The sequence below is a fragment of the Oncorhynchus masou genome, chromosome 24, assembly GCF_036934945.1.
Source record: "Oncorhynchus masou masou isolate Uvic2021 chromosome 24, UVic_Omas_1.1, whole genome shotgun sequence".
Classification (NCBI taxonomy): domain Eukaryota; kingdom Metazoa; phylum Chordata; class Actinopteri; order Salmoniformes; family Salmonidae; genus Oncorhynchus; species Oncorhynchus masou.
Window position 1 is genome coordinate 55,014,683 of NC_088235.1, and position 69,617 is coordinate 55,084,299.

The 69,617-nt window shown below is 43.4% G+C and overlaps 1 long non-coding RNA gene across 1 annotated transcript; it reads right to left on the minus strand.

Annotated features, from left to right (window-relative positions):
* Window positions 1-27,808: 27,808 nt before the first annotated feature.
* Window positions 27,809-29,845, minus strand: LOC135511641 (uncharacterized). The gene is made up of 4 exons (XR_010451284.1): window positions 29,795-29,845; window positions 29,265-29,341; window positions 28,878-28,954; window positions 27,809-27,921 (listed from the first exon to the last, which is right to left on the minus strand). It is a non-coding gene; the product is annotated as an uncharacterized LOC135511641 (long non-coding RNA).
* Between the last annotated feature and the right edge of the window lie 39,772 nt (window positions 29,846-69,617).

The following is a 69,617-nucleotide window of genomic DNA, read 5'->3' on the forward strand; positions in this document are numbered from 1 at the left end:
GGATTCTTCCGATGGCATTGAGGAGTACACCACATCAGTCACTGGCTTTATAAATAAGTGCATCAAGGACGTCATCCCCACAGTGCCTGTACATACATACCCCAACCAGAAGCCATGGATTACAGGCAACATTCACACTGAGATAAAGGGTAGAGCTGCTGCTTTCAAGGTGCTGGACTCTAACCCGGAAGCTTACAAGAAATCCTGCAATGCTCTGCGATGAACCATCAAACAGGCAAAGCGTCAGTACAGGGCTAAGATTGAATCATACTACACCGGCTCTGATGCTCGTCTTATATGGCAGGGTTTGCAAATTATTACAGACTACAAAGGGAAGCACAGCTGTGAGCTGCCCAGTGACACAAGCCTACCAGACAAGCTAAATCACTTCTATGCTCGCTTCGAGGCAAGCAACAAAGGGGCATGCATTAGAGCATCAGCTGTTCCGGCCGACTATGTGATCACGCTCTCTGTAGCCAACGTGAGCAAAACCGTTAAACAGGTCAACAAACACAAGGCTGCAGGGCCAGACGGATAACCAGGACGTGTGCTCCGGGCATGTGCTGACCAACTGGCAGGTGTCTTCACTGATATTTTCAACATGTGCCTGATTGAGTCTGTAATACCAACATTCTTCAAGCAGACCACCATAGTCCCTGTGCCCAAGAACAAAAAGGCAACCTGCCTAAATGACTACAGACCCATAGCACTCACGTCCATAGCCATGAAGGGCTTTGAAAGGTTGGTAATGGCTCACATCAACACCACTTTCCCAGAAACCCTAGACCCACTCCAATTTGCATACAGCCCAAACAGATCCACAGATGATGCAATCTCTATTGCACTTCACACTGCCCTTCCCCACCTGGACAAAAGGAACACTTATGTGAGAAAGCTATTCATTGACTACAGTTCAGCGTTCAACACCATAGTAGCCTTGAAGCTCATCACTAAGCTTAGGATCCTGGGACTAAACACCTCCCTCTGCAACTGGATCCTGGACTTCCTGATGGGCCATCCCCAGGTGGTGATGGTAGGTAGGAACACATTTGCCACGCTGATCCTCAACACTTGGGCCCCCCAGGAGTGCATGCTCAGTCCCCTCCTGGACTCCCGTTCACCCACAACTGCATGGCCAGGCATGACTCCAACACCATCATTAAGTTTGCAGATGACAGTGGTAGGCCTGATCACCGACAACTATGAGACAGCCTTTAGGGAGGAGGTCAGAGACCTGGCTGGGTGGTGCCAAAATAACAACCCATCCCTCAACGTAACCAAGACTAAGGAGATTATTGTGGACTACAGGTAAAGGAGGACTGAGCATCCCCCATTCATTGTAGTCCTGGACTTGGAGCAGGTTGAGAGCTTCAAGTTCCTTGGTGTCCACATCACCAACAAACTAGAATGGTCTAAATATACCAAGACGGTCATGAAGAGGGCACGACATGCCTATTTCCCCCTCAGGAAAATAAAAAGATTTGGCATGGGTCCTGAGATCATCAAAAGGTTCTACAGCTGCAACATCGAGAGCATCCTGACTGGTTGCATCACTGCCTGGTACTGCAATTCCTCGGCCTCCAACCGCAAGGCATTACAGAGGGGAGTGCGTACAGCCCAGTACATCACTGGGGCAAAGCTGCCTGCCATCCATGACCTCTACACCAGGTGGGGCCAGAGGAAGGCCCTAAAAGTTGTCAAAGACCCCAGTCACCCCAGTCATAGACTGCAAGCGATACCAGAGTGCCAAGTTTAGGACAAAAAGTCTTGGACAAACTGCCTTTTCAACAGTTTTTACCGGCCACCAGAGATTCTGGGTTCGAGCCCATCTCTGTCGCAGCCGGCCACGACTGGGAGGCCCATGGGGCGACGCACAATTGGCCAGCGTCGTCCGGGTTAGGGAGGGTTTGGTGAGAAGGGATATCCTTGTCTCATCGAGCACTAGCAACTCCTGTGGCGGCCCAGGCGCAGCGCACGCTGTCCAGGTCGCCAGGTCTACAGTGTTTCCTCCGACACATTGGTGCGGCTGGCTTCCGGGTTGGATGTGCATTGTGTCACGAAGCAGTTCAGCTTGGTTGGGTTTTGTTTCGGAGGACGCATGGCTCTCGACCTTCGCCTCTCCCAAGTCCATACGGGAGTTGCAGCGATCAGAAAAGACTGTAACTACTACCAATTGGATACCATGAAATTGGGGAGAAAAAGGTAATTAAATAAATAAACTGAATAGATCTAAGCCCATGCAAAACCTGGTTGTCTGCTTTCCAACATACACTGAGAGACATTCACCTTTCAACATTACAATAACCTAAAACACAAGACCAAATATACACTGGAGTTGTTTACCAAGACGACATTGATGTTCTTGAATGTCCTAGTTACAGATTTGTCTTAAATCGGCTTGAAAATCTATGGCAAGACATGGAAATGGGTGTCTAGCAATGATCAACAGCCAACTTGACCGAGCTTGAAGAATTTAAAAAATAATCATGTGCAAATGTTGTACAATCTAGGTGTGCAACGCTCTTAGAGACTTACACAGAATATTATTGTTTTATTTGTCCTTTTCTCATCTGAATTTCTGTTTGATTTGTTTTCCTCTTTGACATGAGTATTTTCTGTAGACTTGAAAATAAAAAATAAAAAAAATAATTTGTGGGAGACAAAAGGAAAGATGGATTATTTTGGGGGGCACATTATTTGTCCTGTTGAATGTAGACTACCCAAAGTAAACATTTTATAACAATGATTTGGTAAGTGTTTGCGATGACCAAACAAGGTCGAGTTTGTTTTATTCAAGTCCCAACAATTGTTTCCAATTGTTTCTTTAAATCCAAGGTCATACTTGGCCAAATGGTACCACACAGACTCATTGTTGGTTGCCTAGCAATGCTACTAAAATATATTAAAACACACATACTCCTGTCGCCAAGACTGAAGCAGGCAGCGACCCTCAAATTGAAGGGGTCACGCAGAAATATTGCTTTTTGCATTTAAGAATAGCAAACAGAATGCAATGATGGCTGTACACAAAGACGAGGCTGATGGGGTGGAACAGACAGGAGCAGAGCGTTTGTCGAAGTTATTCGAATATTTCCTCTTTGCCTGACTCTGTTGTCAAATATGAATAGCTGTTTGTAAGAGCCTATGTGCTGCATCCAGGAAAACCCTTGACAGCACTAGAAACAAATCATATTTAGGGCACAAAATAATGACTGTATTACATAACACTAGCAGGGGGATTTATCTCTAAATCTGTATTTTTACAATGTCCATTTGTAATTCCCCAATTCATTGTGTGAATTATTTTCCCTTGCAGTGGTAACACCTTTGAGAAACAAGCTCAATGCCAACATGCATTTATGGTTAGGTAATCAAATATTTATTTATTGGTATTTTCTTATGTTATATGTCCCATACCATGGTATTTCCTGATTTGTAGTGTTGGAAACATTCCACATGAACGTTGTACCCTATTCCATATAATGGCCTTCATCTTCAACATTCAACAATTGCAAACTCCTCTTCCCCCTGTCTCTCCCTCATTTGCATGGCTGTAATTAGTGTGTGAAGGAGCTGTTTCTCGTGTCTTTCAGGAGCCCGGACTGCAGCGGCTTGCAGAACCTCAGTGATGTTTTGGAGATAGAATTCCTGTCACCTGCCACCCACGAAAAATCTGCACGTTGTATTTCCCTGTTTCAAACACCTAGCCCTCACAATTACCTCTACCGAGCAACCGTGTGTGTGGTGGACAGATATATATTTTTCTGTCTGTTATTCTTTTTTATGTTTGCTGGAGGTGGGTGTGCATCCCCTTTAATTGGGTTGTTTGCGGAAAAAAAAAACATTTGAATAACAAAGATGGCAGAATCCTTGCCACTATCAAGATTGCTTTAATCACACATTTATCCATTTATCTTTTCTTTTTTTACTTGCCGGCGGATGGGTTGAAAGGGCGCCGTGTTTATCCGCTGTCGCTGCAGTGATTAATGCCTCAGCATCATTAACATTCGGAAGAGTGAAAAGTTTACTTGACCAGATGTTGACATTTTACCTGCCATCCTCTTTTTAATGGATCGCTTGGAGTCAAAAAAGGGGTTTCTCATTACAAGAAAAGCAATATGCAAAAAGAGAGCGAGTGTAGGGGAGGTGGATAGACTGGTAGAAAAGAGAGTGTTGTGTAGTGGGCTAGAGGAAGTGAAGAGGGGTGATAGATAGAGAGAAAAGGAGAGACAGGAGGAGAGATTTCTGTGAATTCTGTGTCTTGATCTGTGACTCTGTGGTGTGTCTTGTAGAGTTTCAGTGTGGAGGGTGGGATCTGTTATCTGATCCTACATCCTGGAGTCGGCCATTCCTGATCATGTGTGTGCAATGACCATCACTGCAGCCAATCGTTCCACCAGACGTCTGTACGAGGTGAGGGACACACGCCCAAGACCATCCATCCTGATCAGTAGGCCTGTCTATGTTATAAAAGATCACAACACACACAATATCCAAAATGAGACCTGCTACTTTTTAAATAAATTCATACAAAGTCAAAGGATGCAAAAGTCATATAGTATAATACAAAAGTCATTTCAGGTGTTTGCTTCTTTGCATTGCTCAAATCATGCCATTACAGGCACAAGGTAAATGGGTAACTTCAGTTTCAAACCAGTGTTAAGTTTGACTAGTTCTTGTTCGGTCTCCCTAAATATTTGCCAATAACAATATAGTCCATGTTAAAAAATGAATTTTTTTTTTTTTTTGCAGCCCATCACAGTGAAAATGTCCACCCATAAACACAGAGTTGACTGGAGCCAGGCCCTGGACATAGAGCTCATGGTTTCACATGAGCCTCAGCGTATCGACTCGCTCCATCTAATGTATTGTCTCACTCCAGTCATGACACACAAAAAAACACAAAAAAAGTATATATATACAGTTGAAGTCGGAGGTTTACAAACACTTAGGTTGGAGTCATTCAAACTTGTTTTTCAACCACTCCACACATTTCTTGTTAACAAACTATAGTTTTGGCAAGTCGGTTAGGACATCTACTTTGTGCATGACACAAGTAATGTTTCCAACAATTTTATACAGGCAGATTATTTCATTTATAATTCACTGTATCACAGTTTCAGTGGGTCAGAAGTTTACAAACACTAAGTCGACTGCCTTTAAACAGCTTGGAAAATTCCAGAAAATTATGTCATGGCTTTAGAAGCATCTGATAGGCTAATTGACATCATTTGAGTCAATTGGAGGTGTACCTGTGGATGTATTTCAAGGCCTACCTTCAAACTAGTATTATCACCTTGGTACCAAACAGCCGTCATACCGCTCAGGAAGGAGACTTGTTCTGTCTCCTAGAAATGAACGTACTTTGGTGTGAAGTGCAAATCAATCCCAGAACAACAGCAAAGGACCTTGTGAAGATGCTGGAGGAAACAGGTATAAAAGTATCTATGTCCACAGTGAAACGAGTCCTACATCAACATAAACTGAATCAGCAAGGAAGAAGCCACTGCTCCAAAACCGCCATAAAAAAAGCCAGACGACAGTTTGCAACTGCACAAAGGGACAAAGATTGTACTTTTTGGAGAAATGTCCTCTGGTCTGATGAAACAAAAATATAACTGTTTGGTCATAATGACCATCATTATGTTGGGAGGAAAAAGGGGGAGGCTTGCAAGCTGAAGAACGCCATCCCAACCGTGATGCACACGGGTGGCAGCATCATGTTGTGGGGGTGCTTTGCTGCAGGAGGGACTGGTGCACTTCACAATATAGTTGGCATCATGAGGCAGGAAAATTATGTGGCTATATTGAAGCAACATCTCAAGACATCAGTCAGGAAGCTAATGCTTGGTCGCAAATGGGTCTTCCAAATGGACAATGACCCCAAGCATACTTCCAAAGTTGTGGCAAAATGGCTTAAGGACAACAAAGTCCAGGTATTGGAGTGCCCATCACAAAGCCCTGACCACAATCCCATGCAGTGCAGAACTGAAAAAGCATGTGCGAGCAAGGATGCCAACAAACCTGACTCAGTTACACCAGCTTTGTCAGGAGGAATGGGCCAAAATTCACCCAACTTATTGTGGGAAGCTTGTGGAAGGCTACCCGAAACGTTTGACCCAAGTTAAACAATTTAAAGGCAATGCTACCAAATACTAATTGAGTGTATATAAACTTTTGACCCACTGGGAATGTGATGAATGCTGAAATAAATAATTCCCTCTACTATTATTTCACATTCTTAAAATAAAATTGTGATCCTAACTGACTGATTAAATGTCAGGAATTGTGAAAAACTGAGTTTAGATGTATTTGGCTAAGGTGTATGTAAACTTCCTACTTCAACTGTATATATTTTCACATACACCGGATAGGTGCAGTGAAATGTGTTGTTTTACAGGGTCATCCACAGTAGTACGGCACCCCTCTGGTTTTCAAACCAGCAACCTTTCGGTTATTACTCTAACCACTCGGCTACCTGCTGCCTACCTACTTGCCATAGTAGTAGTTGGTGATTATGCATGCATAAAATAGCCATGATGGGTAAGAAACGTAAAGAAAAAGAGTCAGAGAGTATCAAGTCATCAATCAGGACCACCAGTCAGTGTGAATAGAAAGGCCAGAGACCGGAATGGGAAAGCAACTATTGCACTGAAGTAGTGTGACATCCCAGCCATCCTTATGTTTAGAATAAGGCTTTGCTCTTTGGTTGTGGTATTTGTGGCCATATTCCTCCCCTTCACCACGGTCAAATATGTGTTTGGGATTTTCTCAATGGACCACTTCGAGGAGTTCTCCTGTTGCTTCCGGGATGTCTTTGACCATCTGCCCGAAGGTAGAGCGGCAGGGGAACGGCTCTTCCATTTAGGGCAGGGGACGAGGAGCACCCAGGAATTCGGCCTGGAATTCCTGACCTTGGCCGCCGGAGCCGGCTGGAACGACAGGGCCCTCATCGACCACAATCAGTGCAGCCTGCGCGAGGACGTCCGACATGAGCTGGCCTGCAGGGATGCCACCATCTCCTTTGACCAACTAGTGGATTTGTCCATCCGGTTGGATAACCTGCTGGTCACCCGCGGACGTCCAGAGGGGGCTCTGTCGGTGCCATCTTCCAGCACCCCCGCTCCGGGGCTCATGGAGTTGGGAGGGGCTGCGCGTAAGGAGACTGGAGTAGGAGCCGCAGAGGGCACACTGCCGGTCGGTGCCGTGTCGGTTCCTCTGGGAGTTGAGGTAACAGGCAGGGCACTCTGGTGTCACCCCAGGTGAGTCTGCACCACACTCATCCAGAGTCCTCTGTCACTGGCCATGGAGACGCAGTGGGGTCACGAGGAGAAAATCAGTCTCTTGCTCGTTGACTGTCCTGCGTTTCCCGTGGTACTAGGCCTTCCTTGGTGAGCTCATCATAACCCCACTATTTCCTGGCAACAGAGGGCTCTCACAGGGTGGTCGCGAGAGTGCTCAGGGAGGTGTGTAGGGGTTTATGTTGGTGCTACCACAGTGGAAATTCCAGACCAGGTCTCCACCATGCGCATCCCCACAGAATATGCCGATTTGGCTCTCGCCTTCTGTGAAAAGAAGGCGACTCAATTACCACCTCATCGACGGGGGGATTGTGCGATAAATCTCCTGGAAGACGCTACGCTTCCCAGGAGTCACGTGTATCCCTTGTCACAAATGGAGACGATGGCTATGGAGACATATGTCTCTGAATCCCTGCGTCAGGGGTAAATTCGGTCCTCCACTTCACCCGCCTCCTCAAGTTATTTTTTTTGTGAAGAAGAAGGATGGAGGTCTACGCCCGTGCAGGTCTCAATCAAATCACGGTGAGGTACAGTTAACCACTACCTCTTATCGCCATGGCGATTGAGTCAATGCATGGGGCGCGCTTCTTCACGAAACTGGATCTCCGGAGTGCGTATAACCTGGTACGTATCCGCGAGGGAGACGAGTGGAAGACAGCATTTAGTACCACCTCAGGGCATTATGAGTACTTAGTCATGCCATACGAGTTGATGAATGCTCCATTAGTTTTCCAATCCTATGTAGACAAGATTTTCAGGGATATGCATGGGCAGGGTGTGGTGGTGTATATCGATGACATTCTGATATACTCCACTACACGAGCCGAGTATGTGTCCTTGGTACGCAGGGTACTTGGATGACTGTTGGAGCATGGCCTGTACGTCAAAGCTGAGAAATGCCTTTTCTTTCAGCAGGCCGTCTCCTTCCTAGAGTATTTCCACATCAGGGGTGGAGATGGAGAGTAACCGCATTGCAGCCGTGCGTAATTGGCCGACTCCCATCATGGTAAAGGAGGTGCAGCGATTTTTTTAGGGTTTGCCAATTACTACTAGATATTTTTCCGGGGTTTTGGCCAGGTGGCTGCTGGGGGATCCCGTACGGTTGCAGTGGTCAGCTGAGTCGGACAGGGCTTTTGAGCAGCTAAGAGCTCGGTTTACTTCGACTCCCGTGCCGGCCCATCCGGATCCCTCTTTGGCATTCATAGTGGAGGTGTATTCGACCGAGCCTGGAATAGGAGCCGTGCTCTCACAGCGCTCAGGTACGCCACCAAAACTCCGCCCCTGTGCTTTCTTCTCGAAGAAGCTTAGCCCAGCGGAGCATAACTATGGCGTTGGGAACGGGGAGCTGTTGGCTGTGATTAAAGCATTGAAGGCGTGGAGATATTGGCATGAGGGGGCTAAACACCATTTCCTCATCTGGATTGACCACCGCAACCTGGAGTACATCCGGGCAGCGAGGAGACTGAATCCTCGTCAGGCAAGCTGGGCCATGTTCTTTACCCATTTTGTGTTTACCCTGTCCTACAGACCAGGTTCCCAGATTACGAAGGCAGACGCACTGTCTCGGCTGTATGACACATTGGAGCGGCAATTAAACAATTAACAAGTCAATAAGTAGAAAAAAAGAGAGTCTATATACATTGTGTGCAAAAGGCATGAGGAGGTAGGTGAATAATTACAAATTTGCAGATTAACACTGGAGTGATAAATGATCAGATGGTCATGTACAGGTAGAGATACTGGTGTGCAAAAGAGCAGAAAAGTAAATAAATATAAACAGTATGGGAATGAGGTAGGTAAAATTGGGTGGGCTATTTACCAATAGACTATGTACAGCTGCAGCGATCAGTTAGCTGCTCAGATAGCAGATGTTTGAAGTTGGTGAGGGAGATAAACGTCTCCAACTTCAGCGATTTTTGCAATTCGTTCCAGTCACAGGCAGCAGAGAACTGGAACGAAAGGCGGCCAAATGAGGTGTTGGCTTTAGGGATGATCAGTGAGATACACCTGCTGGAGCGTGTGCTACGGGTGGGTGTTGCCATCGTGACCAGTGAACTGAGATAAGGCGGAGATTTACCTAGCATGGACTTGTAGATGATCTGGAGCCAGTGGGTCTGGCGACGAATATGTAGCGAGGGCCAGCCGACTAGAGCATACAGGTCGCAGTGGTGGGTGGTATAAGGTGCTTTAGTAACAAAACGGATGGCACTGTGATGAACTGCATCCAGTTTGCTGAGTAGAGTATTGGAAGCTATTTTGTAGATGACATCGCCGAAGTCGAGGATCGGTAGGATAGTCAGTATTACTAGCGTAAGTTTGGCGGCGTGAGTGAAGGAGGCTTTGTTGCGGAATAGAAAGCCGACTCTAGATTTGATTTTAGATTGGAGATGTTTGATATGAGTCTGGAAGGAGAGTTTACAGTCTAGCCAGACACCTAGGTACTTATAGATGTCCACATATTCTAGGTCGGAACCATCCAGGGTGGTGATGCTAGTCGGGCGTGCGGGTGCAGGCAGCGAACGGTTGAAAAGCATGCATTTGGTTTTACTAGCGTTTCAGAGCAGTTGGAGGCCACGGAAGGAGTGTTGTATGGCATTGAAGCTCATTTGGAGGTTAGATAGCACAGTGTCCAAGGACGGGCCGGAAGTATACAGAATGGTGTCGTCTGCGTAGAGGTGGATCAGGGAATCGACTGCCGCAAGAGCAACATCATTGATATATACAGAGAAAAGAGTCGGCCCGAGAATTGAACCCTGTGGCACCCCCATAGAGACTGCCAGAGGACCGGACAGCATGCCCTCCAATTTGACATACTGAACTCTGTCTGCAAAGTAGTTGGTGAACCACGCAAGGCAGTCATTAGAAAAACTGAGGCTACTGAGTCTGCCGATAAGAATATGTTGATTGACAGAGTCGAAAGCCTTGGCCAGGTCGATGAAGACAGCTGCACAGTACTGTCTTTTATCGATGGCGGTTATGATATTGTGTGGTACCTTGAGCGTGGCTGAGGTGCACCCGTGACCGGCTCGGAAACCAGATTGTACAACGGAGAAGGTACGGTGGGATTCGAGATGGTCAGTGACCTGATTGTTGACTTGGCTTTCGAAGACCTTAGATAGGCAGGGCAGGATGGATATAGGTCTGTAACAGTTTGGGTCCAGGGTGTCTCCCCCTTTGAAGAGGGGGATGACTGAGGCAGCTTTCCAATCTTTGGGGATCTCAGACGATATGAAAGAGAGGTTGAACAGGCTGGTAATAGGGGTTGCGACAATGGCGGCGGATAATTTCAGAAATAGAGGGTCCAGATTGTCAAACCCAGCTGATTTGTATGGGTCCAGGTATTGCAGCTCTTTCAGAACATCTGCTATCTGGATTTGGGTAAAGGAGAACCTGGAGAGGCTTGGGCGAGTAGCTGCGGGTGGCCGGAGCTGTTGGCCAAGGTTGGAGTGGCCAGGAGGAAGGCATGGCCAGCTGTTGAGAAATGCTTGTTGAAGTTTTCGATAATCATGGAAACAGGGAAACACTATGATCCTGGTCGTTGTGGATCCTACGGCCCCTACAGACTGTGGAAGCCCTGTTTACTCACATCTTCCGGGATTGGGGTCCCCAGTTCACGTCGATAGTCTGGAAGGCGTTCATGGAACATCTGGGGGTCTCGATCAGCCTTACCTCGGGTTTTCAACCCAGGCAGGTAGAGAAAGTCAACCAGGATGTGGGCAGGTTTCTGCCGTCCTATTGCCAGGGCCGGCCGGGGAAGTGGGTGGTGTTCGTGCCCTGGGGCGAGATGGCACAGAACTCGCTTCGCCACTCCTCCACTAACCTCTCCCCTTACAGTGCATATTGGGGTACCGGCCGTGGCATCAGGGTCAGACCGAGGCTCTTGCGGTGGACGACTGGTTCAGTATACAGTATGCGCCCGTATACACCTCCAGCAAGCTGCGCTTCGCCAGAAAACCAGCGCGGACAGTCACCGCAGTGAGACCTCGGTATTCGCACCGGGGGACCGGGTCTGGCTCTCGACCCGAAACCTGCCCCTCCACCTTCCCTGCCGGAAGCTGGGTCCGTGGTTTGTGGTGCCCTTCAAAGTCCTGAGGAAGGTGAACGAGGTGTGTTACAGATTACAGCTTCCCTCTGATTACCGTATTAACCCCTCGTTCCATGTGTCTCTCCTCAGGCCGGTGGTGGCTTTTCCGCTCCAGGAATCTGAGGTGTGGGAGGTCCCTACGCCTGTCTTGTTGGACCGTAACTAAAGTGTGCCTGTTTGCTACACTCTGCTCTCCTGCACCAAACTTCGCCTCCCATACACACGCCTAACAGCGATTACCTGCTCGTGCTTCAGCTGGGCACTGCGGTATTGGAATGATGCCAATCTCGGATGGCAAGACGTCAGGGCTAGACTGGAGAAAACCTTCACAAGGCCTGCGCCCGATGGTTGATTTTGTAGAGCGTTGTTAGCAATGTCTGCTGTTTTTCAATGCTGAGGTCAGAGATCAATCCATTTATGGGTGGAGGTTCACTAATTAGCGGGAGAGTGGGGACTACCCCCTCTGATAGCTTGCACATTATTAGAACATTTAAAAGGAAAAATGTTTTTCCTATTTTTCCAAAATTTGGTTTTGGAAAATGTTGGACGCTGCAAAGATGATTTTAACCCTTTCATGTGTGAGTTCCAAATATCTCTAATGGTCGCCAAGTGAGTTTTTTATGCACGTGATGTTAGAACATTCTTTCCATTCCAGAATGTGATCGTTATGCAAAAGCACATTTAATCCGCGTTGCCATCAAACCAAGGCACGCAGCCTGTTTTTAGTTTTCAATTTGTCAATTTCAAATTATTTTCTAACAAGTTATTTTTTTCTAAGAACAGTTTGAATTGAGGTGTGTTCCACCTCATTCATTCACATAAAAGTAGTAATTCTTACTTTTGAGGACCAATACATGTTTTAGACATTTCTGACCCGGGCAAAATACGCCAAACACTTCCCAATTGCTTGTGCAGTTCAAGTCTGCAGACATTTACTCATCTCTCATCCTGCACACACGTGTTCACATTTTCCATCTGTTGCCTGCATTGCAGTCACAGTTGTTTTCGTTATGGATAATAACTTTGGAATGTATAGCCTGAGATAACAGTACATGGGTGTAGGAGAGAGTGAGAGAGAGGGGGAAGCCACGATCTACACCCAGAAAGGGTCAAGTCATGACACTGGCCCAACGCTCTAACCACTAGGCTACCTGACGCCCCACTAGGCTACCTGCCGTGGTCTTCCCAAAGGTCATTATGTGTTTGACCCAGTTTTGCTTTTTGTAGGGGTTCTACTTTCTCTCGGGCAGGACGGACTATGGTTGATTTGTGGTCTTGTTGAGGTCACAGCTACGCCATTGTCAACAACTATTTTCCTCACGCGCCGTTTGGTTTGTGTTGATGTTTTCTGTTTGGGGATAATTCTTTTTTCTTTGATACAACTCCAATATTCATTACCACTCGGGAGTCACAGTAGATGTTCTGGTTATTTTGTCCATTGTTGTAAAACCAGTTTGTAACAACATTATAGTCAAATGTAGTGAATCCTGTCAATATTACAATACAAGCAGCCTTGGCCTCATCACCTGTCCTGGCTGGGGCTTGGATATGGGTGGACCTCTGATGTATTGAGACGGCATAGGTCTGGGTCTCTCCTCCTCATCCTCCACATATACAGGCTTTGGCTTGGACAAGCCTTTAGCTCGACACGCTTTCTGTAGGAAAAAGTAAGAGAGAGTGAGGGACTATTTCTATTTCTGTGCATACTTGCTACATTGAAACTTGCTCTTATACTCCAGTAAACATGCTTTTAATCCAGGAGTAGGCTGAATCTGAATTGGAGAAAGCCACCAACTGTGTTAAAGACTAGCAATGTTCACTGAATTACTCATTTCAGTCTTTGAATGATGAAGAGAAATTATGATACCGAGGAGTAGGATACACTGAAGGCAGCCCTTCCATGAACACTATTACTTCGACTGACATTTACGCTCTCTTTTTCCAGGCCTCCAGAAATGTACGCTTCTGTATGACTACAGATCAAACTGCCCAGCAGTTCAGTATGGAGAGGAGAGGGAAAGAGAGAAGGGGAAAAGGAGTATAATTGTGGCTGCTGATCCTCTGCCCCTGTGAAGTGTGTGTCATCAATCGCCTCAAATTGGGCATCTGTGGGTCAAGTTAGCCGCCATTGTGACTCCTCTCTACACCGCTATGCAAAGAGCTAGAGCAAGAGAAATTTGACAGATTTGGTATAGTTAGATGTCCGATTGAAATGCACCTATTTAATTTTAAATACTTTCTGCAGTGTGTGTACGTGTGTATGCGTGCATGTTGTAAATATAGATCTGTAATTGGATGGGGTCTGAGGCTGAGGCTGTCATCAGTGTGTAAATCTCCCACACTGCACTGGGGCTCATGACAGACTCACACACAGACACCTCACTCCTCTCCCAGACATATATAAATCACTGTATACACAATGAACACATCCCATGAAGATAGTCAGGCCATCTGGACTCCATTACACTCTCCTGACCTACCCTCTCCAGATATATTAGATACACGTAATCAGATATACATTATACAGTGTATATATATATACATATATATATACATACACCTTAGCCAAATACATTCAGTTTTTCACAATTCCTGACAATTAATCGAGGTAAAAAGTCCCTGTTTTAAGAGGATCACCACTTTCTTTTAAGAATGTGTTATGTCAGAATAATAGAGAGAATGATTTATTTCAGCTTTTATTTCTTTCATCACATTCCCAGGGGGTCGGAAGTTTACATGCACTCAATTAGTATTTGGTAGCATTGCCTTTAAATTGTTTAACTTGGGTCAAATGTTTCAGGTAGCCTTCCACAAGCTTTCCTCAATAAGTTGGGTGAATTTTGGCCCATTCCTCCTGGCAGAGCTGTTGTAACTGAGTCAGGTTTGTAGGCCTACTTGCTCGCACACGCTTTTTCAGTTCCGCACACAAATTTTCTATGGGATTGAGGTCAGGGCTTTGTGATGACCACTCCAATACCTGGACTTTGTTGTCCTTAAGCCGTTTTGCCACAACTTTGGTAGAATTCTTGGGGTCATTTTCCATTTGGTAGACCCATTTGTGACCAAGCTTTAACTTCCTGACTGATGTCTTGAGATGTTGCTTCAATATATCCACAAAATTTCTCCTACCTCATGATGCCATCTATTTTGTGAAGTGCACCAGTCCCTCCTGCAGCAAAGCACCCCCACAACATGATGCTTCCACCCCTGCCTGCGCTTCACGGATGTGATGGTGTTCTTTGGCTTGCAAGCATTCCCCTTTTTCCCTCCAAACATAACAATGGTCATTATGGCCAAACAGTTCTATTTTTGTTTCATCAGACCAGAGGACATTTCTCCAAAAGGTATGATCTTTGGCTCCATGTGCAGTTGCAAACCGTAGTCTGGCTATTTTAATGGCGGTTTTGGAGCAGTGGCTTCTTCCTTGCTGAGGGGCCTTTCAGGTGATGTCAATATAGGACAGATTGTACTGTGGATATAGGAACTTTTGTACCTGTTTCCTCCAGCATCTTCACAAGGTCCTTTGCTGATGTTCTGGGATTGATTTGCACTTTTCGCACCAAAGTACCTTCATCTATATGAGACAGAACACGTCTCCTTCCTGAGCCATATGACGGCTGCATGGTCCCATGGTGTTTATATTTGCATACTGTTGTTTGTACAGATGGACGTGGTACCTTCAGGCGTTTGGAAATTGCTCCCGAGGATGAACCAGACTTGTGGAGGTCTAGAATTTTTATTCCTAGGTCTTGGCTGATGTCTTTTGATTTTCCCATGATGTCAAGCAAAGAGGCACTGAGTTTGAAGGTACGGCTTGAAATACATCCACAGGTACAACTCCAACTGACTCAAATTATATCAATTAGCATTTCAGAATCTTCTAAAGCCATGATCATTTTCTGGAATTTTCCAAGCTGTTTAAAGGCACAGTCATCTTAGCATATGTAAACTTCTGACCCACTGGAATTATAATACATTGAATTATAGATTATTTCACTTGTCTGTAAACAATTGTTGGGAAAATTGCTTGTGTCATGCACAAAGTAGATGTCCTAACCGACTTGCCAAAACTATAGTTTGTTAACAAGAAATTTGTGGAGTGGTTGAAAAAGAAGTTTTAATGACTCCAACCTCAGTGTATGCAAACTTCCGACTTCAACTGTATATATATAGTCCAGTCTGACTAGTGGACTCTGGACACATACTGACTGACTGGTACGTACGTACCAGTCAGTCAGTATATGTCCAGAGTCAGAGTCCAGTAGTCAGTACGTACGTACGTACAGTGGGAAAAAAAAGTATTTAGTCAGCCACCAATTGTGCAAGTTCTCCCACTTAAAAAGATGAGCGAGGCCAGACAAAAAAAAATCCAGAAAATCACCTTTTTTTTAATGAATTTATTTGCAAATTATGGTGGAAAATAAGTATTGGTTCACCTACAAACGAGCAAGATTTCTGGCTTTCACAGACATGTAACTTCTTTAAGAGGCTCCTCTATCCTCCACTTGTTACCTGTATTAATGGCACCTGTTTGAACTTGTTATCAGTATTAAAGACACCTGTTCACAACCTCAAACAGTCACACTCCAAACTCCACTATGGCCAAGACCAAAGAGCTTTCAAAGGACACCAGAAACAAAATTGTAGACCTGCACCAGGCTGGGAAGACTGAATCTGCAATAGGTAAGCAGCTTGGTTTGAAGAAATCAACTGTGGGAGCAATTATTAGGAAATGGAAGACATACAAGACCACTGATAATCTCCCTCGATCTGGGGCTCCACGCAAGATCTCACCCCGTGGGGTCAAAATGATCACAAGAACGGTGAGCAAAAATCCCAGAACCACACGGGGGGACCTAGTGAATGACCTGCAGAGAGCTGGGACCAAAGTAACAAAGCCTACCATCAGTAACACACTACGCCGCCAAAGACTCAAATCCTGCAGTGCCAGACGTGTTCCCCTGTTTAAGCCAGTACATGTACAAACTCGTCTGAAGTTTGCTAGAGCGCATTTGGATGATCCAGAAGAAGATTGGGAGAATGTCATATGGTCAGATGAAAAAATATAACTTTTTGGTAAAAACTCAACTCATCGTGTTTGGAGGACAAAGAATGCTGAGTTGCATCCAAAAGAACACCATACCTACTGTGAAGCATGGGGGTGGAAACATCATGCTTTGGGGCTGTTTTTCTGCAAAGGGACCAGGACGACTGATCCGTGTAAAGGAAAGAATGAATGAGGCCATGAATCGTGAGATTTTGAGTGAAAACCTCCTTCCATCAGCAAGGGCATTGAAGATGAAACGTGGCTGGGTCTTTCAGCATGACAATGATCCCAAACACTCCGACCGGGCAACGAAGGAGTGGCTTCGTAAGAAGCATTTCAAGGTCCTGGAGTGGCCTAGCCAGTCTCCAGATCTCAACCCCATAGAAAATCTTTGGAGGGAGAATACCAAAATACCAGCATCAGTGTGTGAAAACCTTGTGAAGATTTACAGAAAATGTTTGACCTCTGTCATTGCCAATAAAGGGTATATAACAAAGTATTGAGATAAACTTTTGTTATTGACCAAATACTCATTTTCTACCATAATTTGCAAATAAATTCATTAAAAATCCTACAATGTGATTTTCTGGATTACTTTTCTCATTTTGTCTGTCATAGGTGAAGTGTACCTATGATGAAAAGTACAGGCCTCTCATCTTTTTAAGAGAGCGAACTTGCACAATTGGTGGCTGACTAAGTATTTTTGTTGCCCCACTGTACGTACCAGTCAGTGAGTATGTGTCCAGAGTCAAAGTTCAGTCGTCAGACTGGACTATATACAGTATACACAGTTGAAGTCGGAAGTTTACATACACTGAGATTGGAGTCATTAAAACTTGTTTTTCAACCACTCCACAAATTTCTTGTTTAACAAACTATAGTTTTGGCAAATCTACTTTGTGCATGACACAAGCAATTTTTCCAACAAATGTTTACAGACAGATTATTTCACTTATAATTCAATGTATTACAATTCCAGTGGGTCAGAAGTTTACATACACTAAGATGACTGTGCCTTGAAGGTAGGGCTTGAAATACATACACTAAGATGACTGTGCCTTGAAGGTAGGGCTTGAAATACATACACTAAGATGACTGTGCCTTGAAGGTAGGGCTTGAAATACATACACTAAGATGACTGTGCCTTGAAGGTAGGGCTTGAAATACATACACTAAGAGGACTGTGCCTTGAAGGTAGGGCTTGAAATACATACACTAAGATGACTGTGCCTTGAAATACATACACTAAGATGACTGTGCCTTGAAGGTAGGCCTTTAAATACACACACACACACACACACACATACATACATACATACATACATACATACATACATACATACATACATACATACATACATACATACATGTATGTTAGGTCCTGATACATTACTTCATGCGGGTATGTTTGCGACCTGATTTTCTAACTTTTAGTAAGCCATAGACCACTTACATTTGGGGGTAGATCTGGATATGCATGTGAATGATTGATACATGAACAACTTCAATGCAAGTGTTTAGGTAATCTCTCAGATTCTCTCACCTTGCCCGTGGCTGGGCCATCAGACCCTCTGGTGGAGAAACTCTGTGACGCATATCCTCGTAGCCCAGACCGGTCCAGCCTTCTCTGGCCTCTGCTTGCTCTCTGTCCCCCCTCGGACAGCAGCTTTCTCAGCTTCTGGTAATCTGTACGTTGTGTAATGGAATTCTTCTGTTGAAGGAGGAGCGGACCAAAATGCAGCGTGGTGGTTACTCATGTTTAATGATGGAAAATGACCTGACATGAAAATACTGAAATGTACAAAAACAACAGACGGAAACGTGAAAAAACTATACAGCCTATCTAGTGAAACTAAACACAGAGACAGGAACAATCACCCATGAAACACTCAAAGACCAAATAAATGAATATAAACATAATCAATTTTGACCAGGGCGTAACACGTTGCTTATACCCCAGAACTTTGACATGGAGCATGAACCTGGTCAACTCATCTGAGAGGGAGTGGGGAAGAGGAGAGAGAAAGAGAAAAATTAACAATATGCTTCACAGTCCCACTCAGTGTCTCTTATCATAGATTTTTGATAAACAAGGGCTATAGCTACCAATTACACAGACACACCCCTGGTGATGTGTGTTTCAGTACACAGAAACAATCTGATGACTTTCACCTCTTACTGTAACACATCCCGCTACCTCGAGTGTACACACAAGGTGGTGAGTGTGTATCACACTATATAATAGGGTTGATGCATGTCCTGAGCCTTATCTGTGGTGGCCAGCCGGGCCCTGCCTCTGGAGGAGTTGCAGAGAATCAGCTCAGTCAGACAGTTACCACCATATCACATCACACAGAGACGTCACCTCATTGAGACGTGACCTCTCTTTACAGGACCAGAGATAACAGACAACAGAACACCCGAGTCTCTCTGGGATGGATCCTGGAGTTGTAGGATTGGATTCATAGGATGGGGTTTTGAAAGATTGATCAAGTGTTTCACTGACACCTGGGAAACTGGGGAGGGGGGGGCACTGAAAGTGGTGCGTGTATATTTATTCACCCCCTTTGCTTTGAAGCCCTTAAATAAGATCTGGTGCAACCAATTACCTTCAGAAGTCACATAATTAGTTAACTAAAGTCTACCTGTGTGCAATCTAAGTGTCACATGATCTGTCACATGATCTCAGTATATTTACGCCTGTTCTGAAAGGCCCAAGAGTCTGCAGCACCACTAAGCAAGGGGCACCACCAAGCAAGCGGCACCATGAAGACCCAGGAGCTCTCCAAACAGGTCAGGGACAAAGTTGTGGAGAAGTACCGATCAGAGTTGGGTTATAAAAAATAATCCAGAACTTTTAACATCCCACGGAGCACCATTAAATCCATTATTTAAACATTTAAAGAATATGGCACCACAACAAACCTGTCAAGAGAGGGCCGCCCACCAAAACTCACAGACCAGGCAAGGAGGGCCTTAATCAGAGAGGAAACAAAGTACCAAAGATAAACCCGAAGGAGCTTCAATGCTCCACAGCAGAGATTGGAGTGTCTGTCCATAGGACCACTTTAAGCTGTACACTCCACAGAGCTGGGCTTTATGGGAGAGTGGCCATAAAGGAATAAGCAATCATGTTTGGTGTTCGCCAAAAGGCATGTGAGAGACTCCCCAAACATATGGAAGAAGGTACTCTGGTCCGATGAGACTGAAATTGAGCTTTTTGTCCATCAAGGATAATGCTATGTCTGGCGCAAAACCAACACCTCTCATCACCCCGAGAAGACCATCCCCAGTGAAGCATGGTGGTGGCAGCATCAAGCTGTGGAGATGTTTTCCAACGGCAGGGACTGGGAAACTGGACAGAATTGATAGAATGATGGATGGCGCTAAATACAGGGAAATTGTTGAGGTAAACCTGTTTCAGTCTTCCAGAGATTTGAAACTGGGACAGAGGTTCACCTTCCAGCAGGATACTGACTCTAAGCATACTGTTAAAGCAACACTCAAGTGGTTTATGCAGAAATATTTAAATGTCTTGGAATGGCCCAGACCTCAATCCAATTGAGATTCTGTGGTATGACTTAAAGATTTCTGTACACCAGCGGAACCCATCCAACTTGAAGGAGCTGGAGCAGTTTTGCCTTGAAGAATGGGCAGAAATCCCAGTGGCTTGAAGTGCCAAGCTTATAGAGACATGCCCCAAGAGACTTGCAGCTGTAATTGCTGGAAAAAGTGTCTCTACAAAGTTTAGACCATGAGGGGGTTGAATAGTTATGCACGCTCAAGTTCTGTTTTTTAGTCTTATTTCTTGTTTGTTTCACAATACAAAATATTTTGCATATTCAAAGTGGTAGGCATGTTGTGTAAATCAAATGGTACAGACCCACAAAAAATGTATATTTTATTCCAGGTTGTAAGGCAACAAAGTAGGAAAAATGCCAAGGTGGGTGAATAGTTTCGCAAGCCACTGTAGGCCTTCTCACTCACATGTGGAAGCTCCACCCACAGACAGCTGCTGCACCGAGCCAGGTAGATTACACATGAGTCTAGAAAGAGAGAGAAAAACAGGCATGAAATACAGAGGGAGAGAGGGGAAACAATGGTTTAATAGGGAGATTGAGGAGAAGGAACCAGAGAGAGGAGAGAGTGTTTGCTTAGTACCTGGTCTTGGCCTCCCAGGGCAGCGCCCAACACAGCCAGTGGAGCAAACAGAAGCCCAACACCTCCAGGTTCCCACGTCTAGATGGAGCTTCTGAGAGGGGGAGAGAGAGAGCCAAAAAGAGAGGGTCGAGAGGTAGTAGAAGATCAGAACCTGGTCTAGGAGGATAAAAACAGCTTTAATTGACAGGATGTGTTCAAAGGAAAAAACACAATATGAAAAAGAGAGGTTATGACAGAGGCGTGTTTTGTTTTGCAGCTGGTGTTAGTCTTTAGATTTTCTTTGATCTATGTCCTGCTCTGCAGACATAGGAAGAGAAATTTGTGTGCTCAGCTCAAATGTTTGTAGCAACAAAAAGTATTTGGGTGCGGGGTTCAAAACCCATATACTTAAAGAAAGACAACCTGCACTCACTGGAATATTCTGGGTGCTGTGCACTGGGGAGTCATCTAAATACTGATGGCTAGGCTAGACATTAATCTCTGGACGTCATTGTAAACAATGCCTTCCATCTAGTTTGAATGAAGAAGTGGACAAACCCTGCACTGAGCCAGTGTCTTTATGAAAAACTGTGTTGAGTTCATCAATATGTCTGAAATGAGTCCATGTGAGGGGTCGAGCCCGGGGAGTTTTAGCAACTCAATACTGTAACGGCCTCGCATCTCTGGAGAAATTACCTATCGACTGGCTTCATCAGAGGAAGAAATCTTGAGCCAGATCCATGGATAGCATTGATCCCAGCCAGTGCTACAAGAGTGTCCTCCAGGCAGCAGCACCCAGCAGGCCAGCACTACTGGCTAGCATTGAGACGGACATTGCAGGTGTTGGTTGTTAGTTGGTTGGTGTTGTTGGTTGTAGTCAGATGTTGGTTGGTTGTTGCCACTGCTGCCGCTTCTGTTGCCTTCATTTCTGTGATTAAACCGATTGTTTAAATTATTAATTGGATGCATTATCTTAAGAGTGCAAGATGTTAAAGTACTTAAGTGCATAGGTCAGCATTCAAGTATATTTGTTGCTGCCACATCTAATCAAGCCATTGTTGTAAACAATTATATAAAGCCTCATTGATACTGAGAGCCAGTGACAACAGCACTCAAACTGCTCCAACTCCAAAAGCCACATAATAGATGAACAATTATAAATATAAGCCTGCCTGTGTGAGTTCTTTGGACATATTGTCCCTGTTCACAATGGCATTCACTTTGCTGTTTGGTAGTGTATTTATGCATCTTTCCCTAATGAGGGGGGGGGGGGCATGATACACACAGCTCTCGCACACGCACACGCACACACACAATAGATGCACAGACCATGGTTTTTCAGTTAGGAAAATGTGACGCCCGGACAATGTGGCCAGGAAGATTTTCAATTACCTGCCATTTCAGAAATGTACCGGACAAATATGCATTGGGTGCATAAGAGTCCACCCACCGTGATCAGAATGACAGAAATCACATTAAGATTATGGTAATGCATTTAAACAGAACACACAACTCATGTAACGAAGCAGCCAATAAAACAAACATTTGCCAAAATGCAATTTGCAAGAAAACACCATTCTAAACACTACACATGGGAAAACGCCATTCTAAACACTACACATGGGAATACGCCATTCTAAACACTACACATGGGAATACGCCATTCTAACCGCTACACATGGGAATACGCCATTCTAAACGCTACACATGGGAATACGCCATTCTAACCGCTACACATGGGAATACGGCATTCTAAATGCTACACATGGGAAAACGCCATTCTAAACGCTACACATGGGAAAACGCCATTCTAAACGCTACACATGGGAAAACGCCATTCTAAACGCTACACATGGGAAAACGCCATTCCAAACACTACACATGGGAAAACGCCATTCTAAACACTACACATGGGAAAACGCCATTCTAAACACTACACATGGGAAAACACCATTCTAAACACTACACATGGGAAAACACCATTCTAAACACTACACATGGGAAAACACCATTCTAAACACTACACATGGGAAAACACCATTCTAAACACTACACATGGGAAAACACCATTCTAAACACTACACATGGGAAAACACCATTCTAAACACTACACATGGGAAAACACCATTCTAAACACTACACATGGGAAAACACCATTCTAAACACTACACATGGGAAAATGCCATTCTAAACACTACACATGGGAAAACGCCATTCTAAACACTACACATGGGAAAACACCATTCTAAACACTACACATGGGAAAACACCATTCTAAACACTACACATGGGAAAACGCCATTCTAAACACTAGACATGGGAAAACGCCATTCTAAACACTACACATGGGAAAACACCATTCTAAACACTACACATGGGAAAACACCATTCTAAACACTACACATGGGAAAACGCCATTCTAAACACTACACATGGGAAAACACCATTCTAAACACTACACATGGGAAAACACCATTCTAAACTGCGCACCTGATAGTGGTTCCTTATGTGACAGACATGAAAATCTCTGTCAGAAATGTAGAAAGAGGGGGAATCTAAAGACGCAAAACCTAGGATGGGCTGCTAATATGACTAGGATTGTGCCTTTGGCTTCTGGACAACAAAATAAAGATGATATGAAAACCAACAGAACAGGGGAGAAATAGCTTAGCAGTGGGTCAAATAGGGAAGTAAATGAAAATACATGTGCCATAATTATATAATTACTCCTGCCTACACAGAATTAAATAAAATCATTTAAAATACTTCACCAGAAAGCATGACTTAGCCACAGAGGAATCGAGGATCATTAGAAAAAAATGGATGGTTTCCAATCACAAACTCATGCCTACTTGGGAAGCCTTCAATATGGGCAGCACGCATGTGTAACAGTATAGCTTCCATCCCTCTCCTCGCCCCTACCTGGGCTCGAACCAGGGACCCTCTGCACACATCGACAACAGCCACCCTCGAAGCATCATTACCCATCGCTCCACAAAAGCCACAGCCCTTGCAGAGCAAGGGGAACAACTTCAAGGTCTCAGAGCGAGTGACGTCACCAATTAAAATGCTATTGCACGCACCCCTCTAACTAGCTAGCCATTTCACATCGGTAACATGGCAATAGACCTAGTTGATTATTGAGTTGCGGCTGTCGGTGAAAAGCATCTAAAATGTGTGTGAAGATAATGTGTTTTGAGTATAATTTAAAATGTTGAGACAAGAAGGGGAGAAGTGTGGCGAAGATATAGGCAAGTCTCTCCAGAATGGCTCAGCTCTCTCCTGCCAATTCTTGCACCTTTAATTGTGTGAATTGTTTGCCCTTTGATTATTCTTTTTATGATTCCCCATTACATACTTCAGAGTAAATATACCGTTAAATTAATGTAACCAAATGACAGGGATTATGTAAAACATGTACTAATTAGTAATTTACCGTTCTCATTATCGGAGTGGAAACTTTGTTTGCAAAGTTCACAATCTGCTACACTTGTGAGAAACAAGTTGATTGATTGATTTCATAACCATAATTTACGATATCCTCAATGTTTTCATTGTATTTTGTTTGGAGTGCTCCACATGAGCAATAAGCATGGGTCTGGTTTCTCTGTCCTGATAATGTCGAGGGAGCATTTGAAAAATCTTTCCAACAGTCTCCCCCTCAATAGGCCCACTACTGCATTGGCCTTTAGGCTATGAGTTCCATGCGTTCATTTCTTTAGCTGCCAATGTATCACGGTGTATCAATGTGTCCATATGGCAGAGGCTGGTGATCTTGCATTAGTTGACTTTTAACATTTACATTGTTATCATTTTAATTCCATTTTTTTATGATTAATCACATGACAATGATTTTGAGTAATGAAAACATTAATATTGAAATGAAGCCGTTCAGTGAACGGTAGAAATGGTAGGATCGGTAGAAATGGTAGGATAAATGATCAATTGTAAACTTCCTCAAACTTGAAACTCAAGTGCCACCTATGAAGTCTTTATAAGAAAATTGCCTCCACGTTTCCATGGTCGGATTTTGCCAATAGGCCACTTTGAAGCAATGTAAGACATGTCTCCTAAAATGAAATAAAACATTCAGGTTTCAAACAATTAAGTATGTTTTCAAAATGCATACTGCCTCCAGCTCTGATTATAAAGTGATGGGTGACAAGATGATAGCCTATTGCCTGCACTTGGATGGTGAATGGGAGCCTCGCTTCAATTACCAGTTGAGACATACAAATAGTAGGTATTTTTAATCGTGCACCAAAACTGTTGTTAACATGTGATGGCATTTAGAATTCTTGCAAAAAAAGGCTCTGCATGCAATAGTTGTGTTGGATAAATAAGATACATGGTGACGAATGAAAATACACACAGGCCAATTTAATTCCACTAAATTATGCAAATGAACCTATCGCCCGATAAGCATGAGAGTCACATGTATTTACTTCAACTGGTATTTCCATCAATGAATAAAAGGCATTATCTCGCAATGGATATTTTCTCCCGGTCATTTTGGTTGGCAAGTTTGATTTAATCGGCTTTTAATACATTTTTTGGGGGGCCAAAGGCCGGCAAGAGCCTCCTAACGGAAACCCTGGCACAGACACAATAAATGCGTGCATGCATGCAAACGAGCAAACACACACAGTTTAGAAGGTGAACCTCAGAGCCCTACACACTCCAGGCTTGTCATAGAGGAGATAGGTGACAATGTAGTGGGTTGTCATCTCCTACTGTTATTCAGATTTCCTAAAGCATGGTGTCACACTCTCAGTTGGAATTTCTGTGTTCCGAAGCATCCCGCTCCAATAGGTGATAATTAGCTCAGAGTTCAGTGGTGCATCATTCCGTGTTCAATTTCCACCCTCGCCATGGCAACCTATCAACATCTACCCGGTGAGGTTGATGAGAGGTGAGATGGGAGGACAGGGTCTTGAGCAAAAAGTAGTCTTGCTCCTCGTCAAAATCTGCATGCATTTCAATTGCCATTTGACCCAAAGACACTCAGAAACTGCCTTACAACATAGAGGTCAAGTACGAGCAGCTATCATACACAATTTATCTGCCTGGAATAAAAAAAATGTGGTTCGTTTATCAACTGTAGTTAAAAATGGGAAACTTTACCAAATTGCCTCTTGATTGATCAATTCCAATAGTTGTGTACTGTAGACCTAATGACAGAGTTAGATATATAAAAGGACTTATGAATGTCAATAGTGGTTAGAAGAAGATCACTGCATAAGCACCTATTTTCATCTTATACTCTCTACCTACTTTGGTTTGTAGAAGATTCATGACCCCTGGGCCATAAAAGCAAAGGAATAATTCACCTGTACAACAGCTTCCACTGTTTAGGCTAGACCGAAGGGTTGGAATGAGGACCATATGCAACTGCTTTTATGTGACACGAGAACAAATTGTCCTAGGTGTGAGTGGGTGTACTTCAATATAAAAGAACAGACCTGTGTTTGAACCAGTCCTGTGATTTAAGCGTCATTCCTTATCTAAACTCGTATTACATCAAATACACAATGAGAACAGCCATAGATGAACAACTGAGAACATGTTGAAGTAAGTTCTGCCGGCAACATATGGACATGTCTGGAACTGTAAAGTTCAATCAGTGTTTTTTTCAGCAGCGGTGGCGGTGGGCATGGTTTTAGAGAGACCAAATGTTGTCACATTAAAACTCATTTCCTGCAATTCTACACATTTTGCCATGGGGCCAAGAAAACATTTTCAGTTTAAAAGCTCATTTCCTTAAATTATGCAAATTTGTCTAAGCTTATGCCATGTTCTTCTGCTATCCAGTATATATTCTACATAATTTATACAGTATATGGTTAAGCCATTTAAGTTTACACTGAAAATGTTTTACCATCCGCAATATGTTTTCTTCCAAAAAAACAGAGTAATACATTAAAAATATATATAATTTCTGAGTATTATTTTATTTTGTGGCTGTGTGCATGTGTTGAATGTATATAGGCAAAACAATGACTACAATACATGGGCTCAACATCCACCTTTTTATTCAGAGAACATCCAACAGAAAAACACAAGTTCAGCATACCCCCCACCAACCTCTCTAAAGTATATTAAAAAGGACATATTTGCCTTCATCAATATCGCTGCAAGAACATCTTGTCTGTTTTGGTCCATATCGACAACGTCGATAGAAACAGTGGCACGGCGATTAGGGAGTCCTTCCACACTCGGTCAGTGTACCGAACCTTAACGCCTTCCTCTGCTCTGAGCAAGCCGAGAGGTTATCAGTGGCCAGTCCCTCTCTAACCAAACATCAAAGCCTTAATTAATGGGGGATGAATACACAATGCAGGTTATGACTTTAGCTAATTAGGGAATTGTTAAATGGAGTCCGTGTTGGGGGAATGTGGACCAGGGAGAATCAATGTCCAATAAAAAGGACCATGTATGCAATTTTCCAGCTAATGTGTTTCCGATAACTATTGAGGGAGATTTTAAAGCAAGGGACAAAGGGGGCTTCACTTTACATTATGCATTGATAAACACGTACTCCGCCAACTGAAAGATGCAGTAATGCAGTTAGTACACAGCAAGATACATCCGTGCAAGATCATTGGCCATACAGTCAATACAAGAGAACTCTACTGTCCACAAATCCATGTATGTTTACCCAGAAACCTTTCACACCACAATAGCTTTTTTTTGGCACCTGAAACTGAATGTTCGTAACAATGAAATTACTCTTTACCGACTCCATTTTGAGCATCAATGCTGGTGTACTCTACGGTTCCGTTGTGTCCCTTCTTTGGGTTTTCCTTGTTCTCCTTGTGCACTCCATCTGGGCTGTACCTGTAAGACAGGCCATTGTCAGCCAGGTACACATGTATAACAGATAATAAACAGACAGTATGTGTAGATAACTCACAAGTAGAAGCCTAACACAATGCTCAATATTAAGATAACTTGAAACGGTTGTCTATGTAAGTTTTGTACACATTACAAGAAATGCCTTCAATACACATGCCTACTGTACTTAGACAGCGCTAGTGCTAACCTTGTTTGGGTCTGTGTGACCAAGCATTAGGTTGGCCTTCTTTACATCTGCATGGACATACTCGTTGTCATGGATATACTCAAGGACATCCAGCTGTAGAAGGACAAGCAGTAGGTGAAATCCTTGTGATATGCAGCAATGGATGATGGAGAGGATAGTAGAGTACGAGTCTCACCAGGACACATCCTAGCTGTAGCACTGTGTGTTTCTTTAGCTTGTCACCATTTGGTTGGTTCTGTTGTGTTCTGCTAGTCCTGATCCCCAGTTTGCAGGAAGTCCAGCTTCTTGCTCACCTTCAACATCAGCACTGAAACAACAGCAGGAAAGAATTACAAGGGACAAAAATCAAACATGTATTGGGTCTTACATATACATTCAATATTTACAACATATTTAATGTATTTTCACAAGTGCAAAGTGTGCACCAATTTGTTTCTACAGGAATAGTGGACACACAAAAAAGTTCAAAAACAGAACACTGTACATATTTGCTCTTTGCCTTATTGTTTTATTCACTACTTGTTGCATTCATTATTTACCTTCGTTTTATTTACCTTTGTTAATTTATTTTATGATGCTAGTGCTGAGCAGATATGGCCAAGTGCCATAAATACAATCCTAGGGGGACTGAGCCACCGGTCTTAAAAGTTATACAACAAATTGGGAAGTGATGTGAATTGAATTCCTGTGGATTCAGGTTGACTCTGTCCGAACTGTTCGCAAAACACCTATGACCAGACAGAGGAAATATGGAAAGGTATGTCTAAGCCAGACACACAAGCATGCACTTCTAATCATAGCCAAAACAAAACACACTGACAGACAGAGTGAAAACAGACAGACAGGCAGACACACACACAGTGAACATGAGGCCTGTCTTGGAGTGGTGGCAGGCCTGACTGGCTCTCCACCAGACTGGCAGGTGGTCAGGGGCCCAGTGGAGGAGCAGGCATCATTATGTGTGATTGGGTCCCTCTCTATGAATTAGAACTCAAACAAGCAGGGATGGGGCTAACTGCCACTGAGGTGCATGTTTGCTTTGGCTTATTAATTACACCAGGCAGCAGTCTTCATGTCTATGGCCTCTTCATCAGCCAAGTACACTCTTGCTGCACTGGGCCTGGCTGCTCATATAAGAGGTAGCCTAAAACAGGTTTTGTTGTAACCAAACAGTGTGTAGTCTATGTGGGATAAAGGCTATGAATTCTTGACCATATGTCTGCTGCATCATTACGTCGAATGACTGAAGTTGTTGATACTCACTGTTCTCAGGTTGTTTCCCTCAGATGGAACTTGAGCTCAGAAAACAGAGGCCTATCCACATGGTAATCCTGCAGACACTATGAAATAAGAGGGTCAAATAAGAGGAGATATGGAAATAGCCTAGGCAGTCAATATTTAAAAAAAGACATGCTGAAAGCTGTTGCATGTGCTCCCTAAAACTTATAGGCTGTTTTATAAGCATATACAGCCAGCAGTTGTCACTTTCCATATCCAACAAAACCCGGCGAGGAGAGCAAGCAAGAGAGAAATACAAAGTGAAAGAGCAACAGAGCCTAACATTAAATGATTGTGGTTAAGTCAAACTGTCAACATCTCTCAAGTATCTCTGACCAATGCCTACACATAGGTGTTAATGCCTTGACTCACACAAGACCAGCAGCCATTCCTGTATTCACCACTTTAATCAGAAAATTAGAGTCCTCCCCAACAGGTGTGTCCACTTCCTGCGAAGCAGAAGGGAAAGAGGGAAGAAAGGAGAGAGAGAAAATGTAAGAGATGGAGAAAAGGAGGGAGAGAGATGTAATAGAAAAAGGGGAGAGCAAAAGAGAGAGGGGAGAGAGAGAGACGAAGAAAAACAGGTAAACACAGAGATAAACACAGAGATAAATAAAACGCGATAAACATGACAGTAATTTCGAAGCAATCAGATGTACCCCAGTTTTTGTGTTCTGTTGGTGATGTGTTTACACCCAAAACACAAATCTGTGATTGCTGGTCATGCGTTTTGCTCCATAAATTGGGGTCACCACTCTTGTCACTCAAAGAGGGGTGTGTGTGTGTGTCTGTGTCTGTGTTGGGGAGGGAGGGAGGGAGGGAGGGAGGGAGGGAGGGAGGGAGGGGGGGGGTTGAGAATCAGTGATAACTTGATGGATTGACATACTAGTCTGGTTACCTACCTAGGTAGATCAATCCAAAGCCTCCTTGACCAATTATTCTGCCCAGTCTCCATCGCTTCTTCTCTGTGTAAAACTGTCTGGTAGGGGTGCAGGCAATACTCACTTCCTGGGAGGGTCCATGGAGAGCAAAAGCAACCTATTTTGCAGTTAACATTACAGAGAGTCAAGTAAATTGGCCACTAATAGTGGCAATAGTATAGATACAGAGTATTGACATGTGGTCAACAGATGCAGCTATAGTTACCTAACTAGCCTGCAAAGTATGAGCTGAGAAGAGAGGCTATAGACCTGAAACAAAACTGGAATCAGTAAAATATGGAAATTTGCCAGCAGATTAGCCTAGCTACTACAAGCTAACAGACCATCTCGACCAGTTGAGGCAGAAAGCAAGCATTTAGTCTCGACCATATATTTAGCTAGGTTTAGAGCTACCGGTACCAGATATGATCAATAAACGCATGTTGTGTCCAAAGTTAGCAAGCTAGCTAGGTTGCTCTCCTCCAAGAAAAATCTACTCCATCTGGTTCTTCGACAGCTGCTGTCAAAACTGTTCGATTTCCTTAAACTTTGTCCCTCCCGCTGTGTGATAGGCCAAAAATCCACCAATGAAGCCTAGGAAGCAATGGCTCTGGATATTCACCCACCAATGACTGCAACAGCAAGTTCCATATGACAGGTTTATATTACTTTCAGTCATCCTCAAACATCTGGCCCAGGGTGCTTTCAGTGGGTGCAACCATATGGGTGCAACATTATAGAACGTTCTGGCAAAACTGTGTAGAACAGAAACACTCTGTCATTTAGATTAGGCCAGGGAATTGTATCAATTTGAGTGATTTGTAAGAAAGAGACCTCACAGTCAACACGGTGGGTTCGGCCTATTACGTTTGATACTTAGGGGACCAGGCATTGACTTGGACTCGGGGGGACTTCATGAGGGCTGAGCTCTTCCCAAGTCCGGAGAATCATATTACTTTGGGTTCCAGCTAATGGTACTTGGGCCAAGTCCACTTCAGCATATCTGGCCTGAAACCTTTTTCAGAAGTTGAGTTATATGAGGTTTTTATTCGGCATGTGTATTGTATTTTATAAAAACAAAATAGTGAAACATTTATAATTTGGCACATCTATATGTTATAATATTTAGATAAAACTAACTGAAATACATTCAAATAATTTATTAAAATACATGTTTTGCAATGAAGGTCTACAGTAGTGTCACGCCCTTATCTTAGAGAGCCTTCTTATCTCTGTTTGTTTGGTCAGGGTGTGATTTGGGTGGGCTTTCTATGTTCTTTATTTCTTTGTTTCTGGCCGAGTGTGGTTCCCAATCAGAGGCAGCTGTCTATCGTTGTCTCTGATTGGGGAGCATACTTAGGCAGGCCTTTTTCCCCACCTGTGATTGTGGGTAGTTGTCTATGTGCAGTGGCCTGTGAGCACTACGTAGCTTCACGTTTGTTTGTTATTTAAAGTTTTGTTGGCGACATTCTAAATAAAAGTATAATGTATGCTCACCACGCTGCGCTTTGGTCCACCTCTTCCGACGGGCGTGACAGAACTACACACCGCAGCATGGAGATAGGGACTCATGGACATGGGAGGAAATCCTGGACAATAAAAGACCCCGGGGAATATCGCCGTCCAAAGGAGGAATTAAAGGCAGCGAAGGAGGAGCGGTGACGTTATGAGGAGGCAAGTCATCGAAGCGGGCACGAGAGGCAGCCCCAAAAGGTTTTTGGGGGGGCACGCGGGGAGATTGGCAGAGTCAGGTTATAGACCTGAGCCAACTCCCCATGCTTACCGCAGGGAGCGAGTGACCGGGCAGTCACAGTGTTATGCGGTAAAGCGCACTGTGTATCCTGTGTGCATGTACAGCCCGGTGCACTCGGAGCCAGCTCACCGCAAGTGCCACTATAGAGTGGGCATCCAGCCAGGGCGGATTGTGCCAGCTCAGCGCTCTTTGTCTCTGGTGCTCCCAGAACCAGGCCTCCTGTTTATCTCCCCAGCCTGGTGGGCCCTGTGGCAGCCCCATGCACCAGGCTGCCTATACGTCTCCCCCCATCAGTGATGATCCATGGCATGAAGCCTCCAACGAGGGTCCCCAGTCCAGGGCCCGCAACGAGGGTCCCCAGTCCAGGGCCCGCAGTGAGCCTGTTTTAGAGAAAGCCTCAGTCCGGGGCCCGCAGAGAGCCTGTTTTAGAGAAGCATCATGCTGTGGGGATGTTCTTCAGCAGCAGGGACTGGGAGACTAGTCAGGATCGAGGGAAAGATGAACAGAGCAAAATGCAGAAAGATCCTTGATGGAAACCTGCTTTAGAGTGCTCAGGACCTCAGACCGGAGCAGAGATTCACCTTCTAACAAGACAACAACCCTAAGCACACAGCCAAGAAAACGCAGGAGTTGCTTCGAGACAAGTCTCTGAATGTCCTTGAGTGGCCCAGCCAGAGCTCGGACTTGAACCTGATTGAACATCTCTGGAGAGACCTGAAAATAGCTGTATATCCAACCTGACAGAACTTGAGAGGATGCGAAGAGAGGAATGGGAGAAACTCCCCAAATACAGGTGTGCCAAGCATGTAGCGTCATACCTAAGAAGACTTGAGGCTGTTATCGCTGCCAAAGGTGCTTCAACAAAGTACTGAGTAAAGGGTCTGAATACTTATGTAAATGTGATTTAATTATATATATATATATATATATATATATATATTATACATACATACATACATATACATATACAGTGCCTTGCGAAAGTATTCGGCCCCCTTGAACTTTGCGACCTTTTGCCACATTTCAGGCTTCAAACATAAAGATATAAAACTGTAATGTGGCAAAAGGCCGCAAAGTTCAAGAGGGGCGAATACTTTTGCAAGGCACTGTATATACAGTGGAGCAAAAACGTATTTAGTCAGACACTCATTTTGTCTGTCATAGTTGAAGTGAACCTATGATGACAATTACAGGCCTCTCTCATCTTTTTAAGTGGGAGAACTTGCACAATTGGTGGCTGACTAAATACTTTTTTGCCCCACTGTAGATGACAATACACATAGAATTATAGATATACCTCTTAATGCAATCGCTGTGTCAGATTTCAAAAGAAATTTACAGGAAAAGCAAACCATCAAATAATCTGAGACAGCGCTCAGAAAAAATAATCAAATTGGCCGCCATGTTGGAATCAACAGAAACCAGAAATTACATGGTAAATATTCCCTTACCTTTGATGATATTTATCAGAATGCGCTCCCAGGAATCCCAGTTCCAATGCTTGATTTGTTCGATAATGTCCGTTATTTATGTCCAAGTAGCTACTTTTGTTAGCGTTAGGTACACATATCCAAACACTAGTGCATTACTTCGGACAAAACTTCAAAAAGTTATATAACAGGTCGAAAAAACATTTCAACCTAAGAATAGAATCAATCATTAGGATGTTTTTATCATAAATCTTCAATAAAGTTCCAACCGTAGAATTCCTTTGTTTCTAGAGGAGCAACAGAATGCAAGTCGATATCATGTCGAATGCACATGACCAGGAAATGGCTCTCTGCCAGTAACCTGACTCATTCAGCTCTTATTCAGTCCTACAACACAGTGGAAGCCTCATTCAAGTTTCTAAAGACAGTTGACATCTAGTGGAAGCCCTAGGAAGTGCAACTTCATTCATATCCCACTGTGAATTCAATAGTGCCTGAGTTGAAAATCGACCAACCTCAGATTTCTCACTTCCTGTTTGGATTTCTTCTCAGGTTTTTGCCTGCCATATGAGTTCTGTTTTACTCACAGACATCATTCAAACAGTTTTATAAACCTCAGAGTGTTTTCTATCCAATACTAATAATACTATGCATATATTAGCAACTGAGACTGAGGAGCAGGCCGTTTACTCTGGGCACCTCTGGGCACCTTTCATCCAAGCTACTCAATACTGCCCCTGCAGCCATAAAAAGTTTTAACACTGTCTCCTATTTCCACCATTGTGCACCAAATGCTCAAAATGTCAATCTGAAGGCTGGCAACCTGATCCAGAGATGGTGTGGGTGGACAGTAAATGGGTCAATCTCAAATATTTTAACTGTTGAATGTGTGTAGACTTTCACTAGACACTGTAAACCCATTGATTATTTAAGATAATAAGATATACATGTTTGTTGAGCTTAGTTGAACTGTTCTTCCCCATCACAACCTAACATAGGCCTGTTTAACTGAAAACAAGCCTTTTATAGCCAGTCCTTGCGTCCATCCTCCTACATGTGTATGGTCAGTGCTATCTGGAATCATTGCTACTTCCTACCCTAAACCATAACCCTTTCCTTAACCTTGCACATATCCAAATCCCTTACCTAACCTTAACCATTTTAAATGTCAACTTCAAAGAAGTAGGGACATCCCAAAGGATTCTGAATAGCACAGATCATATGTTTATCATCTGAGAGCTGTATCCATGAATACTGGGCAGGGGACACAAGATAAGAGAGACTGGTGTGAGAGACAGGGAGTGGCCTGGCCATAGAATTAGGAATGACAAAACTATCATGACATAGCATGACAATAAATCAAAGACAATTGATATTTTCAGAGGGACATTGATCCGAGGCCTTTGCAGCCCGCGAGCTGCCAGTTGCCCATCCCTGACCTAGAGTCCTGATATTCTTTGCGTAGACCCCTCTTCTCACAAGGAACAAATTTGCCTCAAGGACCCACAAGGTCTGCTATGATGGATTTTCCGCCGATCTGGATGAAACTTGAAATGGCATCCATTTTTTATTTAACCTTTATTTAACCAGGCAAGTCATTTAAGAACAAATTCTTATTTACAATGACGGCCTACCAGGGAACAGTGCCTTGTTAATTGCCTTGTTCAGGGGCGGAATGGCGAATTTTTACCTTGTCAGCTCAGGGATTTGATCCAACAACATTTCGGTTACTGGCCCAACACTAGGCTACCTGCTGCCCCAAATGGATCAAAGTCTTTCAACGCAATTTTTTCACCAGTCTAGTATGTCAAGAACTGACAAATAAACATGAATGTGGGCTTGATCTGGTACATAAATGCATATAAATCAGACATGGATATTTGTATTGTAACCAAACTTGGTGCACATGTTCCAAACCCTGTCAAGATATGCAAGCACATTCAGATTGACCACACGGTGGAGCTACAAAAGGCATATATTTTCAGACACACCAAGACAGTCGTGAAGAGGGCACGACAACACCTTTTACCCCTCAGGAGAATGAAAAAAGATTTGTCATGCGGCCCCAGATCCTCAAAAAGTTATACAGCTGTCCCATCGAGAGCATTACTTTGTTACATTCATGTGCAATACTTTAATAGCAATTTTTTTATTGTTAAATGTCTTTTATAACAGATATTAAAATAATTATGGTTCAGTGATCAATAATGATCTGAAGTGATGTATATTGTATACTGGTTGCATCACCGCCTGGTATTGTAACTGCTCGGCATCTGACCGCATGGTGCTACAGAGTGTAAAATTGTCAAGACTCCAGTCACCCAACCAAGCAATGAGGAATTGGCCCAGAAGCGGCCCTCTTCCGGGGGGGCGGAACTGATTGAATCGGGCCCGGAATCGGGTGTCGGGTTTGGCCCGAAATGAAAATGATTGACTGCCGTTTCCATCTACTGAAATTCAGCCGGCATCTTACCAGAATCCCCTTAGAAGTGGCCCGATGCAATTTTAAATAAATGTATACAAAATTACCTGATTTGGTCATTTTAAATATTACTATTATTCATACAAATTATACCCATCCACAATTTATTTAACTAATTGTATTTTGCTATTTTAGTCATATCCAATTGTCTTGTCCCATCACTGTAACTCCCATATGGCCTTGGGAGAGGTGAAGGTTGAGATTAGCAAAGTGTCAGAGGAAACATCGTACACCTGGTGATCATGTCAGCGAGCATGTGCCTTGGCCACCACAGGCTACAGCGCGATGGGACAAGGACATCCTGACCAGCCACACCCTCCCCTAACCTGGACAGCGTTGGGCCAATTGTTCAACGATTCAAGGGTCTCCTTATCGTGGCCAGCACAGGTATTGAACCAGCATCTGAAGCAACGCAGTTTGCACTGCAATGTCTTAGACCCCTGCACCACTCGGGTGGCCCTGTTTTTATCAATTGCCTTACACAAAGTATCAAAATACTAAAATATTACTTAAACAGGACTCTTAAAGAATTTAATTTACATTCTAATGACATTTTTTGATCACAGAAACATTGAGAAAATATGGAAAAATGTATGAATAATGAAATGTTAATTATATAAAGCCACCGTGTAATCATCTGCCAGATAGTAGCCACAATCGGTCCGAGCCACAAGTAATACATTTGGGTCAGTTAACTCACACCAGAATTGTAGCCGTGCGCACTTGATCGATGTCTACTATAGTGGCCACTATAATAGAGCAAAAATAGAATGCCTGTTTGTTTCATTCTATTTCTACTCTTAGATGATTTTTCCCAAATGCAATATTTAGATGTGTGTGGTCACAAGCCTTCTATTATAAAGGCTGTCATGGCTAACTGCAATATTAGTGTATTGTTTTTTCTGAAGACTTGAGTGTCATTTGCAGTAAAGTCTAGGCAACAAATAACATTGGATTGCTTTCTTTACATTTTTTAGCTGTGAGTTGGGTTCACATTAACCACATTTTTATTTTACACACAGAGACTGATCATGTAGATCATATTAGTTGCTGTTTAATTAGTTAAAAACTGCATTTCCATCTAGAGGGCATTTTTTTGTATATTTCAGTGCAAAAAAAGTGTAACCTTTTGGGACCTTGAACAGTTTGCATCCCTGAGGCTACATCAAGTAGTCCTAACCACAAACTCTTCCTGAATTTTGGGTGAGTACAACATAGTGACACATCTGGTGGCACAGACTGAGCAGTAGCAATAAGAATATAACAATATCTCACTGTAATCTCAAGTTTTAGAAGTAGGCCTTTATAATTGGATTTAAAAGTACAGTGTGACTAAAACTATTACCAAGACCTTTTCGACTCATGGGACTCATGTAGGACGACAGGCAGAGACTGTGAATACAAGCTAAACTTTTGGCACTGAATAGATGCACAAAGATGTGTAAAACGTAGTGCCGCCAGGTGTCTCTGGCCTAATCAAAATGACCCAATGGAAGAACAATAAACTCAATCCGTTTTTGTCAGCTACAACCTTTTTGGAGCAAGGCTCTAACCTTGCTCCAAACCTGTTGGCTCCCATAATGCCCCAGGCTTTATCTTAGAGACCCTGATGTTGTTCCAGCATGGTTTGTATAACAGCCAGTAATCAATAATCATTATAGTACGGCTTTATTCAGTAAATATTTGCTTTCAATCTATTTATAGAGAAATTGAAGAAACCCCCAGTTTCGTTTAGTTTACACACAGATCAATAGGCAGTTGTTTTTTGGACTGCAGTCTGGCGGTCTCTGAGATGTAGCACAGCTTGAACACAGTTTTGCTTTACAACATGTCTTGGTCAATATTATGCTTCCATAATGTACTAGGAGTGGTTTAACGTGCAGAGCACTTGACGGCGAAGGCGTCTCCAGCACTTTCCGCTCTCAGCCTGGGTTGTTTTATTTAGAGCAGAGCAAAACTGCAGTTTCTTCCCATTGGCACGCACCTGCAGCGAGCCTATCGATCGGTGGGCACCCGTAGGGCCTAATTTAAGACTCAAGGACTCTGCTAAAGAACATCAAGGGCTGAGCACTGAGAGGGCGGGAGGAAAAAGGAAGAAAAATATACTTTAGAGGAAAATGGGAACTCAAGCCAATGCATTTGCTGCTGCATATGGAAGATCAATGGATAAAAGAGTTTGTATCCAACTAGAATTCAGACTATTTGCTTGAGTGTAGGCCTACTGTGTATTAATGACCATCTAATGATTAGGTTCTATATAATTGGCAGATAGCCCTTGGTGTTGCATAATCTGTCGGGTTCTCTGTTGTTCTATTGCAAAGCAAGTTTAGTTTTTACTACAATCTCTACAGAAAACATCTACAGCCTACTCATCTGCACTCTCATCTCTGATGGCCTGCTGTTTCTCTGAAGTTAGTCTATCTAGGTCGCCTTACTCATGCAGACCAGTGCGGTTCACAGCAACATCACTTTAGTTCTGACTTTCTAGAGGAGGACAAGGGGATTAATCTCTAAAAGTCACGGACATTAACGCAGAGATCCCCTAATCTCTGGCTAGCCTGGTTTAGCTGTCTCCCTCCTCTGCCCTCGGCTCTGTTTCCTCTCCCCTCACCCAGGGTAATTGCTCTGTGAGCTCCGAGGGGCCAACCAAGTGCCACCGGGCACCTCTCCCCAGCTCTCATAGTGTGGGCACGGTGACACCAATCTCCGGAAGGCCGTGACACCATTTTATGCAACTGGCCCTAGTGATGGAAATGGCATAGTTGTTATAATTAGGCAGAGCAGACTCGGTATTGCAGTGGTGATCCACCCCAGCCCAAGTCCATATGGTGGGAAATAGATAATGAGGTAGTTAATGTGCTGTGTCCATCAGGAAGAAATATTCAATATGGACGGCCGGCCATCAGGCTGGCTAGAGAGTTTTCTGTTCCTTTTCTCTCTCCATCGTGATATGAGTTTGTGCTGTAGAGCGAGCATCACCTCCGTCATGTGACAGGGGAGGTTTTCATTCTAGTCATCTAGCTATAACTCTCTAACTCTATGTTCATCTCACTATTTTTATTCAACATTCAAGTGTGTGTGTGAGTGTGAGACTGTGTGTCTGTGTGTGTGCAATTGTATTTTTCCTTTTAGTTTCATCATGCATCAGCTTTCACTTCTACGCTTTCAGTCCTTTGTGGTTCTCTCTATTTTATAAATATGAGATGCATAGTAGAATAGTGAAAATTCACTTTGTCTGTAGAATACAGAGAATTAGTGGAGGGTCTATGACCCAAAATATGATGTACTATCTGACTCCCTTATTAGATGATCTAAGATGAGGCTTAGATGAGGACTGGAGGGTCGCCGTTTTGCAATCTCCGGCCCAACTTTGCTATTTTGTCATTCTTTTTTTGTTTATTGTTGTCTATTTTCAATGTATCTGCTATCATGTCTTACAACTGACAAGAACTCTTGAACATCAGATTCCGGCTTCTACTTCGACTCATCTGCCCTGGGCCCTCTCTGTAATTCCAACCCAATCTTCGTGCTACCCAAGAGGAAACGCCGACGTTACAGAGGCAAAAGAGGGGGGATCCTGGTGAGATTAAGGCGAAGGGAAAACCGTCCAGCTCTTCCCTCCATTCTGCTGGCGATTGTACAAACAGGAAACCCTACACCCAGAGTCTGCCTTTTTGATTGGTGGCTATTTTAATTTGCCGTCACTAAGATACGTGATGCCCAAATTCAATCAACACGTCACCAACTCCACTAGGGGCGATAAAGACCACTGCTATTCTACCCACAGGCAAGCATACAAGGCCCTCCCTCATCCACCATTCAATTCAGATCATGACTCCGTACTCTTGCTTCTAGTTTACAGCAGAAGCTGAAACAGGAAGTAACCACAATTCGCTCCATTGAGAAATGGTCACCAGAATCAGAGGGTATGCTTCAGAACTGCTTTGCTCGCGCTGAGTGGAATATGTTTCGAGACTCTGCCAATAACATCGACGAGCTTACCACCTCCGTCACTGGCTTCATTAGAAAATGCGTCGGCGACGTTGTACCCATGGTGAAGGTTCCCTAGACCCACTCCAATTTGCATACCACCCAAACAGATCCATAGATGGGCGCAATCTCAATTGCTCTCCACACTGACCTCACCCACCTAGATAATAGGAATACCTATGTGAGAATGCTGTTCATTGACTACAGCTCAGCGTTCAACACCATTATCCCCTCCAAGCTTGTCACCAAGCTTAGGACTCTGAACAACTTCCTCTGCAACAGGACTTCCTGGCGGCTGAACCCAGGTGGTGAGGGTAGGAAACATCACCTCCCCTATACTTTTAACACAGGGGTCCAACAGGGGTGTGTGCTTACTTCTTTCCTGTACTCCCTGTTCACCCTTCACTTTGTGGCCACGCACGTCTCCTGCACCATTATCAAGCTCCCTGATAACATGACGGTGGTAGGCCTGAACACCGGCGACGATGACTCAGCCTACAGGGAGGAGGTCAGTGAGATGGGAGTGTGGTGCCGGAGCAACAACCTCTCCCTCAACATCCGCAAGACCAAGGAGCTGATCGTGGACTACAGGAAATAGGGGGTGCGTGCACACCTCCGTCCACATCGACGGTGCGGAAGTGGAGCAGGTAGACAGCTTCAAGTTCCTCGGTGTCCAAATCACTAAAGGCTTCAAATAGTCCAAACACACATGCACAGTCGTGAATGCACAGTCGTGAGTGCCTCTACCCTCTCAGGAGGTTAAAAAGTTTGGCATGGGCGCTGAATTTCTGTAAAGGTTATGCAGCTGTTCCATTGACAGCGTATTGACTGGCTGCATCACTGCTTGGTATTGCAATAGTACCGCCCTCGATTTCATGGCACAACAGAGGGTTTTGCGGACAGCCCACTGGGCCCTAGCTTCCTGCCATCCAGGACCTCCATATCAGGCGGTGTGAAAAGAATGTCCGGAAAATCGTCAAAGACCCCAACAACCCAAGCCGTAGACTATTTTTTATGCTGCCACGCGGCAAGAGGTACCGGTGCATCAAGTCTGACACCAACAGGCTCTTGAACAGCTTCTATCCCTAAGCAATACGACTGAGAAATTAGCTAACAAAATAGCTACAGGGATCGAGTTTACCTTGTATCTTCATTGACCTTTTATTTAAGTATGCACACTCACGACACACTCACATACACTGTCACTTCAACACACAAACAAACCCTCACTCCATTTGCTCACTCATTCACTCACTCACTCACTCACACATAATATGCACTTACCTGTACGTTTATACGGACTCTACACACCCACACACCCACTCACATGTAAGCTGCTGCTACTCTGTTTATCTTATATCCTGTTGCCTAGTCATCTTACCCCTATACATATCTACCTCCATTACTCCAGAATGCCTGCACAAACTTTTTTTTTAAATATTTCCTGTGAATAGTATGCTTACTTACTTTATTGTGTATTTCATACTTCTTATTCTTATTTCTCATGTGTTTTTTTCTAGTAATACATTTGTGTATTTTATACTTCTTATTCTTATTTCTCATGTGTTCTTTTCTAGTAATACATTATTATTGATTATTGCATTGTTGGGTTTTGAGTTTGCCAGAAAAGCATATCACTATACTTGTGCATGTGACATGAAAACTTGAAACTTATTTGAAGGCTATAGGCCCATAATCAATATCCAGTGGGTATAGCCAAGGTTATGATCCTTGAAATACTATGCACATGTCTAAGTTTACTAGACAGTTAAGCAATTATCGAGAGGCTATCGAAAAAAGAGCTATTGTCTTGAAATCATTGTCCTAGCTTGAAATGATTGAGTTAACCTTAGCTCAGAGATGTACAGTTAGAGAACGAACAAACTCTATTTGCTATGTAGAGTGCATTCGGAAATTATTCAAACCCCTTGACTTTTTCCACATTTTGTTATGTTACAGGCGTATTTTAAAATGTATTAAATCTTTTTTTCCCTCATCAATTTACAACAAATTGCCCAATAATGACAAAGCAAAATCAGGTTTTTAGATTTTCTTTTAAATGTATTAAAAATAAAGAACTTAAATATCACATTTACATAAGTATTCAGACCCTTTACTCAGTACTTTACTGAAGCGCCTTTGGCAGTGATTACAGCCTCGAGCCTTCTTGGGTATGATGCTAGGCACACCTGTATTTGAGGAGTTCCTCCCATTATATTCTGCAGATCCTCTCAAGCTATGTCAGCTTTGATGGGGAGCGTCATTGCACAGCTATTTTCAGGTCTCAAGGCTGGGCTATGGCTGGGCCACTCAAGGACATTCAGAGACTAGTCCCGAAGCCACTCCTGCATTGTCTTGGATATGTCCTGTTGGAAAATGAACCTCCACCCCAGTCTGAAGTCCTGACCACTCTGGAGCAGGTTTTCATCAAGGATCTCTCTGTACATTGCGCCGTTCATCTTTCCATCAATCATGACTAGTCTCTCAGTCCATTCCTCTGAAAAACATCCCCACAGCATTATGCTGTCACCAACACGCTTCACCGTAGGGATGGTGCCAGGTTTCTTCCAGGCGTGAAGCTTGGCATTCAAGCCAAAGTGTTCAATCTCTGTTTAATTAGACCAGACAATCTAATTTTTCATGGTCTGAGTCCTTGAGGTGACTTTTGGCAAACTCCAAGTGGAGTGACATATGCCTTTTCCTGAGGAGTGGCTTCTGTCTGGCCACTCTAACATACTGTAAAGGCCTGATTTATGGAGTGCTGCAGAGATGGTTATCCTTCTGAAAGGTTCTCCTATCTTCACAGGGGAACTCTGGAGCTCTGTCAGAGTGACCATCAGGTTCTTGGTCACGTCCCTGACCAAGCTTGGCCGTCGGCGTTACAGAGGCAAAAGAGGGGGGATCCTGGTGAGATTAAGGCGAAGGGAAAACCGTGAGGCTCTTCCCTCCATTCTACTGGCGAATGTACAAACAGGAAACCCTACACCCAGAGTCTGCCTTTTTGATTGGTGGCTATTTTAATTTGCCGTCACTAAGATACGTGATGCCCAAATTCAATCAACACGTCACCAACTCCACTAGGGGCGATAAAGACCACTGCTATTCTACCCACAGGCAAGCATACAAGGCCCTCCCTCATCCACCATTCAATTCAGATCATGACTCCGTACTCTTGCTTCTAGTTTACAGCAGAAGCTGAAACAGGAAGTAACCACAATTCGCTCCATTGAGAAATGGTCACCAGAATCAGAGGGTATGCTTCAGAACTGCTTTGCTCGCGCTGAGTGGAATATGTTTCGAGACTCTGCCAATAACATCGACGAGCTTACCACCTCCGTCACTGGCTTCATTAGAAAATGCGTCGGCGACGTTGTACCCATGGTGAGGGTTCCCTAGACCCACTCCAATTTGCATACCACCCAAACAGATCCATAGATGGGCGCAATCTCAATTGCTCTCCACACTGACCTCACCCACCTAGATAATAGGAATACCTATGTGAGAATGCTGTTCATTGACTACAGCTCAGCGTTCAACACCATTATCCCCTCCAAGCTTGTCACCAAGCTTCGGACTCTGAACAACTCCCTCTGCAACAGGACTTCCTGGCGGCTGAACCCAGGTGGTGAGGGTAGGAAACATCACCTCCCCTATACTTTTAACACAGGGGCCCAACAGGGGTGTGTGCTTACTTCTTTCCTGTACTCCCTGTTCACCCTTCACTTTGTGGCCACGCACGTCTCCTGCACCATTATCAAGCTCCCTGATAACATGACGGTGGTAGGCCTGAACACCGGCGACGATGACTCAGCCTACAGGGAGGAGGTCAATGAGATGGGAGTGTGGTGCCGGAGCAACAACCTCTCCCTCAACATCCGCAAGACCAAGGAGCTGATCGTGGACTACAGGAAATAGGGGGTGCGTGCACACCTCCGTCCACATCGACGGTGCGGAAGTGGAGCAGGTAGACAGCTTCAAGTTCCTCGGTGTCCAAATCACTAAAGGCTTCAAATAGTCCAAACACACATACACAGTCGTGAATGCACAGTCGTGAGTGCCTCTACCCTCTCAGGAGGTTGAAAAAGTTTGGCATGGGCGCTGAATTTCTGTAAAGGTTATGCAGCTGTTCCATTGACAGCGTATTGACTGGCTGCATCACTGCTTGGTATTGCAATAGCACCGCCCTCGATTTCATGGCACAACAGAGGGTTTTGCGGACAGCCCACTGGGCCCTAGCTTCCTGCCATCCAGGACCTCCATATCAGGCGGTGTGAAAAGAATGTCCGGAAAATCGTCAAAGACCCCAACAACCCAAGCCGTAGACTATTTTTTATGCTGCCACGCGGCAAGAGGTACCGGTGCATCAAGTCTGACACCAACAGGCTCTTGAACAGCTTCTATCCCTAAGCAATACGACTGAGAAATCAGCTAACAAAATAGCTACAGGGATCGAGTTTACCTTGTATCTTCATTGACCTTTTATTTAAGTATGCACACTCACGACACACTCACATACACTGTCACTTCAACACACAAACAAACCCTCACTCCATTTGCTCACTCATTCACTCACTCACTCACTCACTCACTCACACATAATATGCACTTACCTGTACGTTTATACGGACTCTACACACCCACACACCCACTCACATGTAAGCTGCTGCTACTCTGTTTATCTTATATCCTGTTGCCTAGTCATCTTACCCCTATACATATCTACCTCCATTACTCCAGAATGCCTGCACAAACTTTTTTTTTTAAATATTTCCTGTGAATAGTATGCTTACTTACTTTATTGTGTATTTCATACTTCTTATTCTTATTTCTCATGTGTTTTTTTCTAGTAATACATTTGTGTATTTTATACTTCTTATTCTTATTTCTCATGTGTTCTTTTCTAGTAATACATTATTATTGATTATTGCATTGTTGGGTTTTGAGTTTGCCAGAAGAGCATATCACTATACTTGTGCATGTGACATGAAAACTTGAAACTTATTTGAAGGCTATAGGCCCATAATCAATATCCAGTGGGTATAGCCAAGGTTATGATCCTTGAAATACTATGCACATGTCTAAGTTTACTAGACAGTTAAGCAATTATCGAGAGGCTATCGAAAAAAGAGCTATTGTCTTGAAATCATTGTCCTAGCTTGAAATGATTGAGTTAACCTTAGCTCAGAGATGTACAGTTAGAGAACGAACAAACTCTATTTGCTATGTAGAGTGCATTCGGAAATTATTCAAACCCCTTGACTTTTTCCACATTTTGTTATGTTACAGGCGTATTTTAAAATGTATTAAATCTTTTTTTTCCTCATCAATTTACAACAAATTGCCCAATAATGACAAAGCAAAATCAGGTTTTTAGATTTTCTTTTAAATGTATTAAAAATAAAGCACTTAAATATCACATTTACATAAGTATTCAGACCCTTTACTCAGTACTTTGTTGAAGCGCCTTTGGCAGTGATTACAGCCTCGAGCCTTCTTGGGTATGATGCTAGGCACACCTGTATTTGAGGAGTTCCTCCCATTATTTTCTGCAGATCCTCTCAAGCTATGTCAGCTTTGATGGGGAGCGTCATTGCACAGCTATTTTCAGGTCTCAAGGCTGGGCTATGGCTGGGCCACTCAAGGACATTCAGAGACTAGTCCCGAAGCCACTCCTGCATTGTCTTGGATATGTCCTGTTGGAAAATGAACCTCCACCCTAGTCTGAAGTCCTGACCACTCTGGAGCAGGTTTTCATCAAGGATCTCTCTGTACATTGCGCCGTTCATCTTTCCATCAATCATGACTAGTCTCTCAGTCCATTCCTCTGAAAAACATCCCCACAGCATTATGCTGTCACCAACACGCTTCACCGTAGGGATGGTGCCAGGTTTCTTCCAGGCGTGAAGCTTGGCATTCAAGCCAAAGTGTTCAATCTCTGTTTAATTAGACCAGACAATCTAATTTTTCATGGTCTGAGTCCTTGAGGTGACTTTTGGCAAACTCCAAGTGGAGTGACATATGCCTTTTCCTGAGGAGTGGCTTCCATCTGGCCACTCTAACATACTGTAAAGGCCTGATTTATGGAGTGCTGCAGAGATGGTTATCCTTCTGAAAGGTTCTCCTATCTTCACAGGGGAACTCTGGAGCTCTGTCAGAGTGACCATCAGGTTCTTGGTCACGTCCCTGACCAAGCTTGGCCAGGTGGTCAGCTCTAGGAAGAGTCTTGGTTGTTCCAAACTTCTTCCATTTAAGAATGATGGAAGCCACTTTGTTCTTGGTGACCTTCAATGCTGCAGAAATGTTTTTGTACTCTTCCCCTGATCTGTGAATCTACACAATCCTGTCTTGTCACCTCTATGGACAATTCCTTCAACCTCATGGCTTGGCTTTTGCTCTGACATGCACTGTCAACTGTGGGACTTCATGTAGCCTGGTGTGTGCCTTTCCAGATCATGTCCAATCGAATTTACCACAGGTGGACTCCAATCAAGTTGTAGAAACATCTCCTGGATGATCAATGGAAACAGGATGCACCTGAGCTCAATTTTGAGTCTCACAGCAAAATGTTTGAATACAAAAGTTTTTTCATTTTGCATTTTGAATACATTTGCAAAAATGTTTAAAAAAACATTTTTGCTTTGTCATTATGGTGTATTGTGTGTAGATTGATGAGAGAAAAAAAAAATTCAATCCATTGTAGAGTCAGTCAGTAAGGTAACAAAATATGGAAAAAGTCAAAGGGTCTGAATACTTCCCGACTGCTCTGTATATTGTGAATAACATTTACCATTAGACATTTCACCAAATAATAATTCAAGGAATATTACTCAGAAATGTGAGGGCTACGGTTAGTTTCCATTTAAAAGTAATCCGATTCATTACAGGTACGCAATAAGAAGACAATTCACAAATGGTGCATACCAGAAATCTTCACAATAAAAATAACACAAAATGAACTATTTGCCGTCCTATGAACAGAATAACACAGTTTCTCTGTAACAATAAACCTGTAGCATTTACAGTACAATGAAACATAAAAATTCACAGCTCTTCATGAACCCTTGAAACAATCCAAACATGACAATTGAATGCACACAGTAACATTCATTTTGTCAATTCAAGTTTCATCAGTCGTCACACCTCTCCTGGCGTCATTGACCCCAGGACTTCTGTTCACTCTTTCTATTCTTCCACTACAGTATTGCCATGCATTGGTTGCAACACACTTTCACAGATTATCATGAAATAGAATCCAATTTGTTGTGGCTAAAGTTAGCTAGGTTAGCTAGGTGGTTAACTTTAGCTAAGGGTTAAGGTTAAGGTTTGGGTTAGGGGTTCAGGTTAGGGGTAGAGGTTAAGGTAACGTTCGAAGTAGTTAAATAGTAGTAGTTGCATAGTTGCTAATTATGTAAAGTTTTCCATCGTGTGATTCGAACTTGCAACGTTTGGGTTGTTAGACCTTTGCGTTATACGCCAACCCATCTACCTCGTATTGTTTCTGTCTTAGGAACCTACTGCCTTTATCTGTGATTGAAATGCACGGTATACAAAAGTGTGTGGTGGACATAAAAATGATTTGTGATAGTGGGTTGTGTCATTTCAAATTAACATAATACAAATCTAATGGCCAGTAATGAGAAGCAGTTTCTCCATTATGGAGAGTGGCCCTGTGTGCGTGCGGTTGTATGTGTGTGATGTGATGCTAATAAAGCCTGCTTTCTGCTCCAGGGAGCAAGCACTGACCAGGATTCAGATTAGGCCTTAATGGCTCTTAGGCCTGGAGCCAAATTGAAACGTAAAACCCCAACCCAAATATAATTTAGCCCTATACGTCTGCCCTCTTGATGTGGTCCTGAATGTGGATATTGGAGATGTTAAGTTGTTGGACTGTAATTTACTTCTAAAGATAAATTCTAAAGATCCACTCAATTTATTGTTCATCTCACCATGTGACATACTGCACTAGCTTTGAATAGTCCCTGCAATATGTAACTTTTCATGGAAGTGAGGAACCAATACACACAGTCAGTTAGGAAAGCAAAGGCTAGCTTTTTCAAAAAGAAATGTGCATCCTGCAGCACTAATTCCAGAAACTTTTGGGACAGTGCAAAGTCCATGGAGAAAAAAAGTACCCTGTCCCAGCTGCCCACTGCACTGAGACTAGGAAACACTGTCACCACTGATAAATCCACAATAATTGAGAATTTCAATAAGCACCTCTCTACGGCTGGCCATGCTTTCCACCTGGCTACCCCAACCCCGGTCAACAGCTCTGCACCCCCCGCAGCAACTGCCCCAAGCCCCTTCCCCGCTTGTCCTTCAGCTGGGCTAGACAATCTCGACCCCTCTTCCTAAAAATATCCACTGCCATTGTTGCAACCCATATTACTAGTCTGTTCAACCTCTCTTTCGTATTGTCTGAGATTTCTAAAGATTGGAAAGTGGCTGCGGTCATCCCCTCTTCAAAGGGGTAGACACTCTAGACCCAAACTGTTACAGACCTACAGTGCCTTGCGAAAGTATTCGGCCCCCTTGAACTTTGCGACCTTTTGCCACATTTCAGGCTTCAAACATAAAGGTATAAAACTGTATTTTTGGGGGAAGAATCAACAACAAGTGGGACACAATCATGAAGTGGAACGACATTTATTGGATATTTCAAACTTTTTTAACAAATCAAATACTGAAAAAATGGGCGTGCAAAATTATTCTGTCCCTTTACTTTCAGTGCAGCAAACTCTCTCCAGAAGTTCAGTGAGGATCTCTGAATGATCCAATGTTGAACTAAATGACTAATGATGATAAATACAATCCACCTGTGTGTAATCAAGTCTCCGTATAAATGCACCTGCACTGTGATAGTCTCAGAGGTCCGTTAAAAGCGCAGAGAGTATCATGAAGAACATGGAACATACCAGGCAGGCCCGAGATACTGTTGTGAAGAAGTTTAAAGCCGGATTTGGATACAAAAATATTTCCCAAGCTTTAAACATCCCAAGGAGCACTGTGCAAGCGATAATATTGAAATGGAAGGAGTATCAGACCACTGCAAATCTACCAAGACCTGGCCGTCCCTCTAAACTTTCAGCTCATACAAGGAGAAGACTGATCAGAGATGCAGCCAAGAGGCCCATGATCACTCTGGATGAACTGCAGAGATCTACAGCTGAGGTGGGAGACTCTGTCCATAGGACAACAATCAGTCGTATATTGCACAAATCTGGCCTTTATGGAAGAGTGGCAAGAAGAAAGCCATTTCTTAAAGATATCCATAAAAAGTGTTGTTTAAAGTTTGCCACAAGCCACCTGGGAGACACGCCAAACATGTGGAAGAAGGTGCTCTGGTCAGATGAAACCAAAATTGAACTTTTTGGCAACAATGCAAAATGTTATGTTTGGCGTAAAAGCAACACAGCTCATCACCCTGAACACACCATACCCACTGTCAAACATGGTGGTGGCAGCATCATGGTTTGGGACTGCTTTTCTTCAGCAGGGACAGGGAAGATGGTTAAAATTGATGGGAAGATGGATGGAGCCAAATACAGGACCATTCTGGAAGAAAACCTGATGGAGTCTGCAAAAGACCTGAGACTGGGACGGAGATTTGTCTTCCAACAAGACAATGATCCAAAACATAAAGCAAAATCTACAATGGAATGGTTCAAAAATAAACATATCCAGGTGTTAGAATGGCCAAGTCAAAGTCCAGACCTGAATCCAATCGAGAATCTGTGGAAAGAACTGAAAACTGCTGTTCACAAATGCTCTCCTGAGCTTGGGCTGTATTGCAAGGAGGAATGGGAAAAATGTTCAGTCTCTTGATGTGCAAAACTGTTGGAGACATACCCCAACCGACTTACAGCTGTAATCGCAGCAAAAGTTGGCGCTACAAAGTATTAACTTAAGGGGGCTGAATAATTTTGCACGCCCAATTTTTCAGTTTTTGATTTGTTAAAAAAGTTTGAAATATCCAATAAATGTCGTTCCACTTCATGATTGTGTCCCACTTGTTGTTGATTCTCCACAAAAAAATACAGTTTTATATCTTTATGTTTGAAGCCTGAAATCTGGCAAAAGGTCGCAAAGTTCAAGGGGGCCGAATACTTTCACAAGGCACTGTATATCCATCCTGCCCTACATTTCTAAAGTCTTTGAAAGCCAAGTGAATAAACAGATCACCGGCCATTTCGAATCCCACCATACCCACTCCGCTATGCAATCTAGTTTCCGAGCTGTTCACGGGTGCACTTCAGCCACGATCAAGGTCCTAATTGATATCATAACCACCATTGATAAAAGACAGTACTGTGCAGCCATCTTCATCAACCTGGCCAAGACTTTATGTCAATCACCATGTAATTATCATTAAATGTCAGTTTCCTTTGTCAAACACTGATCAATATAATAACATTGAAATATTTTCAATTAAACATAGCCCGAGTAAGTAAGAAATTCATGATTGAGAAGTTGCGCGGAGAATAAGAAATGCTTGTCTTTGAGAAGTTTGACAAAGGGAAAATCAACTGTCTAGTCGGCGATGCAGAGAAGGTCATGGGTTAGCATTGGTTTGTCTCTTTCCTTGAGTATTTCTGACTCTCCATCCACACACACACACACACACACACACACACACACACACACACACACACACACACACACACACACACACACACACACACACACACACACACACACACACACACACACACACACACACATAGACACAGACCTTGGCCAATCCAGGCTCTGGCCCTGCAGAAGACAAGAGGAACAGAAGAGAGGAAGAGAACTTAAATGAAGTCCTAAAAGACCAAATGTCCTTGGTAGTTTGCAGTGGTCAGCCTCCTATCGATTTTCCCACTCTATTTTGTTTTTTCAATTCAATCCTCTTGCTGTTCACCATTGCATATTATATATGTTTATGTCTGTGGTTTTATGTGTTTATGTCTGTCTTGATGTTGACATTGTTGATTCCAGGGTCAGAGCAGCTGGGGGGGGGGCACTTGAACAGACCCATGCACTGAGGAGTCTGTGGAGATGTGCTCTATATCCTGACAAGCACAGACACAGCCACACAGCCTCAGTGTGATTGGTTCACTCTCCACACACACAAACATGCACACACTCACTCATGCACACACACACACACACCACAGACAGGGACACACACACCATGGCACTTTACCTGATCCCATCAGACAAACAGTGACCAGCACAGCATGGGAGATGAGATACACCAGGACAAGTATTCCCAGTACTCCCAGTGCCATCCAGTACTCTCATAAAGTCATACCTGAACGGCCTGATCTGAGAACACTACACACAGACAAGCCAGGCCAACCTCGGAGGTCTGACCCTGACTTTGACCTTTTTATTTTTATATTTTACCTTTATTTAACCAGGTAGGCCAGTTGGGAACAAGTTCAAATTTACTACTGCAACCTGGCCAAGATAAAGCAAAGCAGTGCAACACAAACAACAACACAGAGTTACACATGGAATAAACAAACGTACAGTCAATAATATGTTGTAGCATAACATGAGGAAAGTGAGTGATCTGCCCCGTAACTGTGGAGGAGGGAATGCTTTCCCTATGATCTGCAAGGTGTTCAAGCGATACGTTGGGATTTTGGCAATGAAGCCCTTTATAGACATCCCCGGAGTCAGATGAACTCATGGATACCATGTGTATGTCTCTGCATCCAGTATGAAGAAGTAGAGGTAGTTTTTGCGAACCATTGCTAACAAGTGCAATGATTGGAAGTTCAGTCATTGTGCTAATGCTATTTAGCAAATGCGCTAAAGTTAGTTAGCAACTCACTTCAAACTGGACACAGAGACATAAAAATGGTATCCAAGAGTTCATCTGACTTTGGGGAAGTAGATAAAGGGCTTCTATGCCAAAATCCTGAAGTATCCCTTTAAAGGCTACAATGGCTGTGGGATGTACTTTTTGAAGGCATTCTGACAACTATGGAACATGTAGTCTAACCTTGCAGAGGTCATGTACAGACTAGAACAGAGGAGAGACGGGAGAGAGGAGAGAAATGGAGACAGAGAGAGGAGGAAGAGAGTGAAAGGCGTAGAATAATTTATGGTCTGGCTGTCAGATTTGAGCAATGAAACAGTCCTAACACCTGGTGGATCTCACCGCTCTGCATGAGGCTCTGTTTGTTCCAACAGGCCACTACCTGAAGGGAGAGGACAGGAGATAGGGCGGAGAGGGCCAGGAAATACGATAGGTAGTGTCAGTAATTATGAAATCAATGGAGGAAGAATGCTCAGAGGATGAGAGTTAAAACGAGAGAGGTAGAGGACATAAGGGGAGAGAGAGAGTGGAGACATTAGATTCAACAGAGAAGAGGAGGAGGAGAGGAGGATGCTACTGCTGATGATAAAGAGTAGTAGTTTATTGGGTTAAAGTTGATTGACAAGGCTGTGTAAGCTAACAGTTGTGTTTGAAGTCTAACAGAAACAAGCTGCAAACACAACTAAGCGCGATGCTTTTCGTTTCATCCCATATCCTTTTCCCAAATCACTCTGACCTCGATAAACAATGGAGACTTTTGAAATACAAAAGCAATTCAGATGTTGATTTTGGAAGTTTCAGTCTAATTTATGTGTTTGCCTGTACTTGTGCTTGTTTAAAATGTGGCGTGAGGGGAGACTGGGGGGATAGAGGAGATCCAACCCCACTGTTCTCTTCTCTGGTCTCACCTGGGGCTCCTAACTAGCTCAGAGAACGTCTCCACAATACTCCCAGGTATGGCAATTACAGGCCTATCATTTGCTCAACATTTCCTTTTCCTTTCATGTTGTTCCTAAACAACAATAGATTCATATTCTTGTCCCCGAGGTGCCCACTCTGGTATTGTTCATTACATAGGGTATTATCATCTTCACCAACTGTAAATAATAACACACATGGACATACAGGCACAGAGACCAGAGCACACACGCACAAATCAAAACGTCTAACACATCAGGGTGATCTCTACAAGCGCTGTTGGCTGGTCGTTATTGACCTTGTGTAGGCAAAGACATTGGTATACACTGATTTATAAGGCCATATTTGGGTAAAATGCCATTTTTATCTCTGTTCTTTTTTAGTCAGGTCGGTAAATAAATATCAATTACGGCCCCATTCTCATTTGCTTCTAACAGTACCAAGAATTAGAACAGGTCATGGTAGAAATAGTTTTAGTTACTTTGCGCTGCGGTCCTGGAATTCTCTCCTGAACATTAAAAAATGTGATGATCTAGTTTCGTTGGTGGAGCTTAAACACTTGAACGATGTATATATCTTAGAAGACTGTAATTGTTTTTAGGCCGGCTGTTTTTAGTCAAGACTTTCCTGTTTTTAACGTAAAATGTTTTTGTTGTACTGTATGTGTGTTTATAGTTTTGTTTAATGTTGTGTTAATGTATGTAAGTTGTATTGTTTGAAGTGTTGTTCCCCCTGCTGCTATTGGAGCAGGTCTCTCTTGGAAAAGAGATGTAATTCAATGAGAAAAACCTGTATAAATAAAGGTAAAATTAAAAAAGAATAATAATGTCAGTACTTGACATAGTACTATCTCTGCCAATTTACTTTATTTGGCCAGCACACGCAAACATTAAAGTGTGCAGACAGAAGTTGAAGTGCATTGCACACTGTAATCGAGAACTCTTTCACATGCACACACACTTTTGCATTAGAAATATAAATTGTGAGTTAAAAGCAGTTGGGTGATGTTAGGTTTTGAGATCTCTTCCTTATAGTAAAGGTTCCTTTTACTGTTTGTACATCAGCATGCTATAGTGCAAGTTAACATGTGTACCTGTTTCCACAGATACTAGATGAAAAGCCTTTCGGCTAGAAAAGCACACTCTCTTTCAGATGAGAATACAGTGCCTTGCAAAATTATTCATCCCCCTTTGCATTTTTCCTATTTTGTTGCAATTCAACTTGTAATTTAAATAGATTGTATATGGACTTCTTGTATTGGACATACACAAAATAGTCCAAATTGGTGACGTGAAATGAAAACAAGTATTTCAAAATAAAAAAAGGAAAAGTGGTGCGTGCATATGTATTCACCCCCTTTTCTATGAACCCCTTAACTAAGATCTGGTACAACCAATTACCTTCAGAAGTCACATAATTAGTTAAATAAAGTCCACCTGTGTGCAATCTAAGTGTCACATGATCTTTCTCATGATTTCAGTATATATACACCTGTTCTGAAAGGTCCCAGCGTCTGCAACACCACCAAGCAAGTGGCACCACCGAGCAAGTGGCACCACCGAGCAAGTGGCACCACCAAGCAAGTGGCACCACCAAGCAAGTGGCACCATGAAGACCAAGGAGCTCCTCAGGGTTGGGTTATAAAAAATATCAGAAACTTTGAACATCCCACAGAGCACCATTAAATCAATTGTAAAAAAAAAAATGGAAAGATTATGGAACTGCAACAAACCTGCCAAGAGAGGGCCACCCACCAAAACTCACGGACCAGGCAAGGGAGGCATTAATCAGAGAGGCAACAAAGAGACCAAAGATTACCCTGAAGGAGCTACAAAACTCCAAAGCTAGATTGGAGTATCTGTCCATGGGACCACTTCAAGCCGTACACTCCAAAGAGCTGGGCGTTACGGAAGAGTGTCCAGAAAAAAAATAAGCAAACATGTTTGGCGTTTGCCAAAACGCATGTGAGAGACTTCCCAAACAAATGGAAGAAGGTACTCTGGGCAACTAAAATTGAGCTTTTAGGCCATCAGGCAAAAGGCTATGTCTGGCGCCCAACACCTCTTATTACCGCGAGAACAGAACCCCCACGGTGAAGCGTAGTGGTGGCACCATCATGCTGTGGGGAAGTTTTTCATCGCAGGGACTGGGAAACTGGTCATAATTGAAGGAATGATGGATAGCACTAAATACAGGGAAATTCTTGAGGGGTGAATAGTTTTACACCTTCAAGTTTTCTGTTTTTTTTGTATTTTGTCTTGTTTGTTTCACGATAAAAAAAAACATTTTGCGTCTTCAAATTGGTAGGCATGTTGTGTAAATCAAATGATACAACCCCCCCCCCCCCCCCAAAAAAAAATCTAATTTAATTCCATGTTATAAGGCAACAAAATAGGAAAAATGCCAAGGGGGGTGAATACTTCACAAGCCACTGTGTATTATATGCATAACAATCTACAGTATTGTATTAGTGTATTATTCTTCTCAGATGATTGTGGCACAATAATCCATGAAATAAGTTAGATGTTAAAAATGTTTTATTTCTTCCAGGTCTTTCAGGTGCATCTTTGTATTCATGACGGTTTCCCTGCACCAAAAATCAATCTCAATCAAAGGTGCTGTGAGTTTATCATAAATTATCATGAAAAGGGTTCCCACTCAGTAGATGCTTAATTACAATCTCATTTAAATAAGTTTGCATATTAATGAGTTTGGAATGAAAATGGTTTGTGCAGATTCTGATGGGGGACGGGGTAACCAACAGCGATAATGGCAGCTCTTTAAAACGTATGTGATCTTACTACCCATCACACACACACACACACACACACACACACACACACACACACACACACACACACACACACACACACACACACACACACACAGGGGTGTTATAACGTGATTAATCGCAGCGTGTCTCTGACATTAATAAACTATAACCAAATTAAAGACTTCATTAGTTTCAACTTGGCGGCATGTTTGGTCAAATTGTGATTCAGCGCTGTGTGATATTAGCCTCGTGATATTTTTCCATTTTTCATTGCGATGAAAGTTTGCTTCAAAGTTTCACTTCAAGAATCTGGAACGAGTAGTTTCTTGTACTAGGGTGTGACTTTAATATACATCTCTGAATAAAGAGAAAGGTATGACGCAAAGAAAATCCACATTGTTTTCCCAAATATGTCTAAGTTTGAGTTCATTGACCATGAGACCTAGTAACCTAGTAAGAGTCTCACACCTATAGGCTAGAAATAGCCTATGCCACGCTGCATGTGACACGTTGTGCCTTAGAACGTCGTGAAACGCTTGGTCATTGATGAGCAAAGCCTTCTAATACAGCAAAGGTAGAGTGACTGTAGTCGGTTTTCAGTGACTACACAGAAGGGGAGACAAAAGTGATGCGACAGCAGAGACTTGTGGTCAGTGGGAGATGTGCGATGAGCTTTGTGTTACCGCTCTCTCTTTTTCTCTCTGTCTCTCTATCTATCTTGCCTCCCTCCATCTTTCCCCCAAAGCCCTGACCTTTTCCTCTGTTTGCAGGATTATTACGGCTACAATTATCACAGATTACACTGAGAAGGAGCTTCTCAGCATTGAGAAACCTCTTTATTAAAGCGTTCTAATAGATCTTATTGACTTGCTATCATATAAAGGGCAATCACACACACTGTAATAAAGGGGCATTAAATATCACTGTTATTTTGTTCATGAATATGTAGTTGCATATTTCTATTTTATACTCATATCAATATTATATATGTGCATGGGGTAATGCTGTAAGTTTAAGTGGGTTAACACCTCCCAGAGGTTTGTGGGGGTCTTAAAAGTATCTCATAGCTACTTCTCCTTCCTGGCTTTCTTGTGTTTCCTAGACCTATAGTTGTACTGGTTTTCCTGGTTGTGTTGTTGTTCCTGATGGGTATGACTAGGCTGGGATGGCCTGGAGAAGACTAGTGGAGAGATCTGAGTTTAATCAGGGCTGAGGGGCGGCTTATTAATTATAGCGGGATTCATACTCACTCTACCTAAGGAACACACACACACACACACACACACACACACACACACACACACACACACACACACACACATACACACACAGGAAAACCGAAAAATATACTATGCACACACTAAAACACTGGCTATCGTCTAACAATCACATACCTGCACACATATTCTCCAGTACATTAAAACACCCACGCACACACAGGATGGTCCAACGACACCGGCGGCTCCAGCTAATAAAGGCAGCATGCTAATGAGCTAGCAGAGGCTATGAAAATAGACGGAGGCCAGATAATTCATAAAGTATATTGATCTCCCAGTAAAGACGTTAAGCCCCGATTAAGGGCAACAAAAGGAAAGGCATTGCACTTCATCAAGTGGTGGAGCTGAAGGGAGAAATGTGAGAGCGCAGACAGATTGTCATTAACAAAGTCACGTGCCACACACATTCACACAGACACCACAAAACTGCCACATGTGTCCGTCACACTGCAAAAGAAGAGGGAGGGAGAGAATGAATAATAAAGAGAGGGGAGGAGAGAGGGGGAGAGAGGGGGAGGGGGAAAGAGGTGGAGGAGGGGGAGAGGAGGAGTAAGGGGGGAGAGAGAAGGAATAATAGAGAGGGGGAGAGAGGAAGAGGGGGAGAGAGGAGGAGGAGGGGGAGAGAGAAGTAGGAGGGAATAATAAAGAGAGAGGGGGAGAGAGGAGGAGGAGGAGGGGGAGAGGAGGAGGAGGGGGAGAGAGAAGGAATAATAAAGAGAGAGGGGGAGAGAGGAGGAGGAGGGGAGAGGAGGAGGAGGAGGTGGAGAGAGAAGGAATAATAAAGAGAGAGGGGGAGAGAGGAGGAGGAGGGGAGAGGAGGAGGAGGGGGAGAGAGAAGGAATAATAAAGAGAGAGGGGGAGAGAGGAGGAGGAGGGGAGAGGAGGAGGAGGAGGTGGAGAGAGAAGGAATAATAAAGAGAGAGGGGGAGAGAGGAAGAGGGGGAGAGAGGAGGAGGAGGGGGAGAGAGAAGGAATAATAAAGAGAGAGGGGGAGAGAGGAAGAGGGGGAGAGAGGAGGAGGAGGGGGAGAGAGGAAGAGGAGGAGGGGAGAGGGGAGAGGAGGGGGAGAGAGAAGGAGTGGGGAGGGGAGAGAGGAGGAGGAGTGGAGAGAGGAGGAGGAGGAGTGGAGAGAGGGGGAGAGAGGAGGAGGGGGAGAGAGAAGGAGTGGGGAGGGGAGAGAGGAGGAGGAGTGGAGAGAGGAGGAGGAGGAGTGGAGAGAGGAGGAGGAGGAGGGGGTGAGAGGAGGAGGAGGAGAGGGAGACAGGAGGAGGAGGAGGAGGGGGGAGTGAGAGGAGGAGGAGGAGAGGGAGACAGGAGAAGGAGGGGGAGAGTGGAGGAGGAGGGGGAGAGAGGAGGTGAAAAAAAGGTAGGGTTGTTTTGTTTGTTCGGTGACAAATAATGTGGCATGTAGATCAGTTAATTACTTCAGGGTACGAAATAATATAATCCTAGCTAGAGAACCTTTGTATTTACCAGGGTTGGCTTCAATTCCAGTCTGGGCAATGAACTAAAATTTAACTCAGTAGAAGTGCCCTATGATGACTTTTGACTTTACATTACAGTTTTTTACAATCCCTTTAGCACTCATTTCAGAACCTTGATGACCTTTTTCAAAACTCTAGACACAAAACTCACAACCAATGATCAAAATGCAAATTTTTCAAAACTAACACTTTTTCCAATTGCTTGGATACAATACACATAAAGCTAAGATAATTTGTTAATTGAACTAAAATCACCTGTTCAAAATGAACAGGGTATTACCATTTGAAATGACTGTCTAATTTCATTACAATTATCTAACTATCAATTGATACAACTGCTCAAAATGATAAGTAACTGTTGTGTTACTGTATAGTTTTACAGAAACTGACAAACAATATTCCATGTTTAGATCATGAAAGTTTCAGAAAAACGAGATCCACTGACACCAATTACCGTGGAACATGAACCAATTGGACGACATTACCTATGGATGTAATGTTTCATCATCATTCTTTATCAGACACTGTTTCTATGTCCCATGTACCACTTTTCCAGACCATGTTTTCAGATTTGACATTGCTGTACCCTCACCTGCCACTTTATTAGGTACACCTATCTCGTACTGGGTAGGACCCCCTTTTGCCTCCACAACAGCCTGAATTATTCACGGTGTTGTACGTTAAGAGATGCCCATCTGCACACCACTGTTTTACAATTTTGACAATCACTCTGGCACTAATTTCTGAATCTTGTGGTCCTTTTTCAAAACTCTAGACACAAAACTCAAAACGGTCATCACTTGTAACACAGGCTGTCCAATGTTCAAAACATTGCATTGTGCATTCATATCTTTACAGAAACCTTGCACTTGCAGAATCATTGGGTCAAATAACTTATTTATCATGAAATACCATAGGACCATTCATTTAGATCACCCACACACAAGATACCAATAGTTTCAAGGTGTAGTTGTTCATACAATCATTAAATATTGTAGTACAAAATATGTGATACATGTTTCATTATGCTACTACATGTAAATGCTTCACTGTAAAAGGACTAGTAGAGAGAATACTACAGACACAGTGGAATCCTTGAACAAAATATGACATTTATTGATGAAATACAATAAAATCACAACATTGGTTTCTTTGAATCAAAGCAAAAATAATTAGCAACAAAAAGAGAAAAAAGAGTTAAAGGTCAACTGCAGTATTCCTCACCTGGTTTACTGTAAAACATCACTGCAGTGTTCCTCACCTGGTTTACTGTAAAACATCACTGCAGTGTTCCTCACCTGGTTTACTGTAAAAAGCTAAACAAAAGATTGATTACTGTACTTCTATATTTCCATCAACCCTGTCTTGTGGATTTGGCCATAGGTTTTCATCCACATCACAATGTATGTTTTCATTAGCCAAACATCTTGGGAAGAATCTTCGGGCATGGTGAATCCAGGCCTGACACTGGTCTGCCGTGATGTCATTGTATGAGTCATCCATGGCCTGGAGAAGGGTGGCTTGTTCGTGAGGGCGCCTATCATATACCTTCCACCTCCATGTGGAGAAAAATTCCTCAATCGGGTTTAAGGAAAGGAGAGTAGGGGGGAAGCACAGGGTGGTAAATTGTGGATGGGCATGAAACCATGCTTTCACCATTTGAGCATGGTGGAACCTGACGTTATCCCACACAATGACATAGGTCATGCTATCAGCTCTACCGACCTGATTTAGCTCATCAAAGACGGTTACATTCGAACAGCGAATCATGTGGCTGCCTGCAACTCAATATATAGAGTATATAGAGTAGAGAGCTGTAGATGTTGTTCGACCAAACATTAGAACGGGCAAGATGCGTAATCTAAGCAACTTTGACCGTAGAATGATTGTTGATGCCACACATGGTGATTCCAGCATCTCAGAAACAGCTGACTTCCTGGGATTTTTATGCACTACAGTCTCTTGAGTTTACAGAGAATGGTGCGATAAACAGAACACATTCAGTGAGCGGCAGTTCTGTGGGAAAACCACCTTGTTAATGAGAGAGGTCAGAAGAGAATGTCCAGACTCATTCAAGCTAACAGAAAGGCCACAAACTTTCAAATAACAGCTGTTTACAGAATGATTGTACGAACAACTACACAGAGAAACTATCGGTATCTTGTGTGTGGGTGATCTAAATGAATGTTCCTATGGTATTTCATGATAAATAAGTTATTTGACCCAATGATTCTGCAAGTGCAAGATTTCTTTGAAGATATGAATGCACAATGCAATGTTTTGAACATTGGACAGCCTGTGTTACAAGTGATGACCGGTTTGAGTTTTGTGTCTAGAGTTTTGAAAAAGGACCACAAGGTTCTGAAATTAGTGCCAAAGTGATTGTTAAAAACTGTAACTACTGCCTTGATTAAGTTAAATGGAATTGACTGCAGTATTTACAATGTGGGTGCTCGCATTTTCATGTCTTTCATCGAAAGCTAGTATCTTTGCAGCACGTTTGCTGTAGATGAGTGCTGTTGAATGGCTTCAGTGACGGATTTCAAGCACTGCTGTTGTGTGCTGTCTCTACCAGGTCAGAGACCAGATACACTCAAGTGCCTTACATAGAAAACTTGAGGGTCATTGCTGTAGGTTCACAAAATACAGAAGGAAAGCTATGCACTGTATGTGTTTGACTGTGCATGTTTATGCCTATGTATTCTTGTCTTTGTGTGTGTGTGTGTGTGTGTGTGTGTGTGTGTGTGTGTGTGTGTGTGTGTGTGTGTGTGTGTGTGTGTGTGTGTGTGTGTGTGTGTGTGTGTGTGTGTGTGTGTGTGTGTGTGTGTGTGTGTGTGTAACCACGTTGGTTGATATGAATGTCTGTGTGTGTGTGCGTGCTCATCAGTGTTTATACTGTAAGAGTGATTGAGCTGGCAGTAGTCCAAATGAAGGCTGTGTTTTGTGTTTTGCCCACGCTGGGTAGAGTGCTGGCGAGATGCTTCATCTCGCCTCTAGTCTGGTAGCATGGCAGCACACTTAAAACTGCAATTTGTTTCCCTTGCATCCAATAAGCTGCTCATTCCCTACCCAATCAGTCACCCCGAACACAGAGATTAAAAGCAGGCGGGAGAATGGAGAGCGGAGCCGTTTGCTTGGAAAAACTATAGTTGATTTGATAGAGAGAGAGGGGAGTGAGGGACGGACGGAGAGATTTGTATTTTATTGTATTTCAGAAAGAGAGAGAGAGAAAAGGCGAGAGAGAGTTTCCGGTCTCATACTTTAGTTCAGTATCAAACACTATACAATGTGTGTCAGTACTCTCTGGGACTTTCAAGGAATAGTAATGTGTACCCAAAAACACAAGATATGATGTTTTTTTTTCACCAAATCAATAAACATTTGATCACGAAAAACAAGACACAAAATTCAATGTCCACTGGAACACTGGGTGAAATCAAATAGAGCAAGTTATATTGTGCAGTTTGGTACCTTTGCTTAAGGGTACTGTATCTTGTTAAGAGTGTTAATGTGTGATATCTGAGTCTGTAATCTGGTGTGAGGTCACATTCGATGTTAACTTGTGTGACTTTGTTAACTTGTGGATATTTGACTGACCCTGTGTGTGATAGAACCAGTTGATGATACTATCCCTGCGGAGGGGAGGGGAGACATTATCAGGCATGTAGGTTGGGGATATGTAATATGTTTACAATAAAACTGTAACTGTAATTAGTTACATTACCAGCATAAGTATTGTAATCAGATTATAGATACTTCAGAAAAACGATATTACTTCTAGGATTACTTTTTAAGTTCATGTTTGTGAGAACAAAAAAATACAGTACAAGTTTAAGTTTGGTCAACCTGAGCGAGCCTTGTACCAAGTTGGAGATCACTATGATGACACACCAAATGCATTTGATGGAACCTTTTTGTATTTTTCTAATCACTCTTAAGGGTAAAGTAATCCGATTACATTACTGAGTATGGGTACATTACTGAGTATGGGCATAACAGATTGGACAGGTAACTAGTAACTGTAATAGATTACATTTGGAAAGTAACCTACCCAACGCTGCAGACATGTTATGTGTGTGTGTTGTCTGTGTGGGGTGTGTGTCTGGCATGTTTGTGTGAAGGCTGTTGTCCTTGTCAGAACACCTGCTATCTTCTCCCCTAACCTCTTCTCCTCTCATCCTCCTCCTCTCCTCCCTCCCTCCAACACTTCATCAATCCCTTCCTATCAGAGCTGGCATGAAGGGGACCACCAGAGCAGAGCACAGGACAGAGAAAAGGTTATTAAACACGCACACACACACACGTACACACACACACTCACACACACACACACTCACACAATTATATTTCCTCACAACTTCACCCCGTTGTTTTAGTATCTTATCTCTCATCGCCACAATATTTCAATTTTTCAACACTCTTCCTCTCAACCAAGTCATCCTCCTCCTCTCTCTACCCCCTTCTTCCTCTTGCCTCTTCATCCCTCGCTCCCTCCCTCCCTCTCTCATTATCTTAATTAGATCCAGCAGATGAACATCCTTTTGTCTGTAGGGGAGGAGAGAGGGCTTCATGATGCAATACGCCTAATTTGCATATCCAAAGTTAATTGCAGGAGCGGAGCAGGTGTACAGTAATAATAATCATCACACATGACACTCACCTGTGACCACAGCTTTGCGTGCGCACACACACCCACACACACACATGCTCACACACATGACCTGCCACCAGGTTCTAACCACCAATCTCTTTCAAGTGTCGCCGCTGTTAAAAATACATATTTCGAGTTGACGACATCTCCCTTCTGACACTAAACCCAGCGAGACCTGAGACCTTCATCAGCTCCTGTTAAACACAGTATCTGTTGGAACCTGCTGGCTAAAACACCTCTGCCTTCACCCAGCAGCATCCCCGTGTGTTGCCGTGGCACTAATTGCTGTAGCTAATTCTGTGCTGTCCTCTCACCTCTCTACTGTTTGTCTTGCCGAGGTGAGGATCACACCTCCACATGGCACGGCCTGGTGGCGGTGATGAGTCACCTGCTTGTGAGGTGAATTTCAAAACTTTTATCACTGCTGGAATCAGCAAGCCTTTAAAGACACACACACACACACACACACGCACACACACACACACACACACACACACACACAAAGACAAGAATACATAGGCATAAACATGCACAGTCAAACACATACAGTGCATAGCTTTTCTTCTGTATTTTGTTCTTTCTTTCTTACTGCTTACAGACTGACGTGTGGCGTGACATTCAGGCAAGTCGGCTGGTTCAAAACTGTTTAATGGCTCTCCTTCAATCAAGTGAGGTTTCACATCCGGAGAAGTCACACATCCAAACAGTATTGTAGGATGTTGATATATTGTAGGATGTTGATCTGGTCATAATCTAGCAAACATGCAGCATTTAGAAATCTGCATGGGTCCTGGTATCTACCAAGAGGTAGGGTAGTTGGTTTCATCTAATCAGACTCACACCCATTCAAAATCCTTTTGACACTACAGCCAGGACTGCAATTAAGCTTCAAGCACGGTGAGAAAAATGAACTATACCTCCAGTGGTTTCAGTCGCTTATGTTGAACTATCAGTCAATCCCGAGGAATAATTTGCCTGTGAAGAATCTCACAAGCCACAGATAAATAATCTCTTCCTTATTTTCAATGCATTATTTATCTCCCGAAGGAGGAGGGATGCCGCTCTCTCTCCTGCTTTGCTTGTGATGTCCTTTGTGTATTATGTTATGATTTATGCCGTGTGACTCAATGGAGTAGTTTACATATTTCTATGTATTTACAGGACCGAGGATCTCTTTCATGTTCGCTGGCAGGTTGAGAGGTGGTGGGAGGCTGGGTCATTGGAGTAGATGCAGGTGGAGAGGACTCTGGCGCAGGAGGAGAGGGGTGGTTTGGACTAAACATCTTAACGTGGTAACTCCTAGAGAGGGATGTAGTGGTGGGCCTGATAAGCTCATAGTCATGATGGTCTCGACATGTTATGAAAGCGCATCACAACTGTTGTGTGTTTGTAACTTTCGTAACTCTTCTCCCCCTGTGCACGGATCTTCATCAGCTGATGATGCTAATTCAAGACTCATTTGAAGCCATCATTTGTGGCGTGCTGTATCTCTGTTTAACTCGGGGCCTTGGGAGAAGCAGAGGGAGGTTTGGTGTTATTAGCTGCGTATGGACTCGCATGGCCCAGTAGAAGCTGGCATTAGTGCTGTTTGCACAGCTGTTCACTAAAGTAACGCTACCTGCTTCCTGCTACAGACCTGTGTCTCTCTCTCTCTCTCTCTCTCTCTCTCTCTCTCTCTCTCTCTTTCGCTCTCTTTCTCTCTCTCACATCTGTGGTGTGTCTGCCACTTTATTCTCCCATTCTCACATTTCCTCTCACCTTTTCACTATCACTTCTCTTTCTTTCACTTTCTCTGCCACCTACTTTCTGTCTCCTTTACATCTACTTTCTGTTTTCTGTTGTTATCATTTTCACCACTCTTCTCTCTTTCGTTCTCTCTCCATCTCTCTCTTCCTGGCTTTACAGTCGTACCAACGTGTGTTGACCTCCTATCCAAACCAGATTATTCTAGTCTGGCACAGCACATGCTCTGATACATTCTCTTGTATGGCACCTGGCATGTTCCAGACATATTAATGGGGAATGGAGACATGGACACTGATTTCTGAGTGTTCAACGGTTCAGAGAGATAAATAGCCCATCCCGAGGGGTGTTAAGGGTATCATTCCACCTAGAGCCAGAGACAGTGCGAGGGCTTGAGATACCCCTCCTCTGCTGTATTCCATTGTACTGTCTGTATTCCCCATAGCTACAGAACTGAATGGCGTCGTTAAATTCAGTTTTAACTGCAACCATTGGAGGACAGCCAGGGAGGAAGCTATTGACACGAGCGAACAAGTGCAAAAACAAAAACGACAACAACAGACCCAGGAGCTAATTCTGCCCGCTCCGGGATAAACAGGAAGCGTCTCGTAAATTCCTCCTGAAAAGTCTGATTGCTGACAGGTCTGACCTCGGCAGTCCTGCCATGTTTACCCATAACTCACAATTAACGCCGACATTAGAGCGTCCCCACGAGGATCCACGGCTTTATTTACCTCTAACTGGGCAGCGCCGGGCCTGGACCGAAGCCCAGTTCTGTGATTTAGCGAAGATAGAGAAGGGGGGGGGGGTTGGGGTGGAGGAATGGATGAGGGGTGCAAGGGGTACAGAGCACACTTTGGGGGTTTAGGGCTGTTATGGATATAGCTGTGGTAATTACTCAGAGCTTGTTATTGCCCACATCACCACACCTGCGCCCAAAATGCGCCGGCGGATATTAGAATATCTGAAGAGCGTTGTGAACGGGATAACAGCAAACTAGCACGGCATAAAGAATGAGGCTAGGGAGATGGATAAACCTCCAGAAAGCATGTTTTCTTCATTAGCTCAATTTAAATCATATTTTTTATTTTTGGGACATTGTTGTGTTTTTGCACTGGCTTGGCAGTGGGCAGTACGTTGCCGGGTCCTTTTATTCATGAAACAAACAAGCACCTGTTCTCCGACGTGTCAAACTCAATCTCACGGCTCGTTAGTGGGGCCCATGCCCATAACCAGCTTTAGAGCTGCTTTGGACCTAATTCCCATCTCAACGCTGTCACTGGGTGTCATCGCCACAGTCATTCATGTTTTTATTCATTTCACATTTCATCATTTATTTATTGACTAACCAGACTGGCACAGCAAGAGACATTCAGGGCAGAGGTATGTGGATGCTGGGCAGACGTTACTTGTTTTTGAAGAACTGCTAGCCAGTAAATATGTTTGAGGTTTACTTACTGAAATGTAGTCAAGCCTTATCGGAGTCTTGTTTAAAATCAAATAATCTTTGTTATCCATGTTAACTCTACATGCGCGTGTATCGTAACAAACATTTTATCGTGAGAATGTTTTTGGTCTCACAGTCGACACGTCGACTATGAATGTGCCAGCTAAAATGGACGGTTAGTTTTCTGGACCCAGTGGGGACTCTAAACGGTAACTGTACTGTGATTGGCAAAAATGAAACCATCAGATGCCTCATGTAGGTCACAGGAAATGAGGCGGGAAGCCTGAATTTGGACTTCATCCCAGGGTCCTTTTCTTCCTCCTCTGTGTCTCTCTCTTTTCACTCTCTCAGAGGAACCGGGGTGGATAATTGTCTGTGTTTCAAGAATTTCCACAAGCTCACATTCCTTCACTCAGGTCTTCAAATCTTCTCATAGCAGAGTGTGTGTTGGACTCTCAGTGCATCTTCTATTGGCTGTTGTTGCCGTGCTGTTGATGTGCAATCCTTTGAGATTTTCCATACGTTTTTGTGCTCACAGAGGCTTGTGTACACGTGTCCGCAAAGCCCATACCTGCATATGTGTTAGAACTGCCCTAGCCTCCTCCCCCTTCTCTATCCCTTTGTCTCTCCTCCTCCTCTTCCTCCTTCCCCCATCGGTAATAGAGCTGTCACTGTGCTCTTAACCAGATCTGAAGGCATTAACACCCTGGCCCCGGTCACTCCCGCTGGGGACCCTGTGTGACAGCAGCGGTGCCCTCCACTACATAGCAACCACAGTAGCCAGAGCAGCCAGCCTGCCAGGCAGCAAGGCCAGGGGGAGAGAGAGGGCTGCTGGGGGACTGGCACAAGGGCTGGCACGGGTACCATGCGTTGGCAGCTAGGCCCAAAGTCACTCTCCAGGACCTGGCCCTCATCCAGTCAGCTGAGCCCAGGCCAAAAAACAGACAGAGAGAAGAGGAGAGGAGCGAGGGATGGGAGGATGGGAGGAGAGCAGCTCTCTCATTTAGCCCTCCAACTGTTTCCTTCCTCGCATTTTAATTGACAGAATAAATGCACCTGCCATTGTATAATATTGGAGAGATTGGTTCTTGCTTTGATGGAGGTGGTGTCAGGGGGGGAAGGGTTTGAGGGACGGACCAAGGGGACAGTGGCATGCTGAAGTCACTCACATGTTTTAATGGCATTTTGAGGTGTTGAGAGAAGAATACCCCAATGCTAGTATGGCATTGTTCAAAATGAAAGATGATTAGCCTATTGCAGAGCACGGACAACATTGTAACCTTTCACTTCATCAAATCGGCTTCACAGATGGATGGTTTCGGGTTTTCAGAATAAGACATTTACACAAAACATAGATGCTGTTATGAACATGGCTAAGGCTCCATTAAATCCAGAAAAATACTCTATCAGTGTCACTCGCAATTTTAACATTTGGTGTTGTTAAAATGTATTCAATTCCAATATAATGTAATGCATGTGTTTGTGTGTGTATGCAGGAGTGTCTCTGTGTGTCTTACAAAATGAAAACCAAAAACCACTGCTTCCCACATTATGTTTATTCTAAAACAATTCAAACGCAGAATGTGACATGATTTGGGGAAGGGGGTTGGATAGAGGGGAGATGGTGTGGAGGGGGAACTGGACAGATTTCTGCAGCATAATTTAAATTTAATTGGACCAGGCCCGACTGTCTGGGGTCAATACGGAGAGAAAATCAGTCACATTAATCAAGATAAAATTATCAGCTGATTAATCAGTGTTCTAATTATGGTGCTGCACTTCTCTCTTTGTTCTGTTTTAATTACTCTACTTCATTGTCTTTTCCATATGGCCAGCATGTACTCACATAATGCCTATCACACACACACACACACAAACACACGCACACATGCACACACGCACACATGCACACATACCATAAACCAATAGCACACAACCCTCTATTGCCGCAAATCTACCTTACTTGCAGTCATATCTTCTTAACACAGCTCCTTCTGCACTCCATTCAGTTAACGTTCTCCTCCATCTACATTTTTCCTTCTCCTCTTGTAGTGCGTGTGCTGCCATAGGGAGTGAAATGTTCCTTTAGCGTTATGTTTTATTAAGAGCAGAACGTTTAGCATGCTACAATGTTAACTGCCTATCGGTGAGCTAATTCTAGTAGCGCTAACTGCTAAGCACGGTTGGGTATGTTGCTTTCTACATGTAATCCATTACAGTTACTAGTTACACTGTCCAAAATGTTTATCAGTAACGTAACTTTTGGATTACCCAAACTCAGTAACGTAATTTGATTACTTTTGGATTACTTTGCCCTTAAGAAGCATTAGAAGAAGACAAAAAGGATCCAACAAATGCATTTGGTGTGTCATCATGGTGGTCTCTAACTTGTATTCTGAGTCATTCAGGTGGAACAAACTTAAACTTGTGGAACAAATTTAAAGTTGTCATAATGTTTTTTTTTTTCACAAACATCCTTTCTGAATTTAAAAGTAATCCAATAAGTAATCATCTAGTTTTTCAAAAGTATCTGTAATCTGGTTACAATATATTTGCTGGTAATGAAACTGATTGCAGTTACAGTTTTTATGTAGTCAGATTATATGTAACTAATTACATTTAATCAGTTACTCCCCAACCCTGCTGCTAAATATCAGTCTGGACTGGAATGTAATAAGTCTCTGAATAAAACATGTTCTGTTGCCACAGGGGCTCCACATTAGCAGGGCAAAGTGGTGATTAGCCAGCCTATCATATTTGCCACCATATAACTCCCCTTTTCCCTTCCTTTCTTCCCCTCTCTCTCTCCATCTTCCTCTAATTCCATCTTCCTCTCTTTCTTTCTCCTTCTTCTTAAAATGTCTCAGAATGTTGGGTCCCAATTTACATTACACATTAGTGCTAATACTTGATGAGTAACATCAAGTAGAATAGCCTATGTAATTAATACTCTTTTACAAAGTGTAGTATAGTATAGTATAAGCAGTTATAACACTTTTCTCTTACTTTATGTCATTTCTTCGATAACTTGATCAGACATAAGCATGGCTACGTTTAGCCATACATCTGGGCTGCCATATAGTTCACAATTTTCCTCTTTTGAAGTTGTTTCACCGTGTGTTTCACCGTGTGGGCCAGGAATGTCCTAAGGAAAAGCCGCCTAAGCTTGTAGAACCTGCTTCCTGCTACCGTGGTCTTACGGTTTCATTGAGATGTCCTGACTCCCCACGTCTCTCTGTCAGCACGCAGGGCTAAGTTAGACATCAGCGAGGACCACTCACGCCACCGCCTCGACTCGCGCTGCCTCCGACAAACATTCCCTGAATATGTCATTAGTGCGGAGCAGTACAAGTGTCTCATGCATATTCATGTGCTTTTTAATTAGGCGACTCTCTTCACGACTAGCGCCTAGCGCATAGCCCTAGCGCCACGGCCCTCCTGTAAAAAAAGTTCCCGTACCGTCACTGGGTGCAGGTTTCACACATCCTTATGGAGAAGAAAGAGGGGGACGTGAAGAGAAAGGCGAAAAGGAGACAGAGTGAGAGAGAGAGAGAGAGAGAGAGAGGGGGTGGGGGAGTAAGAGAGAGGAGAGAGTATTTTAAAATGGTGATAACAGATTGAGGCCATTCCAAGTGTATACTCGTTATGATATCAAGTACATATCTCAATACATTCAATATGAACATGTATACACTGAAGGTGTTTAAATGGCCTACGGTGATGTAACAACTGTCATGGATCCAGTGGCTATCCAGTCTGTTAAAAGGTTTGGTTGGATGAGCATTGTGTGAGTCTTGAGTCTTGTGAATTAGTGATACTGATCATGATGTAGTTGATAATCACAGACAGGTCCACGTAATGTGATGATAATATGTTGCATGATATTTGATCCCTAACTCTTTCAAAGTGAACATTTTAAAACCGGGATGAAGGGTTTCTATCAGACGTAGGCATCGTGCAGTCCTTGGTAATGCCCTGTCAATATCCAGCGTGCACGTTTGACAGATGAGAGTAGCAGCAGCGGATGGTTAGCAACTAGAAACCT